At 39.4% G+C, this 72,089-nt stretch overlaps 1 protein-coding gene across 1 annotated transcript; it reads right to left on the reverse strand.

The window, feature by feature from the left end:
• Window positions 1-23,339: 23,339 nt before the first annotated feature.
• Window positions 23,340-41,745, reverse strand: LOC126047186 (desmocollin-2-like). Its single transcript, XM_049820475.1, has 13 exons — window positions 41,625-41,745; window positions 39,918-40,073; window positions 38,834-38,978; window positions 37,423-37,589; window positions 35,619-35,753; window positions 34,163-34,348; window positions 32,423-32,682; window positions 32,064-32,206; window positions 30,086-30,301; window positions 28,225-28,458; window positions 26,051-26,172; window positions 24,525-24,761; window positions 23,340-23,780 (listed from the first exon to the last, which is right to left on the reverse strand). The coding sequence occupies exons 1-13, from the start codon at window positions 41,667-41,669 to the stop codon at window positions 23,583-23,585; spliced, it is 2,244 nt and encodes a 747-aa protein (XP_049676432.1). The 5' UTR covers window positions 41,670-41,745; the 3' UTR covers window positions 23,340-23,582.
• Window positions 41,746-72,089: the final 30,344 nt, after the last annotated feature.

Raw genomic sequence — 72,089 nt, forward strand, 5'->3', positions numbered from 1 at the left:
TAGGAAATAATTTAGCCACTTTGACTTATTATGGAGCTTGAAGTGGGGACAGTATCCTTCTAACAAAAATCAGACAGATTCATTTCTAATTACAATGTTATACATTCTAGAGCCATGTAGTCTTTTGGGTTTTGTCTGTACTTTTCTCTGAGAAGAGACATCCATATAAAACAGCTGCAGCTCCAAAAGGACTTTCAGTGGTAAATTGATTTGATTGATTCAAATTTGATTACATACTGGAAACACATTTAGTTCAAGTTAAGCACATTAGCACACATCAGCTAGAACAAAATTCCAATTGCTTCTTTGTTATTCATTAATGGAACTTAATGACTCCAACAAAACATTAATGAAGAAAAAATATTGGCTTGCATAATTCATTTGGAAAAATTAATTAATTGTTGTATTAAGGGCAGCTTAGTCCATATAGTAATTACTGAAGCTTTGGTGGGGAATTACTTCATGATATTTATTTTGCAAGCTGTTGTTTACTCCTTTCATTTCACATTGATTTTGTTATGCAGATAATACATTTTTCTTGCAGAAGGAAATTAAACACACTTTGAAATGATGATCGTAGCTAAGTATTTACAGTTGATAGGGTGACTGCATTTTTACACTCAAGCTGTTAACATGATGTTTACTACATTCAGCATCTATTTGAAAGATGAGAAAATTTGTCTAGACATAATATATGAAGTCAGGAAAGACCTTTGCAAGAGCTAATTTACCAGTTCCAGTGGACAACAGAAATAGCCGCTTCGGCTCCGCTGTACCTTTCTAACAAGTAGAAAATAACTTCTGGGGCCATATTTTCTTCTTGCTAAGTTCCATTAAGAAATGTGTGAGAACTTTTCATAAGATCTTAATATTAAGACAATGAAGGCATCTTCTAGAAACACTTTTTTTGCTTTTGTTCACATATTACTTGACAGCTACAAACAGAAATTTTCTATCAACAGACCCAAAACTTTAGGTAGAGCTAGACCTAAATTATGACAGAAGACCCTACAAGAGTCAGGTATTAAGAGCTGCAGTCCAACCCCCTTTCCCTCACACATGTTTTAATCCTGTGGATTTGTTGGGTCTGATGGAAGACTAAATCCAATGCAGGCATTTACAGGTGAGGCATTGCAGTGTTTATCTTTTTTGGCTCCTGGCATCCAGAACTAGGGACCAATTAAGGTCTTGTTGTGCTACTTACCCAGATCAGGATTTGGTCAAAAAGTACTCTGCAGCTCTCACATGCCATGGGTCAAAGTTTCCTTAGCATGGAAATCAGATCATCATGGAAAGAAAGAGGAGGGGGAGACTGGTGTGTCCAAGGGACTGGGGCTTGCCCTAAACCCCAGAAGAGGGAAGTGTTGTGAGGTTCCCATATCCATCCATGGATGGTTCCAACATCCATCCCAACCATTGTTGTGTGTAAACAAAACACCCCATAAGGGGTTCCAAAAATGCAAGCTAGACCAAGCCAACAAAAACACTGCACAGAAATTTTTTTCTTTCCTTTTTGTTCTAGGTTCATGTTTAGGCATGCTGCTCCTTTTATTTTATGTTCATGGCAGATCAGTTTCAATGGAAGGAAAGCATGAACCAAGAAACCATTCAGTAGGGCACTTGTCAGTGGAAGATGTGCACTGAACTGATGAGGGCACTCCTGTTCCCCAGGTGAGCATTCTGTGCTATTTCTTCAGGCAACAACTAGGTTTTTTGCAGTGGTAGACACTTATGCAGCGAGCATACATGCTTGTCTCAGGATCCTGGCCCTATACTGTAAATAAGGCAAATAGAAGCTCAGTATGTAATTCCTACTTTTAAAGGAGTCTTAGTTCTTTGCTGGACCTAACCCTTAGCTGATAAAATTAATTTTAATTGAAAGCTGACATGAAAGTGATTTTACGTTAAATAGCTGCTGGTATCATTCAGTAGTCTTGTTGACAGCAAAAACAAAGAGTGTCTGGAAGGATACAGTTGACTAGAGCCAAGTGTCACTTACCTAATAATGGACAACCAAGAAGAAAAAAAAATAAAAAAAAAATAGCAACACAACACTTCCTTTAAGTGTTTCCCCAAGGGCAGTAGGATTTTTGTTGATTTCTAACCAGACTCCCAGAAGAGCAAGTTCACTGAGCGCTTGGAAGACTCTGCAGGCTCTAGATGTAAAGCAGAACCATATGTCAACATATTGATAAAACTGTACAAAATAAATCAGTTTTGTTTTATAGTTAGCTTTTCACTGCTGCTTAGAAATTTGTGGGTTTTAATGAACAGTGCTTGGTTATTTAATTATTGCTTTAATAGGAAAGCAAAAGCTGCTTATATGACTTTAGGCATTTCGATCACAGCGCATGCACCATGTATGGTTTGGGTTTTCTTTTTTTCCACTTAAGAAATTAATTTTAGCAGCTCTTGTTGTCTAACCGGCAAAGAAACTTCCTGACCACGGGAGATATGATCCAAAACTTACTGTAATTTATGTGATCTTCTCACTGCATTTAGTAGGATTTGCATTAAATTTTGTACTTAGCAATATGCATGAAACATATTATGATAGAAAACAAATACTGGAGACCGGTTAGTTTAGTTAGACACAGTTGGAAGGAATTCCTAAAATCCTCTAAAAATGGTTTTCTTAGGTGGCTATTTTTCTACAAATATGAAGTCCTCTCATTTTATTACGGAGGCATGAGACAAAACACTGTAGGCAATTCTCTTTTGTGGTTTGGGGGGGTGAAGAGAGGACTTTTTTTCCAATTTCTCCTACGATAACAGTGAAAAGGACATATTGTTTATGTAAACTGACATAGAACTATGCTATGAAATAAAGACAGAAGTTTCCTTCATCATAGGTGAAAAAAAGGTGATTAGTAGAAGACTTAAGCTTTCTTTTCATTACCTTTTGGTCACTAGTATGTAAGGCTTTCCAGTGAAGCTGAGAACGACTCAATATCAAAGGCTCAGAAGCTTCTGTGGCTTTTACCAGTTAGCAAGCACTGACTGGCATGACGGGCTGGATTTTCTGCTGATTTTGCAAGCAAAGGACAGAACCAGGAAAGAATCTGAAGAAAACTCCAGGGCTCTACAGGGATTCAAGGCGCTACACTCTGTCTCCTGACAGGCAGTGCTGAGCCAGCAGCAAATGGAAGGGGGAAAAAGAAATGGTGGAAAACACTTTTTTTTTTTTTTTTTCCTTCTTTTTCAATGAATGAACGCCTAACATGCCACATGATGGCAGCACAGGCTGTAAAATGCAAAGGAATTGCTGTACACAGTAACCGGGACAAAGAAAGATAAACTGATGTTAACTCTCCTGTTTTGCAAATGCTTCGGAGGGGTAGGGTATGGCTGAACGCAGCCGGCTGCAAAGTGCAAACTTGAGCTTTTCCTGAACACTGCTCCTGTCTATGGAGAGTCCTTTTCCAGTAAAGAACCTCTTCTTTAGATCGTATAGGTATTTCTGCTCAGAATTATAAGGAGTTACCATCTCCAGTGACCTTCTTTTACTTTCCCACTGCCCCAGATTTTCTGTGCTTTCTTTAAACAGTGATTTCTTCAACTCAAGATGCACTTGCTGCACTCTGGGACCTGCTCCAGCCACACAAGCCGAAGGTTACAGCTTAGCAGGGCAGGGCATGCTTGAAGACAGAGACTGGTTCTAGCAGAAATCTTTGCTTTCCACGTACAGCTGTGTCTGGCACCATTTCAAAACTTTCAGGTTTCAAAAGGAAAAGCAGAATGGGCCACAAGAAGGAAAATGGGCTGCAATTTTGCTACCTGATTGAAGGCAGGCTTGGGAGCTGTGATGGATAAGGGGTGAGTTTGAAAGCTGAGCAAGGTGCCCTTGTCTGCTGCCTTTTTAACCTCCCTTTTCTTTTTTTGGCTTCCTTTCTGTCTAAGGTTAATCCTGACCAACTGACTCTGTGCTCCTTTTTCATCTGCCAACGATTAAGTGTACAGTAGACAAACACGCAATAAATGAAACTATGAAAACCAGAACGCTTAGAAACTGAAATAGCGGTCTAGAAACAAAAAAATGGATAAATCACTTTATCTGGATATGGTAGTGCCTTTTAACTCTATTTCATCCTAAAAGGATTTGTGGAAGATTTTTGCAGTTTAAGAGTTACTGCAATGTTTTTAGTCTGCATTTCGCTTGTTTGCAGTAGCCCAGGACGCAGTTTGGGGTTGGAACAGGTATTTTAAACTCTCGCTTTACTGCCATCGTACAGTGCCATCCTGAGGCCAACTCTTGCAGCGCATATTAAACCGTGCAAACCACGGGCTGGCTGTGCCGGACTGCACATTCTCTGTGCTTCACTGCTTAGTGAAATATAACTCCAGATCACCATTTGAGTCTATTTAAAATCATTGCAATTTCAGAGGTAGCTCAAGATAATTTTTTATTTTCATTCCAAGCAGGCAAATTAAATTTCATTTTTAATAATTACACGAGCTTCTATTGTACTTTTGGGTTGCATTTTTGGTTTGAAACCATGCTAATTACTATTTTTATGATTGAAGCGTCATTTGATGTTCTCCTTCACTAGATGCATATAATTCTGCCTGACACAATTATTCTTTGCCTTTTGTGACTCATAGATTATCTGTCTGCAAGTGGTGTATAACTTATAACCTGGTGTATTTGAGTCCTGAATGCTGTCCTAGAATTTGAGGGATAAGTATTTTATCTTCATAGCTGCATGCTATTTCTAATGTATGTTTTGGTCATAAGAAAAAAGCCCTGAAATGAAAGTTAATATTAAAATTAAGCAATGAAATATGGAGGGAGGGAAACTGGAAAGATATACCTTTATGATTACTCAAAGAGCTTAAAGAGTTAACGGAAGTAGTAAGAACCTTTATAGGTTCTTTCCTTTGTGAATCCACATGCAATATCTTCCTCATCCCCTCTCATCCATGTCATTTCAGTCATGGAGAGTGCTGAACCTATTTTATTACATCATTTTCCTGGAAATGGCGATCTATGTAGTAATTCTCGCACCTGCTCTCCTTCCATTTTTTTTCCCCCCTGTTTCTCAAGGAAGGCAATTAAGAATGTCTCTGGGTACAGTCTGAGTCCCACAAGTTTCTATTACAACTTACCATGGCAGAATCGGTGAAAGATTGGGTGTAAGGTGAGATTTACTCCTCTGTTCAACCATGGATTCCTGTGTGGCAGGCAGCAAGATCCTGTGCTTTGGCCCGATAGGCAGAATCGGACTCAAAATGTCAGCTGAGTCATGTTATAGACTGGACTAGTAGTTAACATAGTCCTGTATTGTGTTTCTAAAATCGACCACAAACATTTTAAAAGAAGAAGCATAAAACTCATTATTATTAGCAATGAAATTGCTTGTTTTCAACTAGTGTTGGTCTTATAGTCTGAAACATGATAGCTTTAACTGTTGTCTCTCCCATCCTCCCTAATGTAACTGCAGTGTTTTCTTCTTTGTGTAAAACATTAAATGCTTTAGAACTAATTGCATAAGGGAGAGCCTGTCTTCATGTGGCCTACTACAATATTTAAGAACAGCAGATATATCGGAGTGGGAGACGGTCCCGGAGTAACGACAGAGTCTCAATATGAGTATGATCGTTCTCCTTTATTACAGGGTTTACAGGGTTTATATAGAAAAAAGTGATAGCACGCACTAACAACAGCGTTATGATTGGCTAAGCTTCTATGTCCATGCGCCTTGAGCATTATTGCGATTGGAGCAGCGCTTTGTTCACGCGAAGTGGAGACTCAACCCTTATCAGCTAAATTTCCACTTATTCTACTTGCAGCACTGCCTGCTAACATCTGGCTGGTCACAGAGAGTCCAAGGTCACCTCCTTCGGGCCTAACTCTTGCTCAAAGCCTGGGTTGCTCAGTGGTACGAAATCGTGTCCCTTCTTGCTCAACCATGTTTCCACACAGATACGTTCAGGATGGAGCTCTACTGACAAGAGGCACAGGATGGAGCTTCAGGACATGCACTTTCTGCAGGACGACCCAAGTTTTCTGGGCTCTCTCAATGATTCTGAAACAGCTGCTGTTAGGATCTTCAAGAAACACTGGAAGAGCTCAGCTAAACTTCTTCCCAGCGGTTTGACAGCTGGGGAGAGGGAAATGTAGGAGTAGAAAGTTATGGGGCAGGAGAAAGAAAACTTCCAAGCTCTCCATACTTACTGTCGTGGAGTACACTGAGCTGTAAAACTGATTCAGTATCTTTATGCTGTGATTTTAAGTTAGGCCAAGAATACATACAGCCTGTAGCTAGATACCCTTTTTAGCACTTCTGTAAACACAAATGCATTAAGTATGGAATTCTAATGGTTTTCTGCAGGGGTTTTGGGGAGAAAACTTGAAGGGCTAGATGCAGTGGAAGTCAGTTCTGGAAATACTACATACTCTTTAAGCATGAATTGGTATGAGTTATAAAAGTCTGTAAGTATAAGCAGCTACATTTGCATTAATTATTTTTTCTTTAAAGCAAATTTGTGATTTAATCCAGTTCTTACCTATAGAAGATTTCTTAGGTAATCAATTGAGAAGTGAGCTTGGAGAAAAACAGCTTGCAACAGATTTGTGAGAATATTATAATTAAAATATTAATGACTTGTTGAAACTTGTACAATTATGAAAATCGATGCAGTAAAGACACTCAGTTATCACATATGAATATTAGGAAAAGAGGAGAAGTACAGATGAACTCAGCTGAAATACAGAAAAATTCTATCCCTTTACAGTAACATGAAATAAATTAAGAAACATGAAGTTTGTAAATGTGTTTTACAAAAACTATAATTATCATTCTGAGAAAAAAAGTAATTCTTTCCATTGTAAAATGAATGCAAATATTTATACTTTTATGAGTACACACGAGAAACAGCATAAAAAATAGCATCATATCATAAGAGTCAGGTGGAATACTGCGGTGCTATTACATCTGTTGACTGGAGAAGGAGCCAACTGTGTTAGTCAGTGTTGTACATCTCATAATGTTGTCCTTCACTGTCCTAGTTTCAGCTGGGATAGAGTTAACTGTCTTCCTAGTAGCTGGTACAGTGCTATGTTTTGAGTTCAGTATGAGAAGAATGTTGGTAACACACTGATGTTTTCAGTTGTTGCTCAATACTGTTCAGTCTAAAGTCAAGGATTTTTCAGCTTCTGATGCCCAGCCAGCGAGAAAGCTGGAGGGGCACAAGAAGTTGGCACAGGACACAGCCAGTACAGCTGACCCAAACTGGCCAACGGGGTATTCCATACCATGGGACGTCCCATCTAGTATAGGAACTGGGGAGTGGGGGCGGGGGGATCGCCGCTCAGGGACTAACTGGGTGTTGGTCGGCAACTAGCTGGGTGGTGAGCAATTGCCCTGTGCATCATTTGTACATTCCAATCCTTTTATTACTACTGTTGTCATTTTATTAGTGTTATCATTATCATTATTAGTTTCTTCTTTTCTGTTCTATTAAATTGTTTTTATCTCAACCCACATCTTTTGCTTCTTTTCCCAATTTTCTCCCCCATCCCACTGGGTGGGGGGAAGTGAGTGAGCGGCTACGTGGTGCTTAGTTGCTGGCTGAGGTTAAACCACGCATTCACCTTTCAATCAAATGCTTCTTTGGATCACTTCTGTCATGGTTTAACCCCAGTAAGCAGCTAACACAGCTGCTCGCTCAATTCTGCAGCAGGATGGGGGAAGAGAATCAGAAGGGTAGAAGTGCAAAAAATCATGAGTTGAGATAAGGACAGCTTAAGGACAGGAAAAGCAAAAGCTGCATGTACAAGCAAAGCAAAACAAGGAATTCATTCACTACTTCCCATCTGCAGGTGGGTGTTCAGCCATCTCCAAGAAAGCAGGGCTCCATCACACCTAACAGTTACTTGGGAAGACCAACACCATCACTCCGAATGTCCCCCCTTCCTTTTTCTTCCCCCAGCTTTATGTGCTGAGCATGAGGTCATAAGGTCTGGAATATCCCTCTGGTCAGCTGGGGTCAGTTGGTGTCAGCTGTGTCCCCTCCCAAGCCCTTGTGCCCCCCCAGCCTCCTCGCTGGCGGGGTGGGATGAGAAGGAGAAAAGGCCCTGGACACTGCGTAAGCACTGCTCAGCAATAACTAAAACACCCAAGTTACCACCACTGTTTTCAACACAAATACTAACCCTAGCACCATACAAGCTACTGTGAAGAAAATTAACTCTACCCCAGCCAAAACCAGTACTTCTGTAGAATATACACTTTGTAGTGTATTCTCTTCTCATTTGGTATCTGCTTGTATAGGTTAGGCACAGTCAACATCTGACCTGTGACTCTTACTGTTAACTGGAGTAACTCAAGTCACTGAAGTCTTTGGCTACAAGGCTGGTACCAGCCCTTCTACAGGAATAAAAGATTGAGGTAAAGAAAAACATCTGCTGCAATCTAAAGAGCACAAACACTGTTTCTCCAGCATGTAGCACCATTATACTTTTTTGCTCCAACCTTCATTTCAGTGGTGTCAGTTCCTTTCCTAATGTTTTTCATGCAACTAGAATTGTTTTAGACTAACACCTTGGCAAAAGATGTCTCAGCCAGAAAAAAATAAAACCAGTTATTGAATAGACTGTAGAAAAGTTAGACTATGTTAAAATGGGGAATTGGACAAAGTTCTCCTTCTGCCTGTATTAAAGTACTTCACTGTGTTATAAGCCACATATTTAACTAAAGGTGAGCAACTTAGGTGGCTGAAGGAATATATAAAGAAATTAGTATTTGTCGCCAGCTAAGCAAATGGGTTTAAAAGTAGGGAGCAAGATGTAAGAGTCACCTAAATTATTATAAGAAATGAACCCCAAAATACCAAACCACCAAGGAGAACAATCTGTCCAGAGGTACGACTGATTATACTAGGGTGACTATGACAGTTTTTCTCCAATGTAAGCCCCTGGGTTTCTCTCCATCTAAGTTCTCTGCCTTGACAGAAAAGCTACCAACTGGTTTATTCCTGAGACTGAAATGAGAATTTGAATATTGAGGGTATCAATGCAGACTGGGGGATTTCAAGAGAACTTGATATGTCTTGCAGAACGCAACTCTTTCAGTAAGACCTGTGTAGTATGTGCATATTTCACATTACAATAGTAGCACTCCTACTTATAACACTAATTCTGTTTTATATAGAGACAGTCAGTGCATTGGACTGAAATGACAACCAATACAAAGCTGCCTTTCGCTTTAGCTAAAATCTTGCCCCCTTTGCACAGTGTAAATGTTTTTCGTGCCTTTGCAAAGTGTTTCCACTTCTTCCTTTCAGAGGTTTAACTGTTTGTACCCCAAAAAAATCTGCTCCTGGGACACTGCTGTTTAAGATGGGCATGTGTCTGTGCAAAGGTGACTGGCCACTGTAAAACTGAACATTGATTACCATTACATCCGTGAAGCAGGTGACATTCCAACAATTTTAGGACAAAACAGCCCATGTTGTTTTGTCCCTGCAAAAAACTCTTCACCCACAGCCAAGAGCAGAACTGACACCTGCCTGGTCTGTGACAGAATATGTGCTCCGCACCCAGCGAAGTAGCTCCTGGTACTTTACCCTGCTATTATTATTGATGCAGATTCATTGGGAATCATCCCAAGAGATGAATGCTGCAAGTCTGAAAGGGCACAAAACTTAAAGAAGTGCAAGAAGTGCTGCCAATTTGCTCTTCCCTGTGTTTATATCTTAGATAGCAGTGAAGTCAATGCACTCTATCCTGGTTCAGTTTTCCTGTGAACCTCAAGGGTTACTACTTATCCCCAGAAGGCATTTTTGCCACTGTTTCTTTTGCTTCTAGTCTGCATTTCCTCTGATAGCTACTATACCACAATATTATTTTACATATAAATATCATAAAGTATTTGGGAATGCACTTGATTAAGACCAAAATAAGTGGGGAAAATAAGTAACATCATAGTAGTTCCAACTACATAGCAGAGTGCAGACAAATAAGAACAGATCTGTAGAGCAAACTAACTGATGTTGAGAAGCAGCATCCACACTGCATGTGTTTCAGGGGAATTTAGATTTATATCCTATGGGTTGTGTGTTGCTGTATGTCTCACTTCAAGGTGAGGACCAAAAACAGGACAATGAAAAAGATACAATGGAAGAAGAACTTTCACAAGCAAGAAATAGAGGTTATATTGACGATGTGTACCTAAGCAAGCTAAAATGAAGATCCAACCCCCCCAACTTCTGAACTCCTGCTTCCAGGGTTCACTGACCATGTCTGTAGTTTGGTGTTCTGTAATAGATTAATCACTTTGATGAGTTTAATTTTCCTTATAGTTTAAAATTCATCTCAGATATGATTTTCTGATGATTGTGTTGGCCCAGTTGCCTCACAGGGCATTGTATTTTAATGTTACTTTCCAGGAGAGTAAACTAAAGAGTCATATGACTTTTGGCAAAATTAGCTTTACTGAGTGTCTCATGTGGCGGGAGTCAGCTTTAGTTGCTCAATATCTCTCTTCTTCTATTGCATTTGCGTTTGATCTTGTCCATGACTGAGTAATTGTTGTGGGGAAATTTTGCAATCATTGTTCTTTGAGAATTTTTATTATCATAGTAATTTTGTTGAGAGCCAATTAAATCATCTTGGTAAGACATGTTCGGACAATAAGAGGAGACTGCCTTGTAGCAGCAGAGCAATACTTAGTGTCAAATCACATCAAGTAGCAAACCTCATGAACAGAGGTATGAATTTCAGCTTGCTTTTTAAAACAGGTTGCATGCCCAAAATAGAGACTAAGAAACAAGTTGATGTAAATGGGATATTTGTACATCTGCTGATGGATGCATAGGTGGAAGCAATACTTTTAAATATATTTGTCTCTTCTTTCTTGTCTCTCTTCTCTCTTCAGAAATTTTATTCATTGAGCAACTAGGAATTTTAGCATTTTGAAGGCGTTGCTGGAATATATGTTGTCTCTGCTCATTTCCTCTCATAGCCTTTCTCTTTCCTGTGTTTGCCTGGAAGGGAAAGGAGTATTTGATGCAAATCTCAAAGACAAACAAATCATTGAAAAACAAACAAATCAAGAAATACCATTTTGACAAATGGAAAGTGTTCATTTCAGAACACTGGGAGATGAAGATGGTATTCCTTCTGTAAAGGTGAAGAATTACTTTCTCAGTGCATTAAAATTGTAACAATTTTTATATAAGCCCAAAGACATAGTTGGTGCAATGCTTCAATTTTTTTTTTTTTTTTTTTTTTTTTTGAAACTTGGCTTGAAAATTGTTTTGAACAACTCATATTCACACAGCCATTATCTACATTTAAGCTAACTAGTTTTGATATGTGCCTTCTGCCTTGATCTTAACTACTTTTAATATTCTCTTCATTCTTAGTATGATGCTATCAGTTGTCCCAGATTCTGCACCTACTATGTCATCAAAGGTTTTCTGTGCTTCACTAGCAAGATGTTCACCAGTTCCTGCACAGCTATAGACTTACTAGTTGCTCCAGACAAACAAATCCTGTTTTCCTTGTGTGTTTGAGTTTCACACCCTGGGGAGCATATGACCTTGACTTAAATGATATCAACAAATTTGTCACTTGATGTTTTTATAATATTAAACCTGTCTCCTTTCTGCTTTTATTGCAATGAACCTGTCTTTCCATGTGAAGCGCCACAGTTAAATATGGTAGCTGTTGCTGAAGGCAACTAGAAAACTATATCCCTATGTATCTTTAAATTTAGAGAAATTTGATAAGAAGTCCATGAAGAACCTCATGTAATATTAATTTAGGGATGGTTTCTTACTGTGTCAGACAAAAGAGAGGTTTATAGCAGATCCCAGATCCCACATTCCTTTGACAAGCTGCCGGGTCATAAAATCCCTGCATTGGGCAAGAGTGCTCCAGTCATCGGAGCAGTGTCTATGTTGGCATTTTGCTTTAGAGCATTTTGAAGTGAATGTCCCAGTCATCCCCACTTACTGCATGCCTGGGCAGTTCTCAGACCAGCTTTGGTACCAGCAAACTGGATTTGTTTAGGAGGAAACTCAGTCAAAAGCTCTGTTCATCAAACACACTCATTAACCCCTAACAAAGACACAGAGCTTCAGCCAGCGAACAGCCTTTTGGATGGCCTCTCATCACAGGAAGGGGACATTCAGGTCAGGCAAGCAGGCTATCTCTTGACTGAGGCCAACTGAAATTGCCCTAACCATCTTTGGTGTATAAGCAGAGGCCTTGGCACCAAGTGCTTTAACCTACCGATCCAGTGTTGGTGTGCCAGATTGTTTGGTAATGTAAAAGTAGCCCAAGACTCCTACAGCCCCTGCAGGATTAGCCTTTGGGGCTTTGGTCACCCTTTCATGGCGTGTCCAGGGAGATTCTGGAAAACCCACCTCACGCTAGCAATTTCCAGCACTATCTTGCTATGGCCCAACTCCTGGATTTTAAATAATGTTTTAAAAGGGAGTGATTGCTCCCTTGTAACCAAACAGATCTATGCAGACAACACATCATTTCCAAACTCATTTTCTACTCCGCTTTAGTCTTGTCTTGCAGTAATTAACTTATTCCAAATGTTACTTGTGCAACAATGTTTCAGTTTACTTTCAATAAAAGACTAAACCATAGTTTCAAAGTTAGGTCTGTTCTCATGATACGTATTGATCGATGTTCTCTCTAACTCATTCTCTCTAAAACAGATTGTATGTAGATCCTTATTAAGGAAGGCATAAATGTTGAATGATTCACCTATTTTTTGTTGCAATGTCCATCACATCATGGGCCATAGAGAGGAAATGCATACTCTACATAGCCTGGGATGGATGTGCTGACTATTGATCTGTTATTCTAAAGTCAAAAAGAGTTAATTATTACTTCCATTTTTTATCTGAATTTACATGCATTATAGGCCATTTATACTCTATCATTATACCAATAGCTAAATGATGTTCTGTTCCCGTTCTTGTTGACTGCCTTTTGCAGTTTCTGTTTCTACCCTACTCATGTTCCTATCATTAATGAAACCAGCTTTCAGTTGTAGCTGTGGTCCTTGTTAACGGTAACAATGCAGCATTAATAGATTCAGGCATAAATGGCAGGGAAGGGAGTATTCTGTCAGTCAGTCTCTGTACTCACAGACCTTTATGTATCTAAATGTGTATGAAACTGATAGCCACTGCCTGACACCTTGCTACAAGTATGCAGTTGAAAACATAACTGCTGCTTCCAGGATCAGCTGATTACACAGGCTATCTTCTGCTTAAATCAAACCATGCTTTTCAGCTGCAATAACAGCTAATCAAACTGTAGCTTATTTTATTACAACACCTACCTTGCTTTGATCGATCAAACCATCTCTTATTGTTGAAGCAGAAGTAACTGCCTTGGAACTCTTTAACTGTCAGGCAGTTTGCAAGGTTCACCTTCCCTGTTAAAATTGTATCAAACAGTCTTCATCTCATCTACATATTTTCCTTTTCTTTTACATACATATTTTCATGTGCCTGTATATCTCCCCCAAAAAGATAGAAAGTGTTTAAAGGTCTAGAAAATAATTTCCAAAATTTGTATTTGTCAGAAGGGCATCACTGGAGTTTACTCCAGCAAACTGTCACAGGAGACGTTAGTGTCAAATGACATTCAGGAGTGAGTTCCAGCCTTTCTGTAACTGTACCAAATTTCAGAAAATGTATAGTGCTGCATTTCTGGCAGTCATGTGTTGCATCGCTGGCTGGACTCAGCTCTTCCCTGCAAACCCACTTCCAGAAAAATGACGCAGAGCAGAGCAGGCCTGGCATGTTCTCCAAGGCTTGGCACCTCCCGTGACGACTGCCCGCCCGTGGCTCAGCAGCAAGGGCGGCCTCGCCAGGGCGCAGAGCTGAGAGAGGTGTAGAGACGTGCACGCTTGCTACAGGTAAGGATGCAAGAAATGAGGCAGATATTGCTGCCAGAAACTCTCATTCCTGCTGGCAGGTCATACTTGAGTAAGAGTTTCAGTTGGCCCATCCTCTGACACCCTTCCTATTTGAATGGGTGAATACTATAAAAGGAGTACAAAGAGAAGAAGTCACTTTTTTTAAGCATTCTGTGGGGTACTTCAAAAGAAATGCATATTCCTCCAAAAGTGGTGGCTCAGAGATCTTTCACGTTGTGTATTATACCTTACTCCGACACATGAAAATGCAGTACCAAAAGAGGGTGTCAATGCAAATATCCAGCAGAATTCAGAACAGACTTTGGCAAAACGAAATAATTTTATTAATAATGGTGAGGGAGAGAGACTTTCACCAGTCAGTGTTTACAGCTGTCTTCATTCAAAGATAAGTGAGCCTTATAGTGAATGAAGAGGACACAACTATTTCTAACGTCTTCCTGTCACTATTTTTCTGGTAAGAGTGAACCAGGCTTTATTTTTTCCTGATAATCATGTTACAGACCAGTGTGATTCATGCTATACTGTCACCAGTACACAAACGAATGAGACAGCTGTCCTAGGAAACAATCTTGTTATACAAAACACCACTAGTTAGAGAAGAAGTTTGGGGTTTTTTGTCCTGAATCTATACTGCACACTAGGCTTAATATTTTATCAATTTTTTTTTTCCATACAATTTGTTTAAGATTATAGATAAAAACTAATAAAGCTAATATCGCAGAGGTTATGATTGTCTGTAGAGCCACCTCACATAATGATAAGATCTTTGAATTTTCATTTTGATACTGTTATTTCCTTCACTATTTTTTAGTGTAAAAGATTTTATGTTGTGTAAATGCTTGCTGGCTCTTAAAAGTACTGTGACTCTGGAGTTCTAGCTATCGTTTGGTTAATTCAAGGAAACAACTAAAATTTTATTCTCAGTAACATATACAGCCATTGATGGTCAGCAAAGGCTCTTTTGTGTTACTACAGAATTCAGCAGCAGTGTGAGAAAATCATGTATCCTTTGATTATTATCTAAAGGTTTCCTGTATTTGCTTTATGTTAGTGTTACACGTTTAACTTCTTCCCTTTAGTTTTGTTACTGATGTAGTGACTACTTGAGCTGTGTACAAAACAAAACCCAAGTTATAAGGTGAGCTTAAAACCGTGTGTTAGGGTGGCAAGGAAAAGGTGCCAACTGCTTTTGTGTTCTGGAGCACAGGTGGAGCATAAAACCTCATCACATACTCTTTGATCTTGTCAAATTATAGCCTCCTTATAGTGGGAGGAAAGAGATGGGTCTTTATGGGCCTATTTGATCTGTTTAAACATTTATGTGATAAGTTTGTAGTGGTTTGGTTGTAGTTATGGGATGGCTTAATTATAGGTTGATGCGGCAAAGCTACCTGTATTTAAAGAGTTGCATAATGCTTCCTTGTTTGCCCAAGACTACTTTCAGTCACTCATAATGATTTCAACAGTTGAAGATCATTTGCATTGAAAATCTAAGTTGTTTGGGATCAGGCAGAGGCTGATTTTTTTTCTCAACAACATATTTAGCTTTAGCTCAAAAACACAATGCTTTCTTAGAAAGTGAAAAGAATAAAATTAAAACCATCCCATACACATACACAACCTACCTGTTCAAAAGTTTCAGTGTCTCTAGCTTTTTAAATAAAAGCTTGACTATTTCCCAAGGATTACGCTACTGTCAGGTACATGTGTATTGGTATCATGCCTGTCACACCTTATCAAATCATGAGTCTGATTTGCACTTTACAAATAACTCATTAGTGTCTGTTGGCTCATATGTAAAAAATGACCTTTCTGAAGCATGTTTCGTCTAAGAATCTTTGAGGCTGACCAAGGCTTTCCTTTCAGTTGTCACTAACCGTGGGCTTCAAAACTGAAATTAGGTACACAAGTGAGATTCCTTTGACCAAATAGAGACCTTTATCTTCAGATTAAATGAATCATGATCCAAAACTCCATTGTCTAAATCTCTGCTAACTATAAATTCCCTGCAAGATGATTACCTCATTTGGAGATGTCTACATTTTTAGATGCTTACGTGAAGTTACTTGCTTTTTCCTCATATACCCTATACCACCTCTCCCGGTATGCAGACAGCCCACTCTAATGCAGATGACACAGGAGCTGAACTGGAAGAAGAGAGGGTAAATTGCAACAAAGATGTCTGACATATGAAAAAAGAAAATATAGAGACCTTTTGGGAGGTAAGAGATGATACCAGTATTTACACAGAGACATGTCCTGGGGCCAGGGCTGAGAACAAAGCAAGGAAAGGGGAAGAGACAACTAGGGTAAGAGAGGAATCTGGAGGCTAGAGCTAAAGAGGACAAGACCTGAAATTGTATGAGGAAGGAGCCTGGGCTCAGAGAACAAAACAAATCACTTTGTGAGTTACTTGAACATAAATAATGTTGGTTCTCCAAAACATACAAAGCTAGTACTTTGGGGTTGCAGATTTCTTCAAGTTACTTCCTGATGGAAAGCACTGCATACAGAGTTTCAATGTGCTCCAGCCAAAACAAGGCTCTAGATGTTTGAAAACTGTGCAAAACAATGCGTCACTTCTGTAGATCTCCTTGCTTAGGTTTGCTGATCATCAATATTACCTGAGCAACTTTTAATCTAGCAAATCTGATTTTTCTACGTAACTTTTTTTTTAATGTCACAGATTTATCTGAAGATATTACAGAGGTTTGAATGAATATTCCTATTGTTCCACTTGAAATGGATATATACTGAAGGGTAATAATCCATGAATATTTGGGCAGAAATCAACAATGTTCATGGGAAAACACACACTGTCCTCTAAGAAAAATAAATCTATTAATGTCATAAGGCCAAAACAAAAACCATGGCAAACAACGATAGATTTCATGGTAGTCTATTTTCAGAATAAGTAACTCTATTAGAAAAGTTGGTGCCTTTCTCATCTCAAGTGCACTTCCGTTCTAATAACACGGTCCTTTTAATCTGAAAAGCTTGCCTTAGATGCATTCAGAAGGCTCTGAGTGGGACTAAAAAAGCAAGAACAGCACCTTGTGTAATAGCCTTCTGATAAAAGAATACTTTGCCCTCTTACCCTCCCCCTGGGAAAATACTTAAAACCAGGAAAAAAAGCAAGATCAGTGGGATGCTTCAAATCGCTTTTTCATCGTGGTGCTTAGTTATAGCCTCAACTTGAGGTTGACTGAGGTTGAGGTGACTCAACTCAGTTTCAGGCCTTTTTCCTCTCCCCTCCCGCCAGTTTCTTCCCAGCTCAGCTGCCCCAGCACTCAGCACTGTGGCTGTAACAACCCTCTGTGTCACAAGGATGGCCAGCACACAAACGCTGACCTCAGCCCTCTGGCACCTGCTGCTCCACGAGGCAGCCTGGGGTGCCAGGACACACGGACCCCCTCCACGCTGCCTGTGTGCCCGCTCTCCTCCTCCCCTTACAGGCCCCACAGCATCAGATAACACAGAGCTGGAAGGAGTGGAACCTTCCGTATAAGCTATAGCTGAAACGCGTCCATTGCCTGAATATGGACGGCAGGTGAATACTGAGGCAGGTTTGCTGCCCTCAGAGCTGAGGAGGAATCAGGTGTGCTGTCAAGAGAAGCTTCTGGGCTGACTGACCCTGAGCCACGCAGAAGCACCCGGAGGAAGCAGCGAGTGACAGCAGTGGGAGACTCCCTACGGCAAGGGACGGACACTCCCACACCTGCCAACCCGACCTGTTGTCTAGAGAAGTTTGCTGCTTGCCAGCTGAGACCTTATGAGTAAGGATTACAGAGCAGACTGGTATGGGTGACAAAGTAGTGGGTGTCTGCTATGGGACCCCTGAGCAGGAAGAACAAGTGGGTGAGGCCTTCTATGGACAGCTAGAAGCAGCCTCTCCTTTACAGGCCCTGGTCCTCATGGGGCACTTTAATCACCCTGATATCTGCTGAAGGGGCAACAGAGAAGGGCATAAGCAATCCAGGAGGTTCGTGGAGAGCATTGATGACACAAGTGGTAGAGGAGCGAGGGAGGTATTCTGCTGGACTTCATACTCACCAACAAGGACGGTCTTATCATGGATGTGAAGGTCGACAGCAGCCTTGGCTGCAGTGACCATAAAACGGTGGAGCTCAGAATCCTGAGTGGACAGAGGAGGGGAAAAAGCTGGACTTCAGGACAGCGGACTTTGGTCTCTTCAAATATCTGCTTGAAAGAGCCCCACAGGATAAGGACCTGAAGGAAGAGGGTCCTAGAAAACTCGATAATATTCAAGGATCACCTGCTTCAAGCTCAAGAAAGCTCCATCCCAATGAATATGAAGTCAAGCAAAAATGCCAGGAGGCCTACAAAAAAATCAAAAAATCAAACACAAAAAGCACACAGAAGGTAGAAGCAAGTACAGGTAATGTGGGAAGAGTACGAAAACAACATCCAAGAATCCAGGGATGCAGTTAGGACAGCTAAAGCCCAAATGGAAATTTATCTGGCCAAGGATGTCAAAGACAACAAGAAGGGTTTCTGTAAGAACATAGGTCACAAAAAGAAGATTAGGGAAAGTGTGGACCCATTGCTCAACAGGGCACCTGATTACACAGGACATGGAAGAGGCTGCAGTATTGAATGCCACCTTTGCCTCAGTCTTTACTAGTAAGACTGTCCTTCAGGAATCCCAGGTCTCACAGACCAACAGGAAAGGCTGAAGGAAGATGTACCCTTGGTGGAAGATGATCAGGTCAAGGAATACTTAAGCAAACCAGGCATACCTAAGTCCATGGGCCCTGATGGGATGCACCCACAAGTGCCAAGGGAGCTGGCAGATGTCATTGCAAGGCCACTCTTGACAATCTTTGATTGATCATGGCGACTGGGAGAAGTGCCCAAAGACTGGAGGAAAGCAAATGTCACTCCTATCTTCAAGAAGTGCAGGGAGGATGACCCAGGGAACTACTGGCTGGTCAGCCTCACCTCAGTCCCTGGGAAGGTGATGGAACCATTCTTCAGGTACATGAACAACAAGAAAGTCATCAGGACTTCACCAAGGGGAAGTCATGCTTGGCCAACTTGATAAACTTCTGTGACAAAATTACTGGCCTGGTAGATAAGGAGAGAGCGGTGGACATTGTCTACCAGGACATCAGTAAGGCCTTTCACACTGTATCACATAAGATCCTCATAGAGAAGCTGTTGATGTATGGGCTGGATGAGCAAACAGTGAGATGGATTGAAAATGAGCTGAAAGGCCAGGCCCAGGGGTTGGTGATCAGCAGCATGAAGTCTAGTTGGAGGCCAGTGACTAGCAGTCAGGGGTCAATATTGGGTCCGGTCCTGTTTAACATCTTCATTAATCATCTGGATGATGGGGCAGTGTACCCTCAGCAAGTCTGCTGATGACGCAAAAATGGGATAAGTAGCTGATATATCAGAGGGTCATGCTGCCATTCAGAGGGACCTTGACAGCCTGGAGAAATGGGCTAACAGGGACCCCATGAAGTTCAACAAGGGAAATGCAAAGTCCTGCAGCTGGGGAAGAGCAACCCCATGCAACAATACATGCTGGAAGCCACCCAGCTGGAAAGCAGCTTGGCAGAAAAGGACTTGGGTGTCCTGGTGGACACTGGGTTGAACACAAGCCAGCAATGTGCCTTTGTCACAAAGAAGGCTAATGGCAACCTGGACTGCATTAGGAGGTCCATTGTCAGCAAGTTAAGGGAGGTGATCCTTCCCTTCTACTTAGCACTAGTGAGTCCACATCTGGAGTACTGTGCACAGTACTGGGCTCTTCAGTACAAGAGAGAGAGGGACATACTGGAGGGAGTCCAATGAAGGGCCATGAAAATGTTGAAGGGACTGGAGCATCTCATCTATGAGGAAAGGCTGAGGAATGTGGGACTGTTTAGACTGGAGAAGAGAAGGTTCAGGGGGCATCTTATCATTTATATAAATACCTGAAGGGAAGGCGCATAGAGGACAGAGCCTCACTGGTGCCTAGTGACAGGACAAAAGGCAATGGGCACAAACTGAAACTCGGGACATTCCATCTGAAGACCAGGAAACACATTTTTACTTTGAAGGTGACTGAGCACCAGAACAGGTTTCCCAGAGACGTTGTAGAGTCTCCATCCTTGGAGATACTCAAAAGCCATCTGGTCCTGGACAACCAGCTCTAGGTGGACCTGCTTGAGCAGGCAGGTTGGACCGGATGACCTCCAGAGGTCCCTTCCAACCTCAACCATTCTGTGCATTTACCTCTTCCCTTGAAGCCAGATAACCAAAGCCGATATTCCACTGGTCCCTCAATCATAGTATCATAGGGATCATACAGTCCCTGCCATACTAATATATCCTGCAGCTTTATGACTGCCAAACACATGGAAGTTTGGGTTATCTGCTGCCATTGGTTTTCCTTAAGAGGTTTTGAAAATAGGCACTGTGTATTTTTTTTGCAACTTATCAGGGAGATGACAGAGTAACACTTTGTACTTTTAAGATCTTGAATTCATCAAGTGTTCTGTGATCATTTTAGAAGCACTAAAAAGCCCCACAGAAAACTGGCCAGCTTGTGCTATAAAACTTCAGCTAGAACTCACCACTGCTCATGCTGCAGTACAAGCAGCTGCAGGTCAAGTACTCCTAGTGTTATGGCAGTATAACATTGCAAAAACACTTCAATTAAGATTTAAAAATACAGGCCCCTTCAGAAATAGGCATACTTATCTTTATAAACTAGTTCATGTACAAGAAACCAACAGTTTTTGTAGAAGTTCCTTTTATTTTGCAAAAAATTTATTACTCACTGTTGTACAAAATATACCTAAAACATGATGTTAAGATAATGTTGACACAACTAGATAGTTTGCAAGTTAACTAGTTGAAGAGAACAAATCTTCACAATTTTTAAGGTGATTCAAGACAGTAACAACGAGTGAATTACACATTCTAAAACATTTCATTTGTAAAGCTTTACACAAATGTTATTTGGTACTTAGTATTTGTAAACCTTAATGCTTTACACAGTTTTCATTCACATGATTGGAAGATACAATGAAAATAATGTTTTACAGTTCATTTTTTTAAAGCATCTCAATTACCTTTCTACTCTTTGTTTTACAGAAATAGCTGGTTCAGTTCAGAACTTTAATTTTTAAATGAGACAAACAAGTAGAAGTGATTCCAAATTCGTGCTTTGTTTTAAAATGGACAAAAAATGCAAGTAACTAATTATCTATGTTTGCTGAAATGTAAAAGAAAAAAATGAAAACATTTTTAAGGTGAATTAGACTAGAAAACATTGTTATTATTTTAACTCCAGAGTAGAAAGTTGGTGACCATCTACTTAAAATAGCCAATGCCAATTTAATTAAAGTTCATACAAATTTGGTCTATTCTTTTAGAACAGTACTATTACATTTCATGAGAAAAGACAACATATTTCCAGAGGCTTCTCTATGCCACCCCCCCAAGTAATTTTCAAGAGAGTGCATTCTGTTATTTATCCTAGGTCCTTCTGAACTAAAGGATTTTTATATAATTTAAAAAAAAAAATAACAACAAACCCACCAAACATTAAAAGGTGGGGGGTGGGGGGAGACATTAACATTACCTTAAAAAGCATATAGCCAATAAGTAAAGGTGCAAGGCACAAAGAAGCAAGGAAATCACTAGGGGACAGATCATCACCTGGCATAAAGTCAGCATAGCTCCACTGGCATCAGCAGGAGTATCCTGACTTACATCAGCCACAGATCTGCCTATCCATGTACAGCAAAACTAATTTATGTTAGTGATAAAGAAGAGTAGTGTTCAGAAGTGTAGAGTTAGCATACATTATTTAAATAAAGTTAGTTAGTAATACCTTGGTTCTCATCCAGTATTTTGCTGCTGGTGACTGTCACTCTTACCATGGGCAGTGTACCTAGTTCAGGATGAATTCATCACCACTTTCAAATAATAGACTACAATACATTTAACATTGGTCTATGACGTTATTAACCACAGCTACTTATCAAAAAGATTCTGAAGCCCATTTACAGTGTGAAACAGAAGGCTTTAAAAGTACTATTTTGTAACTTTGGTAAGTTTTTATAATACTATGGGGTTTTCACTGACTGTAATTTGTGTGGAATGAACTGCAACCACTGGAAGTCAGCAGCAGCTGTGCACTGAAATTTAGAGCAGCATGACTCTTTGTTGTTACTAATAATTCCTTTTACAGATCATTAGCTATAGTAAATTTTTAAAAATATCTCCCTAAGGCATGTGTTTACAGAGCAAAACCTAAAAAGCAGAATTATAGCAACAGAAATAAGTAATCGCACAAGTTTCTCATAGGCAGGAAGAGTTCTTTTAAGGCACAAGAGAATTCCCAGAGTGCAGAGGACAGATTACTTAACCAGGAGTGCAAATATTCAAAATATATAATACCTGGGAAGCAGAGGCTAAATTCCAGAAATAGCTTATGGCAGCATTCAGGTCTCACTACTCTCATCTGCCAAAGGTATTTCAGAGTTTTGTATATATATATAGTGTATATGTATGCTTAATCTAGTAAAATAATAAATGGGATTCAGATGATTTCTGCCAGGGATCTGTGTAAATGCTTACCTCTACAACCACCACATAAAACAGACAGTTTATCCCAGTGTAATTTTGCATCCCAAATAAAGCTATCTTTAAAACACATTATTAATGCAGTGTATGCTAAATCCATTTGAGCTGTATCTTCTGTCAAGTTCTACTTACAGAAACAGTTTAATGAAGTCTGTAACAAGGCAAGTAAAAAAGGTTGTGGTAGCTACACCGGACAAAACTCTTGGCAGTGTTCATCGTTTCTGCAATGATAACTATGTTAAAACTCACAAGAAACTGAGGTACAAACTTATGTCAAGTAAACATGAGATTTGTCTTGCATTCATTTGAAGTACGACAGTTACCCCTATTTCCTGATATATTTTTTTAAATCTTTTATTTCCTTAAAAGAAAAATATATACTCGCATACAATGCTGATACCCTATGTGGTGATGCCATAAATCCCTTAGGATAGCAAGTTTGATGGGTGGTAACCCATTAGGAGAAAAATATATTTTTGAATATTATTTTACATATATACAATATATATATTTAATTTTCAATCAAAATATAAAGTTTTCTAATGTATTAATCAGTATTTTTTATGTGAAAAATGAAAAAGTGTTTTGTATCTCAGTTCATATAAGTTAAAAATTAACAAGGTATTTGATATGCACCAGTAACGGCTTTTTTTTTTATTTCTACAGAATTAAAAGAAAAGAAAGAAAGAGTGAGTTAAAAAGCTTTCCTTCTCCAAAGCCAAATACAACAAAATTTTGAAGCTGAATAATTAATTACAAGGACAATACCAAGTTTTGCCTTTTAAGGAATAACAAAGAATAGGAAATGTAATCTAAGTAGAAACTAGCTTTACTATATTAACATAGCCTAGAGAAAAAGTATTTTTAATCCCTTATTTTTGATGGACTGTGTCTAGCAGAGATTAAAAAAAAATTGTTGTACATTTAAAGTAAGTTACTTACACTCTCACCAGTCTATATTCATTTTGACAAGCCTCTGCCCCCCCTCAATTCCAAAATACCTAATATCACAAAAGTATGACAGCCACTTATTTACAGGTTTTTTCAGCACTGTGAAAGGCACATTTATCTTTTTACACATGCTTCTGCTAATGTCCTAAACTTGGGTTCCAGCTGATCTAAGAAGTCAAGCGCCTCTTCTTCATGCTGATCACTGCAGCAGCCTACAGAGCCAGCCAAGGATCCTTTTCCTTCATAGTTATATGAAAGGAGATAATCTTCAGAGTGCTTCTGTTCTTCATCTTGTCTGCATAGGTGCACCTTCTGCATAGGAAGAGAACACACCTTATTATTTTCTTAAATTGTTATCCTAAACATATTGCATAAAAATAATTTCTTTTGATTTACCTTTCATTGATTAATTTTTAATCAGAGTGTGTCCTCTAATGGATTCCTACATACAAAAAATGCACATGATTGGTCTATATCATTAAGACTACAAAATATAACTATTTAATAAAGAAATCATTTCTACTAATCATGTATGTAACAATAAAAGAGGAAGAACCTGTTTAAATAACCTGTCAAGCAACTAAAATCCACTCAAAATTAAAAGACTGATTTACACATAACTAGTTAGGCAAGTAGTGAGAGGTTTTGATCTCCAAAGGATGGAGTAACTACATTTCTAATGCTGTACATTCATTCTTGCACCATTGCTAAGATAAATATCAGGTTTAAATTAGTACAAAGCAAGCAGTTAGAATAAAAGCAAATAGACATTCTCAGAAAAACTCACAAAAGAATTATTCTAAATGAAAAATAGCATATTGCCTATAGTTTAAGCCAGGAGAAGAAAGTCATTTACACCTAGGTCTAAAATATGTAAAGGATGACTTTTTGAAAGGGCAATATTCCAAAGGGGATGCAGGGGAGCAAAGGGGAGGAAAACCGAAACAAAACCAAAACCAGAAAGCCACCTTTCTAGCACAAATACATATCTTCCTTGAAAAGTCTGCATATATTGACCGTAACCTACACTCCAGAAAAAAGTTTCAGAATACTTACTTCACCTAAACGAGGATGTGTGAAATTATGCCATTCTGAGTACGAGTATCTACACGTATCCATCATAGCCTGTCCTCCTCCTTCTTTAACTGATCCCAGAGTCTGATGTCCACCTCCCTTGACTGATTCCAAGGTATGTCCTCTTCCTTTTACCATTTCAAATGTTTGTTGATCTCCTGTTTTTATTCCATATCCTCCTTGATCAGTTGTATTTTGTAGAGGAATTATATTGTGATCCTGAAAAAAGATGGAGTAGTGGGGATACTTTTACTTTTTTTTTTTTTTTAAGTGTTTTTTTTTATTTTATTTTATTTTTCATTCAAAAGATGAAACAACATTCAGGAACTGTCAATACTGAAAATTGAAAAGTCTCCAGCTTTGCACTGTGATATTTTGAACAAAAAGTTATCCTTAGTACCTAGTGTATAAAGGTGAATAAGTGTTTTCTGGAAAGGATACTACAACAAGGGAGGGGGCGGGGGAATAAATCTGCATTTAAACATGATATGAGCTCCAAAACCTGAATCCTTATCCCAGTGAAAGCTGTACTATAATCCTCATGCTAGCTTCTTAAATTATCATGTGATAATAATGTTTGGCTTTCAAAGTCAACAGCCTGTAACCCATTAAGCCAGATATACGGTCATATGGATCAATTTCATTCTGTTTCTTCACACATGAAGTCTGTACACTGAGTAAAATATGGAAAAACTAGTATGGGATCATACTAACTACATTAAAAACTACATTATCAGTTTATAATGGCACCACATTATGCTTCACAGGCAACAAGAAATTTGACATTTGTCACCATTAGGATTTCTTGGTTTTCAACATGAAGTGAACGCAATGGTTTTCAAACTAATCTCCTTTTCTTGGGGAGGACAAAGTCAGGGCATGGGGGACAGAGGAGAAGGGGAAGAGTCTGAAGAGCTAAGTCCTTCTATATGAACGCAGTCCTGGTCTGGACTATGTTCATGGTAGACTGAATCTTAAGAAAGTTTGGATGCCAAAAGCAAGAACGTATTTTAGTAATATGGACTGTTCAATTACCACTGGCTCAAAAATCAACTGCATTTGGGGTAATTTTTCAGGGGAGGGCAGAAATTGTACCTGTAATTTACAATGACTATCTGCTAAATTTAAAAATCCTTCTCCAAGGAAAAGCAATAAGGTTTTGCCATAAGCACACATTCAACATAGGCAAAATAGTAAATTTCTATCTAATCTCATAGTTGAAAATATCTCAAGTGATTAAAAAGTTCACCTGAAAGTTCCAACCAAATTATAATTATAAGCAGCCAGGCTAACAGGTACAGGATATGTTTAAATATATATGGTACTACCAACTCTGCCTAAAGGAAGAATTTTCAAATTCTTGTGGAATAGCAAAGCACAACTAATGATCCCTGCGTTTATTGCTTATTTCCTTTACTAAATCAGTTGCAGGTAGTCCTGTTCTCAAACTGAAATGCCATGGACACCTTAATTGCGTGTTTCTACATTGAAGCAAATAGACAACATACCATCACTTCCTCTCCTGGAGCTTCTGTATTTGAAATGATTAAATTGTGATTGGCGCAATCATCAGTCACATGCCTGTGCATTACCCCAGAGCCACAGCAGCCACAAATTGTGATCAGGATTACTATGGAAAAGAAGTGAGGAAGATACTATGAACTTTACCTCATAATGGTATCTACTTCTGTCTGATAATGAATTTTGTTGTATTAGCCTTTTTAAATGCCTCAGCATCAAGTATGGTTTAAAAAAAAAAATTATTTCCAAAAAATGCCCACACTCAGAACTGTATATATACACACACATTTTTTCAAATATTGTATGGAGTTTTCACTACACTGTTGAACTATTTCATTCTTCTAAAACGCAACTTGGCTTCCCTGAAAGAAATGCAAGCATCCGTTATCAAAACACTGTGACTGCAAAATTTCACAGTAGTAAAAACTTTAGACCAAAACCAGGGAAAAAAAAAATCATGTCTTATGCCTACAACAAGGTTGTACATAAGACATTTTTCATGTATGAACACACAGATGTCAAATTATATCATAAGGAACTAACATGCAAGCTAAAGGTCCCAATACCAGAAACTTCTGCTTCACAGAAAAGGTCAGCAGAACCCTGGAGGACTTAAAACATTATGTTGCAGAACAATCTTATTTAATTCCTTGTATTCAGCTTATTCCTCCTATAATGCTACTTTGTGTTTTCATGGAGACTCAGCCAGAAATGACTCTGTATAAAAGAATCATGAGCAACTAATACCTCTCCTGAACAAAGGACTGAACACAGAACCACTCTTTCCTTCTCTTTTCAAGTTGATAGCTTAAGAATAAGGAAGCCCACGAGGAATAGAACAGTTCTGCCTAACTGCCCACTGAGCAATCTGATCTTTCAACATAGAAACTTGTGTGGAAATTGGCCAAGAGCCACTTTCAAGCTCATTTAGCTTCTGCAGCTATCAGCCGTCAGCAAGATCTGCATCAGTGATTACGGCAGATCACCTACTGATGCTGACAGATGGGAAGACAACATCCATGACAGCACTGAGCAGAGGATACACAGGGTAACACCTAGCCACAAAAAAATAATGGGTCTATCTGGGAGGAATGCAGTCAAGGGGTAGTGACACAAACCTAGCTGACGTTTCACACAGTCCCCCTACTGAGCATCCCCACATCTGAAGTTCCACCTCTGGGCTGTAACACAAATTTGGCTACCTGCCCTGCTTAGATAAAACATGGATCTATCTAATCTTCAAAACACGTGCCGGTCCCAGTGTTCTACCTACCTGACTAAGAACAGCTAGCTGAGACTGAACACAGGCAAGACAGGTTGATCATTAACAGAAAAAATGGAAAAGAAGAAAAAAAAAGACGAAAAAAACACCCCAAACTCTGAAGTATTTGTTACTGTAGCTTGTCCTCTGGTGGTTTTTAAAGATGTTGTTAGTCAGACTATGTCTGATTCCAACAAAAAAAAAAAAAAAAAAAAAAAAAAAAAAAAAAAGACCTGACTTTGCTATTATGTATCACTGTCACAGCCTCACTGGTTAACAGCAATATTAACCTGCTGAGAATCTGTTAATCTTGGGGCAACTGCAGTAACACAACATGTATTCAAGGGTTTGGTCTGTTGTGGAAGTATCCAACCTGTCCTTCAACACAGGCCTTCACTGGCTTTTGTAAAACCCCTTGTGAAATTCAATGTCTCAGATACTCCATGTTTTAATCCATGACACAAGAAAGGCCACAAAAAGCTCTAGGAAACTGACTTCAGCATTCCTACAAACAGGAATGTGCATCCCAAAACCAGCACTAAACTCACAAACTTCACTATGCTTACCTCAAGACAAGATCTGATAAGCACTACAAATCTCATCCTCTTTCAGTTCATGCAAGCTTTTTGGCCTTGCTAACATGAATATACAGAACATCTTACATAAAATGTACTTAAAAGAAAAAACAAAAAATCCACACGCAGTAACTACAGGACAAGACGAGAGCAAAAAGCCTGTGATATCGACACAAACAGAGCAGGTACATTAAGTTAGTGATGAGGGCTATACAACTGCCTAAATAAAAAAAGAAATGTTTGAATCAAGTTTGCATCAGGTTCTCTCAGCTAATTTTAAAATTAAGTGTTTTGCACTTCATGGTAGAACACCAAGCATACTTACACAGCAGTAATAGTGATCCTAAGATCATTGCAAGGATGGCCCATACACCGAGAGTAACATTTCCACCAGGAAGTACACGGGCCTGGCTATTGCATTCGGTTGGAGTAACGCAGTCACAGAGGTTAACTGTTACCTGGTTCTCTCCTACCCTTCCTCCATTATCAATCACACTTATAGGAATACTGTATATTCCAAATGGAGTATCACCCTTTGGTGAAAGATACACAGAATTATCTGTTAAAAAAAAAAAAAAGACAAAACCAGATCTAATGTTAACAATACCTGAAACTCTGTTGTCACAAAAGCGACCGCAATCACGAACTTCCCTTCTCTTACACTGCTACCAGTTCCACATTACCTAGTTTAAAGCTAGCTTAAGTGTGTTGACACAAAACTACATCTTGGAAGGATTTATACTTTCAGCACCTTCTAAATGTTAGAACTGAAAAAGCAAATCTTATATAGCCTTCTGACAACATACGAGTTGACACTCTGAAGCTGATTCAGTTCATTACAGTAAATGACACTATTTGGGCTTACTAGTAAAGACCATCAACTAAACCAACATTTATTAAGAGGACTTCTGGTAGTGTGATTGGAATAATTAATCATAAGCTTAATTTATACCTCTTCCACTCTTTAGCTCAATTGCTATATTCAGTGGGAATGGCTATATCCAGTGGGAAGTAAAATCCATTTAATCTGTTGCCCTGCTTAGTGGCAATGATTAGTGACCACGTGTTTTAAAGGGTGAAAGAAATAATTTGTAAAAAATATGCACAAGACAGGCACTGATGTACATAATGGTTGCTTTATGATGAGGTATATGAAGCAACATGTACCATCTAAAAATGTTTTTTCAATTTGCCCAATATAAACCTTGAAACTCTTGGATGTCTTTGCTCTCAGATTTTGCTCTCTTTTGCCCTTCATTAGTGAATGTTTATCTGAACACTTCAGAATCAGATGCTTTTCAGGCTAATTCATGACAACATAGTAGCAAATGTATGTGCTACTCTTGTTGCCATCATCTAGCACCCACCAAGAAACCACCATTGGCTATAACTTTTTATACCAGCAAATTTTAGGAAACAGTGATTCCTTTGGTAATAAATTCTTTATCTACTTCTATCAAAATTATAAAAATTAATATAAATATATTAAGGGGGATAGTAATGCTTTCTTTCACCCAGCTCAGCTTCACCAAAAATGTGCTGGCTGACAGCAGCACTAAGAAAAAAAACTGCCAGGATTTTTTTAGTAAGCCTCTAATCAATTTTAGGTAAAGTTTCAGTTTTCCAGTTCTCCACCATAATAGCAGCCTAAGAAAAGTTGCATTTTTCTTTGGAGTATTAGCCATTTCATTCTTAAACTCCTTCTGAATTACGAACATATACTTCCTTTTCCAGAGGTGTTGATGCAATGCATTACATGGGCTTTTGTTCTCCCGCCTAATCTTTTTACATCGTAATTTCAGACAACAGCTGATTGCTGACCCAAGGACAGTGGGGACAGATTCTTGTTTACACTTTAAAAGGCAGAATACAATATCCTTCTCCTTGCCTTTGTGATACCAACATTCCCGCCTTCTTAATTTCTGCAAACTGTTTCAAACCCAGGACAGCCAAGATAAAGAATACTTTAGCTGTTCCCCCTTATTTCTGGCATACTCTTGATCTGTAAGGCCAATGAAACTGAGGAACCGCTAGAGACCATCAGAGCTGCCTTGTTAGCCCCACTGACTACACCAATTCCAAACATAAATTCATCCAATCTATTCTTACAGCCCACCCAAGGGAGAAGTAACAAAGTCTCCTCTGGCAACCTACAGCTAAGTGTGGAGGGGAAAGTCTTAACATACCATTGTGTCGAGTTATCTTCCACATGGAAGCCAAGCTACGGTCAGTTATGCGATATACAAAGGGTGTGCTGTAAGGAGACTCATCACCATCCTGTGCAGTAAGGCAGATTGGTTTTCTGTCTCTGCACATTATATAGTCGGTTTTAGTGATTCGTGGGATATTCTTGTTACCAGGCTGGATGAAAACTTGAATTGTTCCAGTGCCTGTTTTTCCATCTAGGAGATAAAAATAACTACTTTTAGCACTTACTTCTAACATTCACATATTTATTTCTAGTCCAAACTTTCACAATGAAATATCATCAACTGTAATATCCAAGTTTAGAAGTAGGGTGGAGAGCAGCTGCTGATTCAGCCAAAAAGAGAGAGGGACTTCTCCCAGCTCTCTCGGCTGCTTCTCTCTGCTTGGCTGGTTGTAGAATGGATCAGCAGCTCCCAAAGCTCCATATTCTGCATGTGCAGACAATGTATTTTGTTCAGCGTGTGTATCTGTGTGGGGACAGATACTGTTCTAACAGGAGGATGAGAGGAGAAAGAGCCCATAAATTAGGGGTAAAGGATGCTAAGCCAAACTGGGAGTCAAAAGCAGAAAGTGAAGGTCTCCAGCCTTTTTACTTCTGGAAGGAGAAAACAAATTACACTTTCCCTACCCCCACTTCCCCTGGGAACATGAACACTTTCAGAAACAGTGGCCTTCTTTCTGTCCTCTTCCCTCTGAGTCACCATGATAGCAGGATTCAGCAGTGACACATACTATGTTACCAAAGTCTACATGCAAGCAGTGAATGAATTCTCCCTCCTAATTACATTTTTTCCAATACAGGAATGGTCAATGCTTGTATATGCATTCCAGTGAAATTCCATCAAGTCTACTTTTTAAAACTTTCTCTTGAAATACCTGATTGTAGATGCATATATCATATTTACTTTATATGCAACAGAAGTTCTAAGCACTTTATATTCATATTATTTACAGTTAATTTTAATATCCAGGTTTTGGACAGTCAGAATTTCTAGCTGTAAAGCAGCCTCCAGAATTCTGCTCTTTACTTCTGCTGATGTTTAAGCACATAAGGGTTCAAACTAAATCCTGCCATTGGATTTATAAAGGCAGTCCATTTTTCCTTTTTAATGTAAGATACATATTTTAGAATTAAAAGTGTGACCTATAAGCCTAACATTCTTCTTTGATAATCCATTTGCTACATTTAGCATTTGGGAAGTGAAAGGTGTATTTAATCTTCTTGGCTAGATGATGTTGAGGTAAAACTATGTCTTTTCCTACAATTAATGCATATACCCAAATTAATCAGAAAGAATAGATGATTACTCACATTAAATCAGAACAAAAACGTGTTTTAGAAGGAGAATCTGAATGTACAACCCTTGCTTTACTATCACAGTAATTGTAAGAGCTTGTCACCTGAGCCACACATAGTGTGAACACCGTTACAGAACCTAGATGACTGAGAATAAGAATGCAATAACATACAGCAATGCATACAGCTATTCTTAGGAGGTCCTTTTAAATTAAGGGTTTCCAAAACAAGACACCAAGAAGTCAAACAGAGGAGGGAGCAGTAAGAGTTGCAAGGTCAACAACTTTTTTCCAAAAAAAGTTCTCTCTCCCTACTACTCTGTTGCCAACTTCACAGCTGCCATGTGCTACCACTTTAAAAAAAAAATGGTCAGGAAACAAAAAGAATACAGTCCACAGGAAAATCTCTCAATTTAAACCTTAACAAAGGATTTTAAGTGGGAGCAGATAACTTTTGAAAACATTGAGAATATATCCTGATCTCTTAAATGCTTTCCCTGCTGTGTAATATTCCCTAAGCACTTGATAGAGCTATCCCAAAGACAAGACAATGGACTAGGTGTGCCTCTGGTCTGAACCAGTACAGCTGTTCCCACACTAAATTTGCACATAAACATCTGTTACAGACCACAAATAATACTGGCAACATTCAGTACTCACTTCTGTCTACTGCGAGGACTGTGATATTGCATTGACCTCGTCTCATTTCTCCTACATCTCGGTCCAAGACTTTAATGGTTCTGACTTCACCTGTTCTTTCATCTATGCTGATCCAATTACATTGGCCAGGTGGTATCCGGTAGCTGTCAAGAATAATTTGTTTGTTTAAAGACCTCAAATACACACACACATGTATATGTACAGGTACATATATAGATACATGTATTCATATACACTTAACGTGTGTGCATGCGCGCACACACACACATATATATATACAGCATCAACAACTATTTCCCCCTTCTGATACCCTGCCCGTGATGTACTCCCAATAAACTAGTAGGTAACATGTTTCATACCTTATGCCTTCACTATTTCCAGTTTCTGGATCTTCTGCTAGGTATCTCCCGATACTTGTCCCAATCTCCTCACATTCTTTAACGTCTAGGCGTAACTGGCAGGGTTTAAACACCGGCCCCTCATCCAAATCCTGAACATGCACCGTAACAGAGCTGGTGCTCTGGGAAAGTTGTTGTGAATGTGGTGCCAGCATGTAGGGTGCCTCGTTGTTGACTGCGATCACGAGGATCCTTTGCTTGGCGCTTTCATAGTCCAGTCCCTGTAACAAAGGTGGGGTGTTGGTTTTTTTCCTTCAAACCAATTCAAAACTTGGTACTGGTTTCACTGCCCAGTTATTAAATAGGTAAAACTGTACCACATTTATGTACAAATGAAGTCAGCTAGCCTTCTGGAATATCCAGGTTGAGACATAGTAAATGCACATGATTTAAAAAAAAAAAAAAACCAAAAAAAAACCCAAACAAAAAAAGTTAAGTTCTATGTTAGTCAAAGAAAAGAACCTGAGGAACTATCCCTAATAAGGTAAGCAGCACCACTGTAGAATTTTAGATGAATACTCTGATAGTCAATTACTAATAGAACTGAGATAAGAATTAAATGTGGTAGGGGATTTTCTCCTCCCATATCTAGTTGGCCATTATTTTAGGTTGCATATACTTCCTTTCCAGTACAAGCCAATCATGCTCCTTGCTAGCACCTACATTTATTTCCTAGTAAGACTTCACCCATTGCAAATACATCTGAACTTGTGGGCTTGATCAGAAAGTATCTACCATTTATTCTCCAGACAACTTCTCCAAGGTCATGGTATGCCTTTAATAGAGCTATTTATATCCTGAAGTCATAATACTCTCTAGTCTATTACAGCATTATACTAAATATAAGAAATTTCAACTGGGTTTGTATACCAGGGACATAGCTTTAGAAAAAGCTCTAATGACTACCAGCAACAAAAAACATAATAAATAAAAACCCCAAATTTAACTGGCATCTCTAACCTTACAATTTACAACTTCAAATTTTAATATCAATCTTCTCTGCTCCTTACAAGTTACCTGTTATTATATGCAGTTTTAACAGATAATGAAAAAGAGGCATGAACAGTCAAAGGGACATGCTGGAGCACAGATACAGTGGTCCTTTTACCTCACACTTGTAAAGTACCGGGTGTAACAAGTAACTGAACTAACACATAATCTTGTGTGTATGCGGACTCCCTCACACCCCAGAAAAGCAAACCTAAAGTCACTACCCTGCAAAATAAAACCTGGAGAGTTTTACGCTGAGTTAGTAAGTTTAAACAACTCCCAGACAGAACAAGACTGGAGGAGGTGCTCATCCCTCAGCTCCAATGCCACGCTCCCGTTTCTGTTAAAAACCCAGCCATGAAGCATTCCTCAGTTACATCCCGAAGTCTAAACAATTCCCAACTGTGGAACCAGGCAAAAGCACCAAGCTCTTCTGAAATGACAAACCAAAGGGAATTTCTTGAAATCTGTGCACACAAAACTGAGGAGCAGTCTGGAAGATGAGTCTTTGTAGGGTACGTACCACACACAAGCCTCACTTGCATTGCATTATGCAATCTGCTCTAGAAGACAGTTCAGGTCAGGAAGACAGCATGATTTGCATGATGGCTACAGATATTCTTTGAATAAAAATGAGTTCTAGATTATTGGTTTTAAAAGCAACACCTGAAGACACATAAATTTTCCTCTAGCAGTTCCATTTTTACCTACCTTAACAACACACAGTACTCCTTCATTCGTGCTTTTGTCTGTTGTAATTTCAAAGGATCGATCATCATTTCCTCTTATAATTTCATACACTGCCCCTGAGCCAGGCGAACCAGGTTCATCAAGATCAACAACAGAGACCCTTAATATTTCTACATTCACTCTGTTTTCCTCCACTCGCGTTTCATACTTGGAGTATCCAAAAAAAAAAAAAAAAAAATCAATTTAAATCAGAGAATACTGTTCCACGATGCAGGACTGAAAAACACTGTATTTAAATAAGACTACTTAAACCTAAGGGGTCAATTTACCAAGCTGCTGTAATGATTTATTTTGTTTTCACACACTAGCATACTTCCTCCACTCCTCCCTTACACCCTAAGTGAAACAGTAAACCTTTCCCGCCAGCACAGCTGAAATCTCAGCTCCTTCATACACTCAAACTATCACTGACATAATTAAGTCCAGAATTCTCCTTCCAGGAAAGGTAAATTAGCACAGTTCCCTTCAGTTATATCAGCTATAGATGCTTATTTGTGTACAACATGATCAAGCTGAGCATTAGAAAAGGCATTGGGGTAAATTAAAAATATATATATAAACAAACCACATGAACTTGAAGAAAAGCCAAGATGGGTGAAATATATCTCTACTTGGATGGCAAAGGATGAAAGGATTTTTTCTTATTTTTGAATCTTTTTTAAAGAGCTGTGTTATTCTGTACAAGCTCAAGAAGCACAGATAAGAGTGATTCTGAATTAATATTACTGATTATATTCTACAGTAGTGAGAGGAAAGGATAAGGTACATGTATTCCTCATGGATAACGAATTATTCCTAAATTTCGTATTACAAAATCTCCTGTGGTATTTGAGGAGTATACATAGTTACTGAGACATACTCTCTGTCCTGAATAATACAGATGGCTGCAATAAGCAAAGACTTACGGCTGAGTTATAGCTATTGGTGAACAAGAAGGGTTTACATAACACTTCTGTAGAAGAAAAAGGTGGAAAAGTATAAAAATCTTGGTGAAAATCCTTGCATCTACTTCACTGACACTAATATTTTCATTTGCAACACAGAATTAGCCAAAAGCCGGTCAAATGGTAACGAGGTCATGACAAATGCTTAGGAATCAATCTGTCCCCTCCCTGACAATGGTTAAATTATGGGATTTCTAAGACTATGCATTGCAGCACAAGTGAATGAATGAGTCAAGCTTTCTCCCAGTGGACATAAGGCAAATGACTCAAAACAACTAATATACCAATAGTTCAAATTACCAAAGAGCACAACAAACAACAGGGCATTCTCAAACATCTATATTGGCATTAACTGTCTCAGGGCATTAGGCTTCATATTTGAGGGACAGCCCATCAAGAAATTAGAAAGGGGATAAAAATAGTCTTTTTTTTTTTTTAACCTTTTTACAGACATTTCATATATAAAGACTTACTTGTAACTGTTTAAAGGATGGTGCGTTGTCATTTGTATCTTCAATTTTAATGACAGCTGTTCCTGTAGTGCACAAACCAAAAGGCTGACCTGCCATATCTCTCACTTCAACTAACAAAGTGTAACTGGGTACCAGCTGAAAAGATGAATAAAAGCATACAGAATTTTGACATACTCATTTTTTTAATGACATAGTTACCGACAAGAGTAGAACTAAATATTTTACTCCTGTTCCCCAACTCTGCTCTAAATTCAGTGCTCTCCTACAAAATGTGGCAGTTAGCTTTGAGGCTTTTTCCCTATAGTTCCAAAAGGAAAACAAGTAAAATATTTTTCAGTGGCTAAGCAGCACCGAGTTCAGCATCTGTTAGTAATGTCTATGCTATATCCTGTATCCAGTAAAGCTTCTCACAATGTCAGCATTATTTTCCAATACCTGATATTTTGGAAGATACAAACAATGCACTTCCATCTGCTATCTATGTCTCCCTTTGGAGCAGCAGAGTATTCCCTTAGGTTTCCAGCTGGTAAAATGTTTCAGTGCATGTGTCTTATTTCAGTGAGGATGACCAGAAATGGTGCTGCAATCAGCCTTTGTTTGGGCTGTACATGACAAGGCAACGTCTGCTATTTGGCAGGGTCTGGCACGAAGGAGTCAGTGCCCTTATCAGTTCCGAGGAGATCACTGATAAGCAGCCCACTTAAATCCCTGACTTGAGTCAGGACAGCTGAAGGCTTTTTTTAGCCTGATTAATACCTGAACAACCTGGGGAAGGGGGACCCAGGATGGGACTGAGCACAAAACACGCAAGTTTGTAAATCAAGACAGTAACTCCAGTTCCAAATGCCTGAAAGTAGCATTAGGTTTCTCAGGTGAAGAAAACTCTTGTTCCACTTCACATGTTTATCCTTAAAAGATAGGCAGTGGACCCATTTTTCAAGCTTTCCTTCCCTTAGTAGTCACTGTGATTGCTTCCTTAGAAGTCATGGTGATACTCACAGTCACCGCATTTTTCTCTTGTTAAAAAAAGTTGAGCAGCGTTCCTGCAAGTGCACAACTTTGCAACACACTGCTAATGTGGATTTTCAGCCATGAAGCAACACAAGTATGCCAGAATATGACTCTTGTTATCCTCAAAAAAGATGCACCCCTAGCAGTGTTTTTTTTCTAGAATGACTGTCTTATGCTAGAAATATTATTTTGCATTACACATGCCTGTCAATTTTTCTACCGTAAAAAATCTCCCACATTTTATCCCCCTCAAAAAAAACCCAAACAAATAAAATAAAAACAAAAACCTCCTGTGTCTTATTTACTTGCAAGCTAGCTGATAAGAATAAATGGTTTGCACTTTAATTTTAGGAATTAAAATTACTGTTCAGGTTTCAGATACTGGAGATATTTCTGTTTAGTATAGGATGACTGACTACTTCCAGAAAAGTTGGTTCATCTTCCCTGTAAAGAAGCAAGAAGCACCTCAAATGGAGCTTGATTAGGAGGAAACAGTGGCTCATGGGATTCATAGACAGAGGAAGAATAAAAATCCATAGGATTTTTGATCCATAGGTCAAATAGGAGAGCAGCGGGAGGTCTCCTGCCAAGATTAGCTAAAATATGACAGATCTATGCAGAAACTCTTTGGACCAATTACAGGTCTCTGGAAAGCTTTGGAAGCTCCTTAGAGAAGGAAACAAAAAAAGGGTGACAGAAGGATTTATCTGGTGATTCCCATGCCAGCAATTCAGAGTTAAGAAGCTATCTGTGTGTGCTAGATGACAGCTAAAGATACTTCAGGAAAGATCACCTCTCTGTCCAGCTGAGGTGATAATACAGCAATGACACCTGTGTCACCATGTAAAGAAAATGCTGGGGTTACTGGTGGGTTTTGTGACACAATACGGTATTTCAACGTAGTATGCAGAGTATAAGGCTCATCTCTGTCCTCTGCAGTCACTTTTCCAACAACTATACCTGTGAACATAATACAGCAATTTTTAGTTCCAGAAAAATCTGTAAATAATCAAAAATTATTTGAACAGGTATTTCTATTTTAGATACATGAAAACAGCTATTTGGTCATTTAGCTCTAAAGGAAAATAATATTAAGAACACTGTAAATTGTAAAAATACAATAATAGTGCAAAATTGCCTATTTTAATCCTCTGGCTATTTTTTTTTTTCCTTCTTAGACCAAGCTGTAATTATTGCAGCTGTCAGAAAGAATAATCAAAAGAAAGACTAAAAGGTTGGATTTCAGTTAGTGTTTTTGACAGTGACTTCTAATTGAGCATCCCAAACACAGCTGAAGAGGAGTTGCCAGCGGGGGCTGGACGGGGAGGTTTGCTGCTTTCTGACATGGTTCAAACTGCAGTACTGCCTCACAGGGAGTGCTGCTGTACTTCATCCTTATAGCCCAAGTGGTTTTGGAACTTCACTTTAAATCAGTAACTCACCCAGTAAGAAGTAGAGCAGCTCAGAGAATAAAATGCAACTGGTGTTTTGGGGGGAAGGGGAAGACACTTTACTTCCTTTGTTGTGAAGCAAGTTAGACTTTCCGCACTCTATACCCCTAGCCTAGGGGATGAGCAAGGAATGGCAAACCATGGCTTTTGCATTCCTTATTCTCTGGGGTCCACCTTTCTCCCTGCTTTTGTCCTCTGTTACATAGACACGTGAAGTCAGTAAGAGGCAAATCCCTGCCTTTTACAGGTATGGGGAGAAGCAAGACTTTCTCCCCCTGCCACCCTCTCCCAGGAAAAGCCCTACCTTAGTTCATCAGCTCAGACAAGTACTGTAAGTTTAATCAAAGGCATTTTACAACTTAGAACACCGCCGACTTATTTGTTTAGGAAACGAATCTGTTAAAAACTGCTGTTCCATCAATCGAAACATTTTGTGGAAACAGGAGATTTTGGATAAAATGAAAAGAATAATGTTCTGAAGTTCCTACGCCATTTTAGGAACATTGAATCATCTGCGTTTAAAAAACTCTTTTTTAAACAATACTTTTCACTATGATTGAGATGGCATTTTTGAATTTCTAACCATTAAGAAATCTTGAGCTGCTCTTTGCAAATTCAGCTTTTGCTTTAAGGAAATACTCCTTAGGAAATCCCACTGAAATTGATTAAAAGGCATGATTACACCTAGTCATACTGGTACATAATTGAGTTGAGCAGTGGTAACTATGTTCCCTGATTTAAAAGAATTCTTACCAGGCTTGGAATTTTCAGGGACAGAAAACTCAAAAGCGTCCTGTGTAAAATATGGTGCATTATCATTATCATCCTCTATCCTGATTGTATGCACAAGTGGTACCTCTGGTGAATAACCATCTGGAGTGGTTGCAAAGCAAATGATCTGTAAGACATAAATTCAGTAATTTGCTTCATGCTTAAGCAACATGAAGTATTATTACACTTTTAGTTCAATGGAGGAGTCAATAAAATGAAATACAGCGTGCCAAGCATACCCTTCTCAAGACCAGGCTCTTCAGTCACATGGAAGGGGAAGTGACTGATAACTTACGATGACAGCAACACAAAACCTTTAAATGCTTTCCAATCTTTCCCCTTTCCATTCCTCACACTACAAGTATTTGAATAATTTTCTTTTTTTTCCCCTAACTCTGTCAAACGCTTTTGCCAAGTCTCTTGAACACATTTTTTTTTCCAGGTGTCTATGAGGCACTCTCAGCCTTACCAAAAATTCAGATTTAAATATTGCAAATTAGAACAAAATCAAGAGCAACAGCAAAACTATTTGCCCATTACAACATAATTTAATAAAGTGCAGTAATAGGTACTGCAAATTACCTAACTATTTAGAAGCTGTTTTTCTACTAACTGCCTTCTTACACTTCTCAGCCAGTAGAGAGAGCAGTGTACCTTGTTAACAAAATACTAAACCTGAACAGCTTGAGAAAGAGAGGCTCAAAAAACCACAGCCGTCTAGAGTTTCTCATGATTTTGTTTTTATGCAGACCTTTCCAACCTTCCCTGAAAAACACTGGGATAACTTCAAACTCCTCCCAAAAGTGATACAAATCCAATATCTCACTACATTTATGATGTAATTAGAGTCTAAGAAGTGAAAAGCAAAACTACTCTCAAGATCGAGACGGCCAGCTATTTCTTTGTCACTGATCTCATCTCTGCAACGCCAAAGATATTACTCAGAACAGAGAGCTGATTCCAGATCTTATCTGTTCTCAGTTTCCCCTGTAACCCTGCTTTCAAACATATGCATGACAGAAAAAAAAAAAAGATTTAATTGCGTTTACACAATTTAGGCCTGTACCTGAAAGCTTGGATATTGTTCACGGTCTACTGCACGAGTAGCAAAGATATTTCCAGTTTCTCTTTCTATGTAAAACAAACCCTTTGGATCTTGATCGATTCCCGGTCCACTTGCAGAATAATAAATGGTGTAGTTCTGAGCTGTGTCTGACTGGACCTATAAAGAACACATTTTTAAGCCCAAGGAAAAATAGCAGCATCATTCTAATATATTTTTCCCCTTTTCATGATCACATTTAGCACAAGCAGAAACTCTTCAAAAAAAACCCAAAAACAAAACTTGATTTAATTCTACTTCTTTAGCAGCTTAAACTTCACAGAATAGGAGAACAGCTTGCTATGTAACTGCCTTCCTTTGTAATGCATTCACATGAGAAGGAGTAGTTAATTCAAACTCAGAAATGTTTAGGACTATTGAACAATTAAAGAAATGACAGTGGGCATAAAAAAATTATTTTGAAATCTAATATCTCTAGAGTACTGCACATACAAGGCACATTCAGATACAGATGGCTTATTATTTCTGTCCCCGTTCAAGAGATTTTGGTTTTAGTGCACTCATCGAGAATGTGATTTGCAACTAGAGAAGAAAAAGCAAAAGAAGGGAAGGGAAAGAGAGGGAAGGGAAAGAGAGGGAAGGGAAAGAGAGGGAAGGGAAAGAGAGGGAAGGGAAAGAGAGGGAAGGGAAAGAGAGGGAAGGGAAAGAGAGGGAAGGGAAAGAGAGGGAAGGGAAAGAGAGGGAAGGGAAAGAGAGGGAAGGGAAAGAGAGGGAAGGGAAAGAGAGGGAAGGGAAAGAGAGGGAAGGGAAAGAGAGGGAAGGGAAAGAGAGGGAAGGGAAAGAGAGGGAAGGGAAAGAGAGGGAAGGGAAAGAGAGGGAAGGGAAAGAGAGGGAAGGGAAAGAGAGGGAAGGGAAAGAGAGGGAAGGGAAAGAAGACCACCTAGAGTATAGGCCAGAGATATGCCAATTCAGGTAGCCTCTCTGGATCTCATTACAAGCACCAAGGAGGTAACATTAGCAGTTATCTATTTATAAACACTCTCCTCCCCAAATACTTTCCTTACCTACTGAATGCCAGAAGCTAGGAAGGTAAGATTAGTAGAAAAATGATTGCTCTGCACAGACTCTGTCATTACACTTGTCTCTACACATCTGCTACCAGCCACTCTGTAATCTAGTGAAGGCTAGATGGACCTATGATAACTTTAGTTCTTGCATTTCTCTTTCACGCCTACTTGCTTTCTTACAGTAAGTACTTTTCTTAATAATATAGGCCATACTCAGTCTTCAATGCTACAGGTATACACCTCGAGTTCCAGAAAGGATGCAGACATGCAGGTAAGACTTCCCCGACTCTGTGTCTACAAAACCTTTTTCTAGGCAATGTTGGGGGGGGGGGAGGGTTGTTGTTTTTTTTTTTATAATTACACACTTCACTGATTTCCAGGCCAAATAGCTCTCTTCTGATAGCATGCCTCCCTCCTTTTTACAACTTTTGCACATTTCCAGTTCACCCCAACAACTATGATCACAAGTTATTCCAGCTACAAGATCACAAGATACACAATGAACAGGACAGAACAAGACAGAAGAATAACAGCAGGAATGGCATCAGTAGTATCAGAGCACTCACTTTTGTTCTTCTTTTATGATAAAAGTCACATGCAAAACTAGCTTGTGTCATAAAATTACAATACGTATAAAATATACCTGCTGTATTTGTAGTGGAAAAGGTCCCAGGGAGTTCTCTATCATAACAGATGGAATAGGGCCCCACCTTCTCTTGGTTCGCTTGAGAACTGTATCTCTAGCATGCCTAGTCTTCTGTGTCTGGGTCTATAAGATAAAAAGACAGGTAAGAATATATACATATATTCTTAACTGTGTGTATTTTTGCTTAACTACTGTCCTGTGTTTCCAACTTTTTTCCCCTCCATTCCAGTTCTCCCACTGACCATTTGTTTTTCCAAGGTCTTCACTTCTGATTATAACTGTGATAGTATTCCAAGAGTTTTTCCATTCATTGTAATACTTTGCACAAATAAAATCTGCTTTAACTCCTCAAACACGGCTTTTAAGATTCTTGGCACTCCTTATTAAGCTGCTTGCTAGCATCTCCCATTTCAAAAAGGAAGTCTGCTGACTTAAGTGACACAGTAATCAACAACTGCTAAATAAAAATACACTCTACACCAGAGTGCTTTGCCTAATTAATTGAATTCCAAAATTCAACTCAGTTACCCAGCATGAAGCTGTACTTTGTGAAACAGTATTTCAAATAAATGAGAAGCTCACCTTTTTTTCATCTTCCACCAAGCTAACATGTATTTTCTCTTCTACTTGTTCTTGAATGTCTTTAAGTAATATGGTAAAAGTTTTTTTCTCAGCAGACAAAGAAACAGCAGATGTTGTGTACACAGAACCATCCTCTAGAATTTTGAAGTTCGCATCACTGGAACTGATAAACTCTGCAGACTGAAGGCATTCTTTCAAATCAACTGTAAGAGAAAATATTCAGACAACTCAAACAGCAAAACAATAACATCCCTCACAAAACAAAATTAAATCCCTAAGTAAAAATTATATGTACTGACACATGGAGTCTTCAAAAATTTGGTCATTCAGTATTTAAGCATCACAAATATAGATTCTAGAACCCATTTATGCACTCAAATTTGACCAAGTTTACATGAATTTCCACTCGTTTGTTCGTGTTTCCTAAAGGCTGTGGGTGCTTCATGGATATCTTTTGACAAGACACTGTTACACTGGTAAAATTATTGAAGCATCAGAGATGAACTAATACACTTAAATGCAAAAAAAATTGACACACTCATGATTGGATCAGTAGTTATTACATTTGCCTTGTGCTCCATGCCCCACAAAATCAGTGAAGATGATTAATTAATGCAAATGCCTAATGGAGATATTACAACTTGGAAGTTTTGCCCTCAGGAGGAAAGCACTGACTGGGACTATGTGATTTAATAGTCTTGGGAGGACAAAGGCCTTTAAATTACGAGGCAGACAGATGAGAAAGACAAAGACTAACTCTAGAACAAACGATTCACAATTTTTTAATATGTACATGATAGAATCCCATGCACTTTATAGGAAGTACCAGGTAAGTTCAGCATACTTCTCAGGTATTCTTATTGCATTTGCTATCACTTGTGGCTGAAATACACTTTAATGCAGTTCAGTAAACTTGGGTCATCAGCGAGTAATTCAGCGCTAAAGCTGGAGAAAAAGCAAAATCAGAATAAACATAATGAACTGCAGTAGGACCAGGGCACTAAGCAAGAATGATTTGGCACCTGAAAAACATGAAGGCCAGGCCAGAGACCTTAACTCTAAACTAATGATCCTTGCAGAGTACAAGAGGTGTCAGTGTCATGTTCTCAAAATCAAAACTTTTCAATACTTGTTTAATGATATCATAGTGGATGGGACCATGCTCTGTGAAAGCTGATTGCAAAATTCCCAGAGTAGACTAGATTCAGAATTTCACCCCATATATGTAGATGATATTTTCAATAAACTAAATTTCATTTCCCTTTCAAGAATGCAAGAACAGATGGGAAGCATAATTTTAAATATGATGTGTTTTCTTCCTTCCTCTTAAGGCTTCCTTTTAACTGTTCAATTAAATATTCCCTGGGCTTTCTATAGTAGTGCAGCACTGACTCCTCTCCCTTGTCAATCTGTACAATGAAAATTTAGTATTGAAGAGACTATCACTGCCTCACTTAAAGGTGTCTCATACTGCTGCATATTACAGCACTGCATTTCCAAAAATACCAAACCGGAGATTTTGTTTCTGATGGTTATGCGAGTCAACATTATGCTCAGTTAGCCATAGCTTCATGGGACCTTTTTTCTTTACAGCCTCTCATATACATCATGTAAGTCAGAAATATAAAAAAAAAAAATCTTACCACAACCAGAAAAATCCTGACTCATTTTATTGTTGAGCTACGGCTCTTGTATCAATGCAAAATATATAATGCCTTCTCAATAAATGTTTAATTAATGTCATTCAAACTATTAAGGTTTTGTTCAATGTTTGGAAAAAAAGTTTAAGTTCAATGTTATGCAATTTCTTTCACAGCACTGTAATAACATGAAGCCTTGTTTTTATATAAAACAGGTTTATTTACACAGAGAAATGCTAAAGTTTCTGAGAACATGCTAAAAAAACAACTGTAACAACCTTCCATTTTGAAATTTCACGGTAAGGTTAATGAACTTTCATTTTTAAGGCTAGATTTTCTGAGCACTTGTAGTATGATGAACTACCAATCCACTTTACTTGTTCCTTCTGTAGGAATGTGGATTAGGATCGCAGATTTGGAGCATATTGCTCTGTTGTCCTAGGACTCTCACAGGGCACCTCTGAATTCTCAAATTCAGTCTCAGGCAGTACAGAACCCTGGAGCAGCTCCTATGCCACATCTTGAAAAGCTGCTTTTCAAAGGCTGGTCTGGAAAAAAAAAGCAGTGGGCTGTTTTCTGGTCTCCCCTATTCCTCTCAGTCACCTGCACATTGCCCTAATCAGAGACAGACCATCCAGTCAGACAGGACCACCCTTCCAACCGAATGCACATTTGCAACGCGTCCCCTTGCGTGCCCTGAATGCCCCAGCACCACTGAGCGGTCACATCCGTGCTTCACAGATCAGCAGCTCCTGGGTGCTTGGTTGTGTGGTTTTGTCTTCTTTTTTTTTTCTTTTCCATTATCCAAATGACTTACTGCCTTCTTCATATGGGTCTGTGGGTTACGGTGCACTTTGGAATATCAAGTGACTTAATTAAACACTAAGCCCTAAACTCCAAATTTTGAAAACATTAAACTGCCATTCTAGTTTTAAAATAAATACTGTAACCTGACAATAGCTGTTTACGCAAAAGTCAAATGGATGCACGGAGCCAGTGTTCAAATCCGTAACAAACACAGGGCGTATCCTTCAGAAAAAAGGCTGATCCAGCTGTTTAACTGGCTGTCCAGTCATCCATTCATTCCATTAAAAAAAAAAAAGTCTCCTTCGCTGTTAACAGCATCTCCAGCAAAGGTGTAATGTTGTATTGTTAAGACGGGCATCTCGCAGTTTCTCACCTCTGCCAACTAATGTGTCAGCCTCTAGTTCAGAAGGAACATGAAATATTACTTTCTTGCAAGCTTCACAGCACAAACTCAGTACCTAGAAAACAAATTAAGAAATCAGGAAAAAAAATAATAATAATTATATGGTATTTTGAATAATAACTACAGACACTGAAGCTGCCTTTGGTTCATTTGGTTTTTTTAAGACAAGCCAGCGAAATGGCACAGAAAGCACTCTTCAGCTAAAAACTCAGGTACTATGCAGCACAGCATGTAAAGTTTCAAACTGGAAACAAGATCTGACTACTGCTCCTGGATCTGTCCATGGCTTGTGGGTTGTTTTTCTTCTAAAATCACAGCAGCACTGACATTAACAGCAAGAGTTTCCTTTGACTAGAAGATTTCAACTACACTATTACGTTAGCAGTGGAAAGGTAAAATACAGCTTCGCCGTGCACTCTCTCCAGTAGCATTCTTGGCCAATTTAGATCCAGCGTCTCTACGTATTAAGGTTCAATCCATCAACACTCACTTTGCTAGAACTGTGGTGATGCTTAACATTAAAGGGAGAAGTGTCTTATGAAAACCCCATGACGACACTTGCACTTCCATATCACTTCGCATCTTCAAAGTACATTCTCAACAAACTAATTAAATCTAGCTTCACCAATTAGATCTGACATAAATAAAACGTGGTGTATCACAGCAGTCCACTCCCATATAACCAGTTACCAAATGGGGTCCTCCTCAAAATTCAAATGAGCAGTAGATAACCAGACATTTTTATAAAAAGAATCATATGGAGGTACAAAGATTTTCCTCAGCACAGAGCAATTTAGCTCTGACCTCAGATTATATATATATATATATATATGTATGTGTGTGTATATATATCTTGCCTAGTTTCTATCCAGATGTTTAAAATTGTAATCCAAAAATCACACAGCCAATTAAACAAAGAAATAGAGAAATGTAAATAAATGTAGTCACCCTTTTAAGTACATTTATTCTTTCAGGATGAAAGTCTAGCAAAAAGGAAAGTAATTTTTATTTTGCACATACCTTTAGGATTAAAGGTATAAAAAAGTAAATATCTAATGGAAATTCTGAAAATGACTTGTGATGCTTATTAAGAAAATATTTAAATAAAAATACTTTAAAATCTTTAGGACATTAGGAACCTTTAGAAGAGCTTAAAAAAAATAAAGTTGAAATGTGGATTTTAATCATTGCATTAAAGCAATTTAAATGCTGTGTCTACATCATAAAAGCTCTTCATACTGTTCGTTATTTATAAACACAGATACGAAAATATGTATGTATAAAACAATTTAAACATCGCTGCTTATGTACGAGACAGACTCTCTCTCCTGATAGATGCTGTATTAGTTTTTAAGTTATTAAAATCACAATATCTTATGACATTGTTCTAAGATATTTTAAGAATCAATGACATCTAATTTTGAAATAGTAATGCCAAGCTAGTCTGATGTCAGCGTGAAGAACTATTGAGGAGTTAAAGCAGTGTAAATGGTAGTTATTCGTGGATGTCAAGATATAAGGAAACACCAGGTAAAAATAAGCTGTGATGTCCTTTCACCTTATACAAAAAAGACACTTCAGCAGTTTTTTGGGTTTGGGTGTTGGTTTTTTTCTACTTGACAGGGGAATTTCTTTCACTTTTTTTTTTTTTTTTTAATTACATGTATGAATAAACTCGCTTGGGTTTCTTTGGGTTTTATTATTAATATCCTAGCAAAGGCAGGCACGCATAGTGTCTGGAATAGTAACACATTCATTAAAATGTGCATATATAACTAATATAAAAATAATAAATTCAGTGCTTCAACACTACCGAGTACTTTTCCTTCCGGCTCAAACGATCACCTGCCCTCTTTTCGATCACCTGCCCTCTTTTCGTGAGCGCAATAAGAAGAAAGGGGGTAAGAAACAAAAGACAAATCACTCATCCCCTAAAAAAAAAAAAAAAAAAAAAAAAAGAGAGAGAACTTCCCCGCTCTCCCCGCCGATGGCCCTTCTGTAGCTGATAATTACGTACAAACACGGTAAATTCAAAGTAAAGGAGATCCCTGAAATTGTTCAATGCACAGCTAACTCTTCCAGAGGAGCTTAACACACTCCACACCACGGGCACAACCCTTCCCACGGAAAAGGGACAACCGTCGGGGGGGAGAGCAGAGGAGGAAGCCTTAGCTAAGACGAGCCGCCGTATAGTTTTTTCTATGAATGACCAGAAGCAGCAAGAGCGACCGGAGCGTGTGTCCACCGCGTACCCTCACGGCACTCGCCCCGGGCCGCCCGACCGTCGCTCCCAGAGTCAACCCAACGACCCTCCGCCGAGACCCCCCGTCCCCGAGACGCGCCCCGGGGCCGGGCAGCCACCGCGCTCCCCCGCCGCGGGGCTTGGGCTGCCGGCCGCTCCCGCGCCCGCCGACCCCGCGGAGGGGAAAGCTTCCCGGGGACAGAGCGCCAGGGATCAGCCCCGCCGAAGTCCTTCCTCCTCGGGCGCTGCGCACCCGCGCTGAAGCAAGTCACCGCCCGGAGGCCGCGCACCGCCGCCGGCCCGCTCCGCTTACCCCCCCCCCCCCCCCCCCCGCACCGCGGCGCCCACCCTCTCGCCCCACTCGCTCGCTCGCTCACTCACCAGGAGGCCGAGGACGAGGCGGGGGGCTGCGGGGGCCATGGTGCGCAAGGCGGGAGCCGCCGCCGTCGTCGTCGTCGTCCGTGCTGCCGCGGCGAGCGAGCGAGTGCGCGGTGGCGGTGCCGGAGGAGGCGGAGGTGGCGTGTCTCGGCGGTGGGCCGTCTCCCTCTGTCCCCTCCCGTCTGCCAGAAGAGCCGGCCGGTGGGGAGGGTGGGACCGCGCGCAGCGGCGGCGACTTTAATTACTTCTTTTTTTTTTTTTTTTTTTTTTTTTTTTTACACCCACACCACCACCCCTCCACCTTTTGGGTAATGCCTGTCCCGGGCACGGCGCTGGGACGCCCTGCCCGCCCACCGCCGCGGCGAGGCGCTGCCCCTCCCTCCCTCTCCTCCCCGCCCCTCCCCGCCCCGCAGCGGCGCCGGCTGTGCGCGGAGCAGCGCGGAGATGCGCCGGGGGAGGCTCATCTCCGCCCGTCCCCGCGGTCCTCCTGCCCCGGTGCGCAGCTCCCGGGCGCGGCCCCCGCCCCGCCCCGCCGTCCCGCGCCGCACTGCGCGGGGACCAGCGCGCCGCAACGCGCGTAGCGACCGCGGCCGCGGATCTCGCCGGTCTCAGCCCCCGGCCGCCATCGCGCACGCAGGCCCGGCCGGGTCGGGAGGCCGGTCGGAGGAGTGCGGGGGCGTTACCGCGGGCGCACCCTCCGGGTCTTTTCGGCCGGATTTCTTTTTTTTTTTTTTTTTTTTTTTTGGGGCGGGGGGGGGGATGGGGGGTATTCTGCTTTGTTCCAGGGAGCGTGTGCTCACCTGCGTCTCCTGGGTTTCGGAGCGGCTTCAGATGAATAAAAGCAAAAATAAAGGGGGAAACGTGGTTGCGCACACTGGAGGTGGGCTTTCCGAGGAAGCGCCCTGCGGTTGGAAGACCTTTCAGCCTGAGCGGGGAATGGCGTTTCTAGTGCAAGCTAGTAGGGACAGGGATTTGTATTTCACGCTTTGCTTCAGAAACGGTTACCACCGAGTTGTAACCTTTTTTATCTGCCGATCCCAAAGCACGTCAAAAAGGAGATCAGGTGGATTGGTAGATACAGGTCAATATTAATTTACGCTTAAATGCACAATTAAGAAGGAAACATCCGAAAAAAGCTTTCCCGTTTCCACTATTTCAAGCTAATAAGGGGCATCAATGACCTTGTTGCATCCAAAAGCGCGAGACATTCACTTCCCGAGGTCACCAGTACTGTAGGCGGCAAGGAGGCGGGGAGAGGTGTAACCATCAGGCGGTTGCGGTGGGACGCTTGCGCCTTTGTGCGGGCACAAGAAACGCCGGAATGGCCGAAGCCACGGCCGTGCCCCCCACCCTCTAGAGGCGTGTGCCCTATGGATTGGTTACAACTGAGTGCATCCTGGGCCCAGCGTGCTGGGAAAGCGAGAGGTGCGTTGGAAGAGTTCCTTGGGCATAGGGCAGCGTGATAACCTGCGGTAACGTGCGATAATCTGTGATAACATTGGCAGCTGCGTGCTGCAGTACCCCATGGCCCGCTGGTGTTGCGGGCTGGCTTTGCTGATCGTCGCACCGTAAACGTACAACATTGCGGCAAACCCCATTGTACAGACTCGGTGGCAGCGGAGGGAAAACGGCTGCAACGTTTAATTTTTTCGTTTGAACTGGTAAAGCCTGATTTGTCTCAAGAAGCAACCTCGTACCCCTGGCCTTCGGTTAGCTTAACCTGGCGCGTCCCACCTCAGGCGTTCACGTAAGCACCCTGCGAGAGCCCGCGGCCCCCGGCGGTCCCCTGCAGCCGTACCCAACCCTTCACTTTGCCGCAGTGGGTTTCGCAGCTAGGTGGGAAGCACGGGGCCTAATTTCTAAATATTTTAATTCGTTTTGCTCCGTTCCAGTAATTGTGGACATGGAAAGGGAATGAATTTGTCTGAACCTGCAATAACTTCCAAACGTAATAACCCAGAATACTAACCTTGTGGTCAGAACTTCATTTTTTGAGCTTTTTAATTCTTTGTTTAGTGTCAGTGTGGGACAAACCCACATCTGTCAGAATAGGTGCCTAGAGTCGGTTGACCCAGACTGTCTATTCCAAAGCCCTAATTAACAATCTTAAAACTCTGGCCTGGCTTTGTACCACTCGTGTTTTCCTCCTCCTACATGCCGTTCAGTGCTCGCAGTAGCACACTGGACCCCTGCAGCGAACGTGAATCTCCTTCTGTGGTTGCGAGGACTCTGCAGGAGTTCAAGGGGAAACCGGGCAAATACTGGCAGGAGAGATCCAGGCAGGAATAGCAACGGGATGGGGTCACGGTATCCTCAGCCCAGGGCTGCTGGAAGCATCGCAGCTGGCAGCCGCCTTCTTACTTTTCCTGGGCATCGGCTTACGGCCAGGGCTGGAGACGGCACGCTGGGCTGGGTAGGCTGTTGGGTCTGAGACGACATGGTTGGTCGCTCATGTGGTCCTGCGCTTCCGTGAGGCTCTCCCAGAAATTCTGGAGCCTTCCGTAGTGTCGGTAGCGTCAAAGTTGCTCTGCTGTTCAAAAATCCAGTTGGAAATTCCACCCGAGTGAGTAAATGCCTTTCTATCGCAGCACCTTTTAGAGTCATTCACGCCTTCTTCATCACCAGGAAGCATTTGTGCAGCAGAGAGGTATTTGACAATGGGCTGGCCTGCCCATCGGAAGAGTTCTGTTGTGTAACTGCAGTAAATCCCTGCCCTATTTGCTAGGTATCCGTGAGCTTATGGACACATTTCAAGGCTTTTGTTTGAACGTGAGGAATCTCTCATAGCTGGAGCTCTGAATTAACTTTCTTCCTTCGCATCACTTTTGACCACGGGCGTGCATGGATATGCTTATATTTAAAGTTCCTGTGAGTGCATTCTTAGGACTAGAGTCAAGGAACAAGAACGTGGGGGAGAAGCAATCCTTCGTTTCATGCTACTTTAGGCACAGAGACCCTACAAATGTTCACAACAGAGTTACATGATTGCAGAGTGAATCTTCCAATGGTGTTAAGCCAACTTTTGATACCATTATGCATCATAGACCTGGGGGGAAAAAAAAAAAAAGAAAAAAAAAAGAAGTTACTTGCGATTTGGTTAGCTTGGACCACACTTAGTATATAAGATTATTAAAGTATAGGCTCAGTGAGCACAAGAATACATATGAAATATTGGAGAAGAATTAGTGTGGCTACTATAGAGGAAAGTTCTGTCTCACAACTCAACTGCAGTGTAATGCTGGACTCAATAAACGTGTTGCTAAGTTTCACCTTATCAGTGCAGGAGACTTTTTGAAAAGTTTGATAAAGCCCATCACCAGAAAAATCCTAGTGACAATTGCAATAGGAGGAGAGGTATTACTGTGATCATAGGTGGTTTAAAAAGGGGGAAAGAAGACTTAGGGAAGTTCTGCTGTAGGGAAGGTTGACATCTGGAACCTGTCCATATATTCATAAAAGATGTGGGAAAGGAGATTAATAGTAACACAGTAACAGTTGAGAATTAGTCATATTCTTGACAGCCAAAATCTTAAGTCTGACTACTCAAAGTTGCACAAGAATATTACCATATTGAGTGAACAGGTGATAAATTGATAACTGAAATTTTAAATTAATGTAATAATGGAAAAATTAACTACAGTGGTAAGAACAGAATGACAGGGTCTAGCCTTGCCATTGCCTCACTGAGAATAGATTTGGGATAGTTCTCTGGGAATATATAACATGAGCTCAGTGACCAATGTCACTCAAAGAGAAATACAACAGCAGTAATTACTTGGAAAGAAACAACACAAACCCCTTTAATTTTATATATTCTTTGTAAGCACAGATACCTTCATATATTAAAAACAGTTTGCAATTCTATTAACCCATTTCATAAAAGGAATAGTAGAAGAAGAAACGGTACAAAAAAAAACAACAAGAAAACATTGTGGTTAGGAAGACTAAGTGGAGCAGGATTCTCGAGCTTGGAAAAAAATAGTGGTATGATAGAGGTCTGCCCAACTGGTAATGATACAGAGAAGAGGAGTTGGGAAGGACTGCTTAGGTTTTTTCATAATCCAAGTACCAGGATAATTAGCCCATGGATGTTAAAAGCAGTGCCACATTTGGTTCAGAAAGTTATAAAATCGTTATTGTTGGAAGCTGGCAGGGTATATGATAGGAAGGATATTCAATGTTTTCTGATTTCTACTCCTTTTCTCTAAAAATCAGCTACTTTCTGCTGCTGAGGGCAGCAGACAATCGAGCTAGAAGAGCAAACCAGTTCTTACTGCTTCCTTAGCTAGTTCAGAGCGTTTTCCTGGCTGGCTGTGCTCAACTCCTCACAACACATGGAGCAATAGAACACCGGCAAAGGATTGGGGAAACATGGAGGCCACTTTTCCCTGTGCAACGGGATGGTGCAACCTATGCTAGTCAAGTAACTGAGAACCTCCAGCCAGATGTTTATGTTGGAAGCATGCTTGGATGTGAAATTTGCTTCCTTGGGAGGACACCTCAGAAGACAGAGGCCCAGCGCATATTTGGTCAGGGGTTTCTGTTACTGTGCATTGTTAATAAAATGTGCTAGATGTTCTTCATTTAGGTCAGGCATACTAATTACCTTAAGGGTGCCTGGACAATAAACAACAATGACCCTAACTGAGAAACTAATTAGCTTTGAAAATATGGCTTTCTTAATCATCAAAGAAGATGGGATAAAGGTCATCTTTAATTTAGAGAATAATTATTATCAGTGGTCTGAAGCTTTACACATGACTCATTCCCATACCAGGGTTGGATTGAATAAGACTCTGGAGCCTATAGCCTCATGCTTTTGCACTTCTCTTTTTCTCATAATAAAATGCAAGCATACTCTGAAATTTAAGATGAAATCTCCGATTCTAAAATTGCTTTCATTTAAATGTTTGTCTAAACATTAAGTTTTACATCACAGAATAATAAAATGCACCTTCTGTACTTAAGCTAGCTTTTCTTGTTTGTGCTTAGTAATTCTCGTTATTATTCTTATATGAAAACCACTATTTGCCTAGCAGAAGGTGCGCTTTTCATTATTTCAGTGTACCTATTGTCACGGCAGATCTTGATTTTCTTTTTTGGGAGTGGGAAATAATCAGATATTTCATTCTGCTATTTCAAACAAATGCTAGATAGTTTCTTTCCTTGCCATTTAAATATATATACCTCCAGATCTTTATATAAAAAGATCTTTCTAGATATTGATACATTTTATTAAATGTTTTTGTTTTAATAAAATCAGTTTAAATACAGATAATTAATGTTTAAATTAAATTGAAAAAAAATATTTAATATTGCATGGGCATATTTAACACTTGGATAAAAAAATGTCTCTTCAGGTGAAATGCCAGGAAAATAGTGGCTGCCATGTCAGTTTATTTGGCCAGTTTATTTGGAAGCAAGGAACCAGAATATTCTGCCTCTAAGTGACAATAAAGGAAATATTAAAGTTTTTCTTGTCATGTTCAGGCCAAAACCAAGAACAAAAGGAAGCAAAGAGCTCACGTTAAAAGTAGCTTCTTCAAAATTAGATCAAAAACTTGGTCCAAAACAAAAGAATTTAAAAGGAGGTGGTTGGTGACAAAGTGACATAAACTAACCTAATGCAGAAAATTCAGCAGTAGGAGTCAAAATACGCCTTGTAAATAAGAAATTCAGTGGAGCTTTTTTGTGTGTTTAACAAGTTCCTCTAAATGCTGCTTCTTCCTCTTTTCTTTTGATATGGGAAATGACAGAGAAAGATCTACCATAGGTAATATGATCTGGACAGTCAAGTGGTAGGTATGATAAGAACTAATGGTACTTATAACTAATCTTCACTATTACCAAAGTGTAAGTATTTGTTTTCTAGAAGTGTACACACTTGGTCCTGAATTAGAAGAAAAAGCATAAACAGCTTTCAGTGCAGAAACCCCTCACAGTAAAGATTACTGTTGTTTCTCAGAAAATCTTAAGTCATGACTCGGGCATTTGAAAAGCAAGTGGAAACTTAAAAACTATTAGGTATAGAAGAGAGGATGCAAAATAGAAAACACAGTCATGCCACTGTGTAAATCCACGGATTTACACTTTGAATACTGCGTGCTGGTCCAGTCATCTCAGAAAACACCTACAGGAGGTAGAGAAGCTGTCAAGAATGGAAATAAAAATGAGTGGTTTTCATATATGAAACTAAAGGTTGTATCAGCAATGGAAGACAGTGGGTGGAAGGTCAGATGTGTGTGAGGAAAAGGACTATAACAGAGATTTGCAATGTAAGAAGTGACATAGAGAGAAAAATAGAGAATGTTTAGTCACAGTTTCTTGCAAGCAGAGAATTTAGAAGGTATTGAAGGACATGATCAGCCACTAGAGATAAATAAAAGCAGGCAATTATTTTTAAAGTAAATAATCAAATGGTGCCACTCACTGCTGTCATATTATGGAGGACAGAAGCACAAATACGTCAGAAAAAGGATAAGAAAAAAGTAACAGAGCGTGTGCTCAGCAGTGGTTGCTAGAGACACAGGTCTGAACCCTTGACTGTAGAAGTCCCTAAATACTGATTGGCAGAGTTGGAGAGTATACAGGGAAAAGACCATACCACACATGCTTTGCTTCTTATAATTTCCCCCTAAGCATCAGTTAACTATCTGCTGTGAGAGATAGGATGAATTTAATGGACCTTCAATAGGATGTGGTAAAGCACTTTAATTTTATTCTCTTCTCATAAAGTCTGTCTGTTGAATTTTCCTAGAGGTCTAGTGGAGGTGAGGGTGTTAAGTGATAAGAGACAAATGTGATTTCTTGCTTTTTAAAAAGTTCATAGGGCACATTTAAAGTCTGGATTTAGTTCCGTATCATGCTTTCCTCTCTATTTTCCTAGTCACATATTAAGAAAATTATTTAAGAAAGCAGTATATCTAAATGGAAAAAAAATACAGCAGAATGAAATAGCTTGTTGAATATTTTTAAACAGGAAGTATTTGTTATGCACAGCTTTATTTTGTCTTGCATCAATGATGCATAATAAAATTGCATAGGAAGGGCTGATATGGGAGTTGCTTGAGTATTATTCATCAAATATTTTTTTCATGTACTATCTTTACTAATCCTATGACTCCCTTTTACTCACATCAGGTATCAAAACTGAAACTTCCTATATCCATATATACTTATGTGTAAGAGAACAATTAGATAGAAATCACTCAAAGAAGAGGTTATTCTAAAAAGAACAAGAGCACTCCCCTAACACGTTGGAGAGCTTTTATAATCTGCAAAACAGAGTTGGATACAGGTTAGAAAACTCTTTGCAACTATGAGAAAAATACATAGTAGTCTGAGTTAAATTTTAGATTTGCTAGACACACATTTGACAAAAAAAAAATGCTAACAGGTTACAGTAGTAATTAATCATACTATGATCGCACCTCAAATATTCTTGGAGACAATACCAGACAGATTTCTTTACTAAGTAAAAGAATGTAACTGCCATGTTAGATTTACTTTGAAAGCCATGAATCTTAATTTAAGAGCAGGAACTGAGCAGTGAGGAAAGTTGCTTGAGAAAGTAGTCTTGGAATGAGTGAGCACAGAGAGATTCAAAACTGCCACAGTATGGACCTGCTGTGTGGGGTAGACAAACAGGTTGGTAATAATTAAAGCTTCAGGTTTCAGGAGACCAAATTTTGAAGCTGCAAAGCGACCAAGAGGCACCCACGGACTGAAATGTGAGAGACACATGGAATCACATGAAGATAAAATTTCAATAGTCTGGGCTTGAGTTTTAAGCAGAAGAAGTATGTAGATAGGGAATAACTATGGACCTACCTGGACCACTAAACACCTAACACAGGACATTGCAGGTAATCAGAGAATTTACTGAAATGAGAAGGTTATCAAGCTATAGGTCGGAAAGTACAAAGATACAGTGAGAATGGCAAAATATCTGAGCTAGATCCTTCGAAGAAACTGAAGGAAATTATAAGAAGCTTTCTGACCACAGTACTATAGAGAACCTGGATTTTTGGGAGTGGTACTTTATTTAGTCCCCTTAGAGAACAGTCAGTGTGATAGATGTATCCAAAAGAATTCTTCATTTATCCTTAATACCATATGCTATAGCAGATTTTGAAAGGAAGAGTAACCAAGAACGTGGAGTAAATTCAATAAGATTTTGGCAAAAGTAGATTGTGTTGTTTTACACTATATCTTTCTTTGATATCCTTTAGGTGGGATCAGTGCGGTCAATTTAGTAATCTAGATATAAGTAAAACATTGATTCAAAGGAATTAAAATGAATATCAAAGGAAATTAAATGAAAGTGGGAAGTAAAACAAGGACTATGGAATGATTAACAAGACAGCTGAAGGGAAGACTATGATGAGATACATAGCTAAGAGAGTCGTCCAGATGGATAAAGGCTAGAAATTACATTTTCCAAGAACCAGTCTTGGAACAAGTTCCGCTTAATATCGTTGTTCATGATACTGCTTTAAAAAATTTAGAGTAATGTTTGCATTAATAATCCATGGTATGAATGATGCAACACTTGAAAAATCCTTCTAGTGTTGATAGGAACAGGTGGCTCACACATTGTGAACCGGTACTACAGAAGTAGGATAAAATAGCATAGTAGAAAGTAATGCACATAGGGACTAAATCCAGAATTTTTACTCTAAATTGAAGGCTTATCAACTGGACTTGGCACTTCAAGAGAGGGAACTGGATTTACTGACAGATCACAGGAGGACTATCCTGTCTAGAATGACAGGGACTCATTTTAAGATCACAAAAAAATTTCCAGTAAAGACTTGTGATTCAACCCCAGTCAGCAACTAAGCACCACGCAGCCACTCACTCACTACACCCCCACACCCAGTGGGATGGGGAAGAAAATCAGGAAAAGAAGTAAAACTTGTGGGTTGAGATAAGAATGGTTTAATAGAACAGAAAGGAAGAAACTAATAATGATAATGATAACAATATTAAAATGACAATAGTAATAATAAAAGGATTGGAATATACAAGTGATGCACAGGGCAATTGCTCACCACCTGACAACTGATGCCCACTTAGTTCCCGAGCAGCCCAGCCCCACTCCCTCCAGTTTATATACTGGGCATGATGTCCTATGGTCTGGAATACCCCTTTGGCCAGTTGGGGTCAGCTGTCCTGGCTGTGTCCCCTCCCAACTCCTTGTGCCCCTCCAGCCTTCCTGCTGGCTGGGCATGAGAAGCTGAAAAATCCTTGACATTAGACTAAACATTAATTAGCAACAACTGAAAACATCAGTGTTATCAACATTCTTCTCATACCAAACTCAAAAACATAGCGCTGTACCAGCTACTAGGAAGGCAATTAACTCTATCCCAGCCAAAAGGAGGACAGGACCATGGAATTTTAGCATTACAGTGCATAGTATTAGCAAGATGTTCTTTAAAATGTCACTTCAAGGATTTATCATCCACGCTTATATAATAATATAAATTTGAATAGAGATTTAATAATAGGAGAAGGTAGTTTAGAAAGCTAAAATCTATTTAACCTATCAAAGTGGAAGTTTTAGAGGGATATGATTATTCTTTAAAATTCATCTGGATGATCATCAGAGCTGGAGAGATTTTCAGGCATAATATTCTTACAAAATACATTGGACGTATAACGTCTGTAACTATTTAAAGAGTGAAACTGTAGGTCCTTTTCAAACGAAGTAAAATAAACAAGAAACCTTAATTGTTTAAATATGGTGCTTGTGAAGTTTATAAAGTGTTTTACAGACTCATACTTGCTTTTAATATGCTGGCAATATTTGTTGCAGTGTCTTTTATTGAATTCATTTTATCCCATGAATCATGGATTCACTTAATTTGTACATGAGGCAGGAAGGAATTTTTACAAGTTTTGATGCACAGCTTAGACTCCAGGGGAATTTTTATTCTTTTACTTCAAAGTTTGGAAGGTATCAAAGACTGGCAACAGTCAGGGATAAGATATCATCAATCATTAGACTTAGGATCAGAAAGTAATTTTCCCTCAGATCCCAGTATCATAAGCCCTTGTTTTGGAATTCCTCCTTTATTTTTGCATCTTTTTCTAGAATGCCGCATATTTTATTTCTTTGGATCAGATCATTTAAGAATATTTCATGCTCTGAGGCCAAAGCAACACTTCTCTCTCCAAGTGGAGAGAACACGCCCTGAGATACAGCTTTTTACAAAAAACCTAAACTTTTTGTAACAAATATCAGGAAGTGTCTGTGATGTCCTCCAGTGGATGTGCAAGGAAAGGTAGATGAACTACAGTTTCTAATGGATTATTCTGGAATTAATTTTGATTACAGACTGTAATATCATTCTCCACTGTGATGCTGGAGAGCTAGCTAGTGTTTACAACACGAATGAGTCTCTGCAAGGCTTTACTGCAACCTCACCAATAATACTGCTTTTAAAAGTCCTGTTAACTTTAGCAGAAGCAATTTTGGGATGCCCAGACACTTGCTAAGCAATTTTTGCTGTGGTAGTGTCTAAGAACATGTAGTTACCTTTTCATTCATAATTAACCCCCCCCCCCCCCGCCTCCGATTTCCTCCTTGATAACTGAACAGAGATTGAAATAAATGTGCTGCAACTTTCAAACAAAGCCAAGCAAGAAAGAAACCAATGCATCTGGGCAGAGAAAAAAACAGCAAACAGTAAATGTTGAACTTGCTGGTTTCTGTTACTGAAATTTTTTAGTATGTGAGAACAGTGATGGCAAGGAATGCCACCTTGCTATTAAAATAAAGGACTTCATTGACACCAACTGCTTCTCTCGGTCATGAAGAAGCAAGTGAATAATGTCAGAAGGGTTACACACGAGAACAAAACAACTTTGAAGAATATACAGCTTTCCTTTGGACACCAAAGAGACATTTTGCATAATTTTTATTACTTCATATTGAGTTGACCAAATATGTATTCTGTATATCAGATAATTGTAACAGTATTTTATCCATATAACATCTGATACTGATATTTTTCCACTTTAGTGTGTAGATACCTGTTTCTTTTTATTGTTGAAGTTTCAGGTTCTTTGAAACGTCATTGTCCACACAGAGGATAAGTAGCTGATATGCCAGAGGGTCGTGCTAGCATCCAGCGGGATCTTGACAGGCTGGAGAACTGGGCTGGCAGGAACCTCATGAAGTTCAACAAGGGGAAGTGCAAAGTCGTGCACCTGGGGAAGAACAATCTCTTGCAACAATACATGCTGGGGGCAACCCAGCTGGAAAGCAGCTTGGCAGAAAAGGACTTGTGGGACCTGGTGGACACCAGGTTGAACGTGGGCCAGCAATATGCCCTTGCTGCAAAGAAGGTGAATGGTATCCTGGGTTGCATTAGGAGGAGCATTGCCAGCAGGTTGAAGGAAGTGATCCTTCCCTTCTATTCAGCACTGGTAAGGCCACACCTGGAGTACTGGGTCCAGCTCTGGGCTCCCCAGTACAAGAGAGACATGGACTTACTGGAGAGAGTTCAACAAAGGACCACAAGGATGATTTAGGGACTGGAGCAACTCACATATGAGGAAAGACTGGGAGAGCTGGTACTGCTCAGCCTGGAGAAGAGAAGGCTCAGGGGCGACCTCATCAATGTATATAAATACCTAAAGGGAAGGTGCAAAGAGGATGGAGCCAGGCTCTTTCAGTGGTGCCCAGTGACACAAGGTGAAGGGATGGCTCCCTAGGCTCTTTCCCCTTTGAAGTCCAGCTGTGCAGGTCTCGATGGTTAGGACTCTGCATAGCTTCAGGTATGAAAACCTGTTCCTGCTGAAGTCATTGGCAAAAATCCCAGGATTTCACTCCCAGACTTTAACCGTAGCATTCGTTTGGTAAAACACAGTGATATGATGGAGCAACTCTGAGATTTTCCTTAGCTCCCAAAGCCACAGAAAGTCAAGCTCTAACAGGACAGATTTAGAAGACAACTGAAACAGGGGTCTGGAACAGTGTGAATGTAATACTATTGCTGTGATAGAAGTATTGTGCTATTCTGTGAAATGATATTGCTGATTGTCCTTAACAAATATTCTATACTGACTAAGTCTTACTCCTGCCTTCTGTTCTTTCTTTCCCTCTGACTCACTCCCCTTCCCTTTTGCCTTCATATTCTTGCTGATTTGTTGATGGTACAACATCAGGCAGTGTATTCTCTCAACTCACTAATAAACTATGATTTGGTATTTGTCTTGCCTTCATGGCACTATATGTATTCTGGACTTTACTTAAAACTTTATTAAATTCCCCAGAATAAAAAATAAGGACTGTATTCTTCTGTCAATTAGCCTAATGCAATTTCCTAGACCTTAATTTTTGCACAGGTGAAAACTCAGTAACTTTGAGAACAGAATCTGACATAAGCTTTCTTTAGTTCTCTGCTCTGCAAAAATGAAGTTGAGAATACTTTTTAGGGGTTAATCTATATGCACACCTGCAAATATTGGGCAAAAATTTACACATAGAATATATAATTAACAGTAAGTTGTTAAGGATGCTGTTAGAATGTGGATTACCATAGAATAATTTCCAATTGAAGCATAACAGTAAATATTAGGGCATCATTTTTAACAGAAGACATTGATTCACTTTTTTTATAACATTTTTGCTTTGATTATATTCTATGTAGTAATGTAGTAATTGACACAGTAGCGATAAAAGGAAGATAATAGAATAGCAATATTGTGATGTGGACAGGGTAGACCGAGGATTTACTATCAAGGACCTAAATCTAAACATCTAATTTAATGATACAGAGTTCTGATCAGAATATGCAAGACAACTATCATAAAAGTAAATGAAAGAATGTTGCTGGAACACAGCAAAAGGCGAAAGTAGTAGTCTGACATTGAAAGCTTGCCAGAACAACTGTTGTTTAACTCCAGTTAATGAATCAAATATAATTTGTTCAGACAAATGAGGGACTCTAGTTCAAAGTTGCATGCTATTATTTTTCTGGTAAAAGATTTGGCTAAGTTTCTAATACATTAGTCTATCATTCAGACTGATTTCTGTTGAAGACAGAGCTATAATCTATGTGCATGTCATTGAACTGTAGGCATGTTTACCTGTTCTCTTTCCTACAGCATCAGATGAAAACTTTTTTTGGAAGGTAAACCTTCCTGGAAGGGGAAGTCTCTAAGAGAAATTTCAGTATTTTTTATATACGTCAGTAATACCATGAAAAACTCAGCAATTGCTAATGAGAACAAGAGCAGAACAAAAATGAGTCACAACCTTTTGGGATTCTATGTGCAAACACAAGATTGTCCAAGAATGTTTTTCTCTCCTTTCTTTTTCTGTGTAAATTGATTATTTAGGTAATCTGATTATTTAAACAAAATCACGGAGTTAATTTAACAAATGGAAGTATGATTTTAACAAATGCAAGTATGTCTTTAAGCCTTAATTTTCTTATAATCAAGAAAAACTATTTAATGCTGTAGAGAAAATAGTCATTTGGCAGCATTTATATACTGTGGCATGTCAGAAAAAATAAAACAGTATTACAGGCACAAGGAAGAAAGTAGAATGACTAAACAGGTTTTGAAAATATTGCTACATCTAGTACTAGTTTTGTAGCTGTGTTGTTTTGTAATTCTATTACTACATCTTGTAGTGCTACATCTAGTACTGCTACATCTAGTCTGTTTCCTTGCTCTGCTGGATACAAATATCCTAGGGAAGGGTATCTATAGGTGTGTTAGAGAGAGGTATGCAAATAATGTAAAGAAAATGAAAAATGTGTTACAGAAGTGGAATGCTTCAGCTAATGAATGACATGCATTAAACTAACCTTGAGAATCTAAAAATAGTCATTTGCATTGTAACCAAAAAATGGCCCTGCCTTTGGCAGCTGTGCATAGACATTTTCATTCTATTTTCATTCTACTTCATTCATTGTTGAGTCTTGCTTTTTCATCTATAGGTGAAGGTAGCAAATAGAGATGTTGGCAGTGAATTGTTTTACAGTGTTTCATCTTCTGTTAGAAGAAAAGAAGTCCCAAGGTTCCTGTGGCTTCTCTTGACTGGTACTTGGAAATCTGTACAAGTCTAACACAGTTCTTCATTTTCCTCCCACATAAATGTTTACATTTAAAACAGTTTCCTGGGACATGTCTCCAAAATGTCCTCCTATTGGGAACAACATAAACCCCAAAAGGGTACTTCTTTTTTTCCCTAAAGAGTAGTAAAATATGCGGATACAAAGGATTTCTGAAAAGTACAACATTTGGAAAGGTCTCTGTGCAGGGGATTGGGAATTGTGAAAGGGCAGTAGTATTTCTTGTGACTGAGGAAAAAGATAACTGTTGAGCTCAAGGAGAAGAAAAAGGAGGAAACAGAAAAATTTGAAACCCAAATTCCAGTGTTGTGATACTGAAATCCAAAATGAAGTGGTAGATACAACTTTCATTTCACAAGTACAGTTTTGACATATTATAAAATGTTCCTTGCTTTCTAACCATTTTTTCTTTTAGCTCGTATGAACTTCCATAAATGTGTTAGTATTGCTGTCATTAGGCTAAATCAGTTAGTGTAAATAGGAACATAGGGGAAATGCCAATGGCCAATTTGTTTTAATCAAATGGCAACTGGAGCTTCTGTGAGTACAATTAAATGGCACGATTGTACCAATGCAGGTGACAGCTTGAGGTACTGCCAGTACTTTGGCTGTCTTACTATTACTATTCTGTATGCATCTAGAACTGCTACCAAAAAAAAATTGGAAAAGGTTTGCAAAAGAGCCACTGTTTCAGTAAATATAGGAAGAAATTATTAGGGCTTTCTTAGAGTATTGATTAGATGATGACTGAGATGAGCACTCTATCTCCATTCAAAAGTATACATTCAAAATCAAACAAACTCTTATGTATCATTGTGATAAGTTTTAGAGGAAAGTGTTTCATGAAGTTTTTATTTTTATACTTTCTAGATTTAATTTCATGAAATAAAAAAAAACAAACAACTTTAATCTTTAGTATGTAAAGTTTCATTTTGTGTTCTGAAATGAACATTTTAAGAGAAAGTCTGTTCTCTGAGATCTCACATGGGCTAGTACACTAGCCACAACACACGCAGAAATTGTATACCCAATCAGCTGGTGTTTCTAAATTAAAACTTCCTACTAAGACTGTTTACATTTGGATTCTTCTTAGTTTTTTGTGGCCAGTAAAGAATAAAAGCAATTAAAATATTTAGAGACATTACTTCATTTCAAACAAAAGAAACTGCATTGTTGATTTAAGAAAAGTAAACAGATAATATACCCTTTTGGGGTTCTTAATCTTGATTTGAATGGTTTGATGTTGGGTATAACCAGTAAAATCTGTACTTTTAGAACTAGTACCAGTCTTTAAGATTATTTATGTATATGTTTACCTGACTCTTTAGTCAGGTAAGCACTACGAAGTAGGGTTTGCCCAAATTCATACTAGTCATATATATGTGATCAACACTAATCCAAAAAGGGGTGCCTGAAAATGTACGATGGAGTCCTTCTGTATACCATACATTCTGCAAGGCCAGCTATGACCTTCATCAAGACCATTAAAGAATCATCCTACAGGGAGACAGGGGAAATGAAACCTGCTTAGTTGAATTGTATTGAGATGTGAAATTCTTTATTCTCATGCATATCTCTGAAACATTATTTAAGGAAATGTAGAAATAATTCAGAAGCTAAGCCAATGCTGGCATAGGTATTCAGAGTGAATCAAACGGAGTCTTGAAACCTGCATACATTCTTAGAGATGTACGTAAAGATGTATTATGTTGTATAGCTTACATTGAAGGCCATGTAATATTCTGACATACATGCAACTGTATGGATGACTTCACTGGTGTTTAGGGCATATTGATCTCCTGCCAAATTTTGCTACACACAGGACTAGATGTAGGATATTTCTTATTCAACTGATTTTCTTTTTAAATTGCATCTATTCCTAAGTTTTACAATTGCTTATTGCACAGCTGGCTTTAGGAAACATCAAAATAAGCAGGTATATAGGGTGGCAAACTTCTGGGACAGTGTAAAACAGCTTTTGTAAGAGGCAGAGGATAGGGATGACTGTACAGCCCTGTGTACCCACACTGAACTTGGTGGCCGCACAGTTGCCTCCAAAGAACCAGTCCAAATCAGTGGCCAGCAGTTTGGTTTTGATTCCTTCTTGTAACAGCAGTTGCAACTTGCTCCACTCATCTCTCAGGCTTTGCTCAAAGGTCAGCAGCCCAGTTCTGACCCTGACCACCCAGACCAGCTTCACCCTTTCTTCTTTCCCATGGCAGGAGCAGCCCAATCCTCCACACACTGCAGCACCCAGTATGGGAAGATAACACATATAACCTTCCCATATAACTCCATATGGGAGGTTGAGTTGGCTGCTGACTGTGAGGCAGGTGTTCCAGATTTTTAAATCCCATCAACTGGTAAATGAGGGATTTTTCAGGGACAAAAGTAGGAAGAGAAAAAGACGTTGCTGGACATCTCTGACACTTTCTACAGCCTCCTGAAACCTCCATGTCCTGTCCCAGGCCTCTCCCCAGCATCATAGCCTGAGAAGCTGCTGAGCTCTTCCAGCCCCCAGAATCCACACAGGCCTTCCCCCCCCAGTGCAGCTCCCCGAGTAGCCCATATATCTCAACCCTACCCCATCACACACAGGTGTTTCTCGAAGCCCTCTGAGCCTTCCTAGCCCACCAGATCTCCCGTGTCTGACCAAACTCCCAGTTTCCCTTATCCTAACCAACTTGCATGTGAAATGCCCTTTGCCACCACCTAGTTCTGCCTACATTGTTGAGGTGCATCAAGCCAATTCTGAGATTAGTTTTGAGATATATGTGCCCTGAACATCTTAATACCCAGTCTTTATCCTACCATACTTCAGATAAATCGTTATCTCAAAACAGCATTCATAGAACTATGAAAGTTTCATTTTGTTCCCAGTCACTTGAAGTTACTAGAAGCTTTTGACTCTGGTGCGTGTTGGTTTGAAAGACTGGCCAAGAGTCTTTCTCCTACACTTTAGATACTGATGTCACATTAAGTCATGAACACAGTCTCCCAAGTTCCCTCACTACTCTGTAGGGTGAGATGGGACCCCTGCAAAAAGGTTTGGTGGTGAGGGGATTCACCTTTGGGAGATGCTTCTCTCTCCTCTCAGTCACTGCTTGCCTTGCCTAGGGGTCTCGGCTTATTGTCCTATATTAGATGGTATAAAACCAGGCAATTCTGTCTTTGCTATTTGGGGGAAAAACAGTGCATAAAATGACATTTTGACTTCTTTTTTTGCTCTTTAGTAACTTATCACTCTTACTTTCCCTGTCCCTTTACATGGAAGTATCTTGTACGCAGCTTTAAAGCTCTTTCACACTTCTACTTCTGTCTTTATTGCTGTCCTATTATTTGTTCTGGTCCTAATATGACCTTTTTGCACTGTTCTGTACATTTCTGTAACAATTTCTTCCAGGGTTGGCATACCATTATAAAATTAGTTGTGATATCCAAAGGGAATTGACAATTAATAAAGGCTAGGGAAATTACCCCTGAAGACTTTTAAAGTTTTCTTCAACTTGTACCATATCTTGATTAAGGGAAAATAAATTACATTAAAATAAAAGATGCCTATTTGTTGAAAGAACATGCCTAAGCTGCACCTAACAATGTAATACTATATCCTGTCAAGTGATGATTTACAGAACCACAAAATCACAGAATGACTGAAGTTGGAAGGCACCTCTGGAGATCATTTTATCCAACCCCTCTATTCAGAGCAGGGTCAGCTGGAGCAGGTTGCTCAGGACTCTGTCCAGCTGGATTCTGAATATCTCCAAGGATGGACAATCCACAAATTCTCTGACCAACCTGTGCCAGTGCTTGACTACTCTCATAGTAAGAAAGTTTTTCTTTTGTTTAAGTGAAATTTCCTGTGTTTCAGTTTCCGGTTGCCCCTTGTCATATCACTGAGAACAGCCTGGCTCCACTTTCATTCTTCCTGACATCAGGTGTTTATACACATTGACAAGATCCACCTGAGACTTCTCCAGGCTCAAAAGTCACAGCTCTCTCACCCTCTGATTGCTTGTCAGATGCTCCCAGCCATTAATCAACTTTGTGGCCCTTTGCTGGACTCTTTGCCCCTAGACCTGTTTCTCCAGCCAGTCAAGGTCCCTCTGGATGGTGTCATGACCCTCTTGTGTATCAGTCCAGTTCTGTGCCATCTCCAAACTTTCTGAAGGTACATGCTCTGCCCCACTATCCAGGTCAGTAATGAAGATGTTTCGCAGTATCAGACTCAGTGTTGACCCCTGAGGTACTGCAGTAGCGCCTGGCCTTCAGCTGTACTTTGTGCATCTGGTTGCAACGCTCTGAGCCCAGCAGTTGAGCCAGGTTTCAGCCTACCTCACTGTCCACTTATCTAGCACATACTTCAATATTTTGTCTGAGGATGTTATGGGAAACAGTGTCAAAAGCCTTGCTAAGTCCAAAGCAAACAACATCCACTGTTTTTTTCCCTTGTCCAGTGAGGTAGTCACTTCATCAGGTTGGTCAGACAGGATGTCCTTCATAAATCCATGTTGACTACTCCCAGTCACCTTCTTATCCTTAATATGTTTGGAAATGCTTCCAGGATTACATGGTCAATCACCTTCGCTGAAATTGAGGTGAGTCTGACCAGCCTGTAGTTCCCTGGATCTTGCTGCCTGGCCTTTTTGAAGATAGGAGTGACATTTGCTTTCTTCCAAGCCTCAGGAACCTCCCACAATAGCCACAACTTTTCAAAGATAATCAAGAGTGGCTTTGCAATGTCATCAGCTAGCTCCCTCAGCACTCGGTTCCACTGATCTGTGTATGTTTTCTGTGTTTAAATGTTCCCTGACCAGATCCTCCTCCACTGAGCTTTCCTGGCTCCAGACTTTCCCTCTGGTCTCAGGGATGTGAGATTGCTGAAGGCAGGTCTTAACCAATAAAGACGGTGGCAAAGGTGGTGTTGAGCACCTTGGCCTTTTTCATATCGTAGTGGAGGAATTATACGAGAAGAAGCAAGTGAACACAAGTTTGCAATGCAAGGAGTCAACAAAGCAGAGTTAATATCACCCTCAGATATACAGAGACTGGGGAAAAAATTTACATCTGTATCCAATACTGGTGAGAACAGTACTAGAACAAAGTACCTGATTCTTATGGTAAAGAATTTAAAGGCAACAGATAAAAAGCTACAGTTATTTGAAAATTGGTAGACACTCTACACTATGAGAGATTTTAAAAGCTCAGCATGTTAAAAAAAAAGAGGCTGGGGAGTTGGAAACTCATGCTTCTGAAGATCTTAAACCAAGACCAGAGACTTTTCAGAATAATTACTTCTTAAGACCAAAGAGATGCTTAAGATTAATAAAGCACAAATTACTGGGCCTACTGGTAGAGGAGTTGACCTAAAACGTAAAAAAAAGGTCAAAACATCAGATACTGTAACAGTTCTTTCTGTTTAAGTTCTTGAAATACTGAATGGAGACTGACTGTTACTTTCTGTATACCACATGACACAAAAGAAACTAACCCCAACTGACATTTTTAATGGCAATTGAAGAAAGAAGAAACATTTTTATGCTTGGCATAAATTTAGTAATATGTAACAGCACATTCTCTGTGTTGTTGAATAAAAATCCTCATGCAATTCTGCAGGCTTTGATAACACTTAGGGCTGCATTTAACTGGTGAGCTTGGGTGTCCGCAGTGCTTCCTGCAGTCTTGGCCCTGTGCTTGCCCAAACAGAGAAATATGTAGCAGCATATTGACATGCAAAGGGCTGCCTGCATGCACAAGTTCCCATCCAGTGGAAATCAGGACACAGAGGAGAAGAGATGCTGGGAAGGTGGGATGATTTTGATTTCTGTCACGATGTGGTGGAGGTTCTCTGCTTGATGTTGGAGCGCTCCCAAGTATCACTATATGTGCTAGAATATACATAGAATTTTTATACTAACAAAAGCTGTTTTCAAATTACAAAATAACTATTTACTTGTTGTTAAACAGTAGAAGGATATTTTAAACAATCTCACATATTTCACTTTGCATTATTACTTCCAGATTGCTTATAGTTGGTCATTTTTTTCCCCCATTTGCTTTACAATGGTCAAAAAAAATCTGCAAATATGTGCCCAGCTTGGAAAAAAAAAAAATAATTAAAATTGCCTCGCATTACTAGGGTAAAACTTTGACTTCAGAATTCGGTATCTCAGTCCTTAGTTGATGTTTTTATATTGGTGAAGGCACACTGTTCCTGCTGAGATCAATTTCAAGTTCCATAGAATTTTATTATGATGTTCTGATTTGTTGGCTACAGAAACCACAAAAGAAGACCCTTTGTCATTTCTACAATCTGTAGAGTACATTTTGGATAAAATTATAATCCTAGAAGTATACATTTAGAATGTCTGTCCTGACTGCCTCAGGAATTAAAATCTTGACATTTTAGCAGTTTAATGCCATAACGATTTTACCTGTAAAATCGCAGCATTATGGCTTGCATTCACAAGAAATTTTAAAACTTTGACAATAACAGAGCAATTAACAGATGAAACGCTTGTTTAGTTGTTGCGTTGATCAGATTTTATTCTGTCATGGGAAGAGGAAGCTGACCAGGTCCACCTCATCCACCCTGCATTAGTGATACATTCATTTAATATCACCACCTTAAGTAGCTTATACATACACACATACAATTTTCTTTCACTCACTCATGCTCTTTCATGTTATTCAGTTTTACATGCTTTACAAGGATAGGTGTGGTTGTTTCTTTATTTTTCTAATTCCCTTGCCATGTTCTGTTTAAATTATTCCATTTGTAAGCATAGACAGGTTGATACACGTACATTAGTTTCGGCACACGTTTAACATTTATTAGTTTAGATGGTTTTTGAGATTATAAAGGAAGATGGCTGCAAAACCAAAATACTTTCCAGTCTAATTAATTTATACCCTTTCTTGTAATCAGTTTGGTTTATGTATCTTTTCTTTTCTCTCTTTCATTTGATCTCTACTTTTGTCTGATATTCAAAAGAATGAAATCTTATTTAAAAAATAAACAATTTTAATTTCCTTCTTCATTGTGTTGCTATGAGCAAATGACATTAAGAAGTTTTTATCTTTGGTACATTATTGCATTGTTGACTACCACAAAATAAAACAGAGCTTTAGCTAATTATGTGAAGATTAAGCAGACCTGAGTTCACATTATATTAGAGTATCATATACTATCTGTAATATTACCAGCATATATACCTCTCATTGCCATACACAGATCCAGCAGAAGAGACCTGCATTATGAGGGTGCGCAACTGTATAGATGGCATGAGCTGTCCATGACAGGACAAACCTTCCTGGGTTTTCCTCCACCTTGAAACTTGTTCTTGAGTTCTTGTGTGAAGGATTAAACTATACCTTAGAACAAAGAGTTAGTCCTTCAGATTTCAAGCTATATCATAAAACACTATTTTTGGTGTAACTCAAAACCAGAAATATGGTCATGACAGTCCTCCTTATGGGCCTGTCTCTGCTTCTTGAAGCTTTTTATAGAAATTTAAATCTTTGTGAAGTAAATGCAAATTAGGCTTTGATCATGTTTTATGACTTTGTGCTCACTTTTTAGAAGACTAAATAAAAACACAAAGACGAAGACAGTTGCAAAAGAGTACAATCTTGTCACACATGTTTCATTCGCATGATAAAATGAAAAAAACAGCTTACAGGGAGACACATTTTTCATAATTTTCCATTATAAGGAGATGCAATGAAAATATGCTAATCAGAATGCATAGAGGAAGAAAGGATAGAAAATATGGGTGAGTAATCAATAATATCCAGTTGGATTTATTAAACCACCCAAACAACTGGTATTAGAAAGGGGAAAAAGAAAGAAAAATAACAAATACAGAAGTCAGACTTTATTGGCATAGATAGTGGTGTTCAAACGTACAAGTAGAGATCCCTGAAGCGACTTATCAGCGTTACTAAGGTATTTCATACCGTATATAGAAAATATATTTCATCACTTATCTACCTGTAAAACCAAGCGTGTATCTACCGTAAAAAAGTTTGTATCTCAGATATTTAAGAATTAAAAAGTCCTTTTTCCAGTTAAGCTTACATGAACTCGGGTTTTAGTATACACATTTTGATTGGCTATTGTATACTGATTTAGGTATTCTGTATGAAAGTAACCTCAGTAAAATCTTTTGAGGCACCTGTACTGATACTGAAATTTAAATCTCGTTGTCAGTACCTTTAAAAAGAGTAGAAATTTTTTCTAACCTCTCAGTTAAATTAATTCATGAATAATTTAAAATGTCATTAAATACCTCGAAACTGGCATTCATTACAGAATTCATAGCATTGGACTTATTCAGACTCACAGAAACAAAACTGGATGCCACCAGCCTCACCATCTGATGGTCAATGGAGGCCAAAACATTTATAATGTCAACTTATTCAATTGTTGATATTCATGGTGCGTGAATTCCTTGCCTTTATCTATCATCATCTTTACTCTCCAGCCCTCCAGTCTTTCCACATCCTTTGTGCTCCACCCAACGGCTTTGGGGAAGTCCTCTTTCATGTTTTCATTCTTCAGGGAACCACCATCCCTCGGAGGCTCTCATTAGCCTAGGAAAGGAGGTTGCTATTCAGTATGGCGTACAGTGAGTCAGTCAAACTGTGTTTACGGACTTTGCAAAGATAGCATTTTTTTTCCTGTAGGACAACAGTGCATTCAAGTCAGCCTCCTTCCTCATTTTCTCTCCTCCCAGTACTCTCCCTTCCCATCCCCAGGGCTTGAAGGGCTGAGCAAGCCGTACAGGACACTGCCTGAAAATTATGAAAAAACTACGGAGGAATTAGAGAAGGGAAAACAAGTGTAAAAGAGGAACATGAGGGAAGAACTGAATGGACAGATGGGAAAGAAATTCAGAAAGGAGAGAAAAGGAATTAATGTGTAGAGGAAATAAGGTAACAAGATAGGGCAACAAGTAAAAAATAAATAAATAAATAAATAAAAACCAAATACAGCAAAGAATATGGAAAATAATTAGGAAGCAGGAAGAATGAGCCAAAGGAAAATAAAGCTACATTGAAAAGCCAGCTTTTAAAAAAATTGTTTTCTTTTCAGTGCTGGAGAAGAAATAAATACTACTTTGAGAAATGTCACGCCATAAGCTGGGGGCATGATTCACAAAGGCAGAGATATGAAAACAAGGAGGAAAGTTGCAAAGGGTACCCAGAAGAGAAGAAAAAAAAAAAAAAAAAGTAAAATGGAAGGTAGAGGAGGAGTAGCTTAGGCCTTTTTAATGTTTGTTCTTGCCTTCTTTCCTTACTAATGAGCTGTCGCTCCCTGAGCAGGGAGTGTTTGTCTAATGGAGTCTCAGCCCCGGGGCAGACAGGAGTGCCTCACCTCACCCAGTAGCCAGCACCTCTCCCCATTTTGGGAGCGGTATTCACAGGTTGAAAGAGGCGCCAGGAGAATCCCACTGCGTGTCTGTCCAGCAAGGAGAAGGGGTGGACAACTCTGTAGCAAAACTCATGCCCCTTTCCCCTTCCAAACCCGAAAATGAGTGTTGGTGGTACAGCTGAAAAAGCTCTCAGCACTTTTCTCCTGTGTGCATTTAATATAAGCTCCTGGATCTTTGTTATAACTGGAATGGGGAGGCCCAGTTTTCTTCCTCAGCTGTGTTGTTTTCAGCTGGTATAAAACTACTGGCCTTGTGGCAGTGACTGCCTTTTTGTCTGCTTGGAAATTACAAGTGAATTGAAGTCCTCTGTTGGGTAACGGGGCATCACAGGATTAGGCCAACACGGTGGTTGTGCATTATTCAGCAGTCCGACTGATTTAGATTTAAGTAGTTTCCAGTCCACTCTGTAAGCAGGTAAGTAGACTCTGAGGAAAACAAAGTTCAGGTTAGACTTGTTTGCTTGTCTACAGAAGGCAAATTCAAGGGTCTGTACCCCGATCTGGTACAGGCAGATCTTATGAATCTGGCTAGGTAAAAAAAAAAAAACCACCACCCACCCCCCCCACCCCCCCCACACACACAAAAAGATGACATGACACTAGATGTTTTTTCTCAGGTTTTTTGCTTGATCTTTGTGTGAACATGTTTAGTCACACGACAGTGCCAAACTCCCTGCATACCTCAGGCATATGGATGCAAGTGAAACTGTCATCTCACACTTACTAGAACTTGGCTAATATGAATTGGTGGTTCCCATAAGCTCACCTTCTTTTTCAATGTGCTATACCACACCTGAATATTCAGCTCTTTAACAGCAGAACACCTTGACGAAATTTTATAAGTGTACAGTATCATTTATTCAAATGAATTCTAAAAT

The sequence above is a fragment of the Accipiter gentilis genome, chromosome 2 (assembly GCF_929443795.1).
Source record: "Accipiter gentilis chromosome 2, bAccGen1.1, whole genome shotgun sequence".
NCBI lineage: Eukaryota > Metazoa > Chordata > Aves > Accipitriformes > Accipitridae > Astur > Astur gentilis.

What these genes read in the sequence shown, in the direction of transcription:
- LOC126047186 (XM_049820475.1), bottom strand. Translation starts at nt 41,669, where the DNA reads ATGATAGAGAACTCCCTGGGACCTTTTCCACTACAAATACAGCAG. An exon ending in TTCCACTACAAATACAGCAG is followed by an intron (nt 40,074 to 41,624) that starts GTATATTTTATA and finishes TGTTCTTTATAG; the next exon opens with GTCCAGTCAGACACAGCTCA. An exon ending in AGGATCACTATTACTGCTGT is followed by an intron (nt 26,173 to 28,224) that starts GTAAGTATGCTT and finishes TCTTTTCCATAG; the next exon opens with TAATCCTGATCACAATTTGT.